Below are 72,089 nucleotides of genomic sequence, written 5' to 3'. Positions count from 1 at the left end.
TCACATAAAACATTACATTAAAAAAACATAAGAGGTTCCTATATACCCCACCTCTGCCCCGCTCCTCCCACATCAACATCCCCTTTCATTAGTAAAGCATATTCGCTGCATTTGGTGAATACACCCTGAAGCACTGCCACACAGCATGGACCATAGCTTACAATGTAGTTCACACTCTCCCCTAGGCCATCCAGTGGGTTATGGCAGGATATGCAATGTCTTGCATCTGTCCCTGCAATATCATTCAGGACAACTCCAAGTCCCCAAAATGGCCCATATCACACCTCTTCCTCTCTCTCCCTGCCCTCAGCAACCGTCTCCACATCAGAGATACAATTTCTTCCATTACTAGAGTCACAACAGTTCTATAGTAGAACATCAGCAAGTCCACTCCAATGCATATTATATTTCTCCATCCTATGGACCCTGGGATGGTGATGTCTGCTCCACCTCTAAATGGAGAGGGGACTTAGATCCCACATGGCTGATGGGATGTAATTCTCCTGCTTGCAGTTGTAGACACTCTTTGTTCCCTGGTGTGGTTGTTGACCATTCTCACCTCCCTGTCAGCTGACCTGGGTAAGTTCAATGAACGGGAGGGTAGGTGTTGCAACTCTGCTGAGGCTCAGGGCCCAGCTGGCACATGGACAGTCCAGAGATTCAAGTATCCTGAGCATACACAAACCCCAGTGTCAATCACAGGTTCAGTAAAAGTGACAGAAGAGGCTTGTGTAGAGAGGTCACTTCTGAGTCCAATCAGGAATAAATTTTAAGAACGTCTTTCTTTACTCATTCCGTGTTGTCTTTCATCCTCTCCTTTTGCTTCAATTGCATTCTTTTTTGTGGCTAATGTATGATCACTGACTTGCACAACACCCACCAATAGTTCCTTTAACATTTAGAATTAAAGTAAAAGTCTTACAGTTCTCAAATGATCTGGCTTTTAATTACTTCATCTCATCACTGCTAATCTCCCTTCCATATACTTCAGCCGACTTGGCCTCCTTGCTCTTCCTCAATCAGTCAAGTATGCATCTGCCTTATACTTGCTATTACCTCTGCCTGAAAGTCTTTTCCTGGTTACTATACTTTTCCATTGAATATTAGAATTCACCATTATTAAGTGACAGCCCTACCTTCTCCTAGTGATAGGGACGATTACCCTGCCATATTAGTGACCCCTGTCTTGTCTGTTGGTTTCTTGGCATTGAGAAGCCTAAAATGACTGGCTGGCAGCTATAGCCATGTCCTCTGGTGGAAGAATTCTTTTTCTGAGAACTGAGATCACTATACCTGCAAAGCATAAACTTGTGGAGATGGAAAGTATAAATTCCTCAAGCAGGTTACATGAAGTATTGATAAGTAAGACAATACCTATTTCTACCCTTATGGTTCCTGGACCCATGCATTTACCTAGTGGGGATATCATATAAATGTTATTGATCTGGAGTTTATTCACATCCCAGAAGTGTATACCACATCCTCAAATGTTATCATCTCTAATTTGGCACTTCAGCTGCATCTTTAAGAAGCAATTCCACTCTCTCTTAGCCAACATCTTCTAGATAACACTAGTATGTCCCAAAATCTTATGCCTTCTGTCTCTGCTAAAATTTGATCCTTTGGTCTGAAGTGATAAAATGGGGAGTCTTAAGTCAGTAGATCAAATACCCAGTAAACCCTCCACAAATGGTGTTGGACAAGATTTTGTAGTCATGAAAGGCAATCTTATCCCTGGAATGTGCCATTTTCAATCACAATGAATTGCTGCACCTTCCCAAGTAGAAAGAGCCCAATGTCAACTTGCCATTAAGTGGTTGGTTGGCTTTATTGGGAGAATAACACACCATATATAGGTCTTGATATTAATATCCATTGCTGACAAATTAGATAATTTACAGTGGAAGCAGCTAGGTCAGTTTCAGTTAGTGGAAGTTGAAAACTGGCTGGATCATTTTGTTTACTTAGTTGGGTAGTGCCTCTTCTATGGTGGATAATTTCTGGTAGGTAATACAGAGATTTTCACATATAGTACCACTCCCATACATATATCTACATTCCTCTTTGCCAGACTCCCTTGAACACAACTTTCAATTTCTCCTTTCAGGCTTACCAGTCAGCTAGGCCATTCACAACTGCTTATGAATCTGCATATGTATTCTTACCTCAAGTCACTTCTCCACAATGTGGATACACTATCCAACTTTTTGCCCATTGGAAAAATTTCCTCTCACTGCTGTCTTTCAGAGGCACTCCTGAATGGCGTTGAGTGCATTATCAGTTCATTGGTATATCAAGACTAGCCAATCATGAAGCATGCTCAGACATTTTTCCTTCACCATTAACTGGTTAGAGAACCATTGGAACATAAATATAGACTGAGAGAAGTTCTGTTGTAACACTGGAGAGTAGTACAAAAGTCATGGTGGCAAGTAGAACTTGCTCATGCAAAATACTTGTCCTGCTGACCATGCTTATGCCTGATCCTGGAGATACCATTTCTAGCTAACAATGCATTGCTGGTGACCTGGTCAGTGCAATAGAGCCCAGCTTACAGTGGGAAGCTCTGACAATATGGTCACTTGCGGTGCCATGAAAAAATTCCAGGAGTTCCTTTTCAAATAAGCCATAGTTCCCTGTTGCAGATGACATGACCCTATTCCAGACCCTAGGTGACTACAGCATGATTCTCATTTTGGGCTTGCCGTAAATCCCACATGATGGTTTTTCTTTTCTTTTTCACCTCCACAGTTACCTGAGGACCTTAGGGTCTTACAGCTTGTATGGTTTGAGTTGCAGAAGCACCTGCAGTGCATTCTGAACCTGCTACAGAAAACTTTTCTGCTCTCAGGCCCATCCAATACTGATAAACTTTTGTGTCACTCAACAAATTGGTTGGAGCAGTGTTACCAAGTGTGGAATTAGTTATTTCAAACCCAGAAAGGGCTTCAAAGTATTGAGCTACTTTTTTAATGGATGATGGAACAAAGTGCCATAATTTGCCCATTATTTTGAAGAGGATTTCTTGATATGCCTGAGGTCATTACATTAGTTCTCTCCAACTTCACCAACACTGCAGGACCTGAATCTTCGTGGGGAATTCTTCCATGCTTTTGAGGGCATTTTTCTTAATAAGATATCCAACATAGTGCCATTCCTTGCTCATCTAATTCAATTAATAGAATATCATCAATACTATGGAACAATATATGATTCTGTAGAATGTCCACATGGTTCAGAGGATAGAAGTATTAGAAGATCTCCAGGAAAAGACCATAAATTCATAGTTTGATCATCCCATGTGAATGCAAATAACTTTTGATCCTCCTTTAGATAAGGATGACAGAGAAAGCATTTGCCAAGTCATGGCTACATACCACATTCCAGAAACTGTTATTAGAGTACTCTGGCAAAACTCCCACACTGGGCTCAGCAGCAACCATTTGTGACTCCTACTTAATTAGGTTTTTAGTAGTCCAGTCACCTACCATGAGTCCAGTTTTAAGAAAATCTGAGAGCTCAAGATCCTCAACTGCATCTACACAGAATCCTACATTTAAAGCATCAGGTTCTTTTTCCATTTCTAATTGGGTCCTGTCTTTAACAAATAAGGTATGCTGGGGTTATAAATTCAACATTTTCTAAAGCTCCATTACTCTCATGATTATGTCCTGAGCCTAGGTCTTCATTCTGTTTTATATCCTAGCAAGGAACTTTTCTGGCTTGCTTAAATTGATGATTAACGAGCCCAAACCTGTCATTATCTCTTTCAGTGCTTTACAGCAGTCTCTTAATTCCACAGTCAAAATAATAGTTACCACTTCCTCATAACTCTTAAGCACCAGGGATATTGCACCAGTCACTGCATATCCTCCTCAGTATCCTATCTCAGTTCACCACCAGTGTTCTTGGAGTTCTTAATGCCAGCTAGTCAGTGAATAATCTATCTCAAGAATCCTAGTTTGTGTCTGCTTCTAAGACCACTACTGTTACTAAAAGTCCTCAACTGGGTTTCCAAAAGACAAATTCTGAGCTAGGGGATTGAATGTAGAAAGGATACACCTGGCACATATGTGAGGCAGGCAGAATTGAACAAAGAGGGAAGCTGACCCACACATGGTTACAAATGAGGTTTCAACCAGTCTTGCAACTCCTGGAACAACCTTCAGAGTTGTTCCAAAATTGAAGCAAGTGGTCCAGTTCTCTCTACCCACCTTAGTCTGGTGACTAGTCATAGAGTGTGCCCTAGGGGTGGAAGTGAGTCAATAACCTTAGGGAACATGGTACCCTGTAACCTAAGTAATCTATGTAACCAGCTCTCAGTAAGGGGAACAATTATGACTATCAATAGCAGATATTCCCAACAGCAGAGGGATGTGGACAGAACCCAGACACAGTATTCACTATAGCTGAGAACAAAGTAAGTGAACTTAAGAGAGCTAGAAATGCCTATACTTTGTATAAGAAAAGTTGAAAATGCAAGTAATTTAAAAATGGTGATGAAGTTTTTATTTAAATTACATTACTTGTTTATTGAACTGTAGAGTTAAAACATAAATCATATGCAATATTACAGCATAACTTCATATTGTATGAAAACCTTCCCACTAATGACCTTATAAAATGTTAACTGCTTTGAATAATTCAGTTTTGTAATGCTTTATAATATGCAGAAATCTATGAGAGATTGTTATATAAGGTTTTCAGATTTTTGGAGCTGTTTATGTGGGTTGTGAGTGCACTGATTATTTCCCATTTAAACAATGGCATGTAGATTCCTGCTCTCTGAACACATTTTCAGGAATGGTTTGAATTTGGAAAAAGAAGCTTGTCTGCATTCTCCAAAAAGTAATTCTATTAGTCATTAAAGCTTTAATAGCAATCAACAAAACTGAGAGCTTACCATCAATAAATGGGAGTTATATTAACTATAGTTCATAAGTTACATTAATTATATTTTTCCAGTATATCACTATATTCTTACCACTTTTTAATAGTGATGTACATTTGTTCTACTTCATAGAAGAACATTCTTGTATTTGTATTATTAACCACAATCCTCATCCACCTCCTGGTTCTAATTTCTTGTATCAATATCAAAGAAGGTACTATATCAATGCTAAGGTTCAATAATAGCGAGAATGGGATTTTTTTCTTTTGGGCTAATGTTCAAAGATTTGCTGGGGCTATATCTGTACAACTCTACAATGAAAGTGAGAACCACTGAGTCTACACTTTGGATAGAATGTACACGCTATAACACAGTGAACCATGTGGTGGAAGATGGACTGTGGTTAACAGTACAAATATGAGAATATTCTCTCATGAATCAATTCCCAATGGTACACATAGCATGATTATTGAGGAAACATTTTTAAGTCTATGACATATCACTTATGAAATCAATCTCTCACTACTATCTTTTAAATAGTAAAGTGTAATCTTAAGAGAAGATTTTATGATTGAAACCCATAGTTTACCTTATAAATATCTTAAAAACTGCCATATTGGCTTCACAACCAGTTGGCAGTATTTTGCAATGGTCAGTGTACTGGCAGACCCAGATCTTGGGCCATCCATCTGGCGTCTAGGGCTGCAGCCTTCACTCTATTAACTATTTACCAAAGTATTCTCTGGCTATGTAATATGACAAAAGGAAAAGATAAGTAGAATAAGCTCAACTAAAATGAATACTACTGCATGTTGACCAAGATCTTTCAAACATATATTGTTGGAGAAAGCGTTGTGGGAATTTCTCACTAAAAATATGTTTTTCTAGGCTCATTAAAGAATGATATTTATTACATACTTCAAAACTGAAAGTGTTTAATTTTACCAGGTAGAATGATTCGTATGCTGACCCCCCAAAATATGCTTAGACATATACATATATAAAATGTACAATACTAATACATAGCATTGACAATAGAGAGTGTATTGAAAAAATATACCACTATACCAATATACACTATGGACCATAGTTAGTGGTATTTGTCTGATGATGTTCTTTCATAATCTGTAACAAATGTTCTACAACAATGTATGGTGTGAGTGGAGGGGTGATGTATGGGAATTCTAAAAATTATGCATGATTGTTTTGTAAGCTCACAACTTCTCTAATAAAAATTGAAAAATAACAAATGGGCATTTTAAATATGGGACAAAGGGATAAGAAAAGAAAAGGTCATTTATGGAATGGAGCATTTCAAGGGAGAGTAATCTCAATTTATAATTAATTTTTGAAGCTTCATTGAGGGTCTACTGTGTTGACAGGCTTTGTGCTAGGTTCTGAGTATATGAGAATAAATAAAGGTATACACTTCATTCTTGAGGAGCTTTCTGTGTAGTAGGGGGTACATGTGAGGTAAACAAATAATTACAGTTTAATTTGTTAAATTAAATTGTAGAAAAACTGTGATGCAAATAAGAAACAGATTGGCTAAGTTCGATCATAGAGGCTGTAACCCCTTAATTGGATTTTAAAGGATGAATTGAATTTGCAATGTCTGTGTGCAGAGAGGTGAGGAGAAGGAAGGTGGGGGTGAGGGGAGGGAGGGGAGGAGAAGGATGGGGATAAGGAAAAGGGACTTCCAATAAAAGGGAGTCTTATTTAAAGGTATTAGATGAGAGAGGGCAAAAGGGGGAAATCTTGGGGAATAGTACAAGAAAAGATTGAATAGTTGGACAAGACCAGCATGTTGTGAATTCAGCCTTGTTAGAATATCCTACTCTGTACTATGATTTCATCTATTAAAGGAATTATTACATTGTATTGCAACTTTCTTCTATTATACTAAAGATTTTGAGGGTTTTGTGTTTTGGTCACACCTAAATCCCCAAGACCTAACAATGTGCTGGATACACAGTTGAGCGAATGCTTTGAATTTCACATAGGCAAAATACATGAATAAATAATAATATTAGTAACAATAATAGCAGTTAATGTTTATGAAGCTTCTAAGACAACGCAAAGGTATTCAATTATTTTATTTAATTCTCATTACTCTATGACTTATGGTACTATTATTATTCACATTTTACAGATGAAGAAACTGATACATAGTTATGGAATCATGTATACTGTGTCAAAGAGCTATTGAAGGTTGTTCCTATCATCCTAACCAGAAATTATCTTTGGCAGGAGAAAAGTTAGGAGAGAGGACAGAGAGTAGACAAAAGGGATTCAATAAAGTAGGGTATTTGAGGCTGAGGAGAAACTTTGTTTTGGCCTGGGTGGCTAGAACCATCCTGCTGCTTCCCCTCGTGCAGGTCGCCAGTCCTCTGGCTGAGATGCAAAGACCTGGTAGCTGGCTGTCAAGATCATCCCATCCTGATGTCTCCAGTAGCTTCCAATTAACTTATGCAAAGCTGCTGTTATTTTCCAGCCTATCTGCACTTTCTCCTACTAGAAAAGGGGAAAGGAAGGAAATAGAAAAAGGAGAGGAACAAAGAGAAGGAAGAGAAGAAGAAAGAAGCATCTGATACCAGACTGCTGCTGAAAGTACAAAACTTCTCTTTGGTCTTTATTTTGGTGACCCTACTCATGAGACTTTCTATATTAGATCTCTGTAAAATTCAAAGTGCTTTCTGGACATTTGTACTGAACTTCCGGATGGTTTCCTCATTTATTTTTTCTAGAAAACTGTATCTCTTTATGTTGACATGTAGTCCCACTTCCAAAGATTTTATTTATACCCAGAAAGCAGTCTTGTGAATGCATTACTGATCCTCAGTCATCCTCATTAGGTTCAAGGAAGTGGATATGCATGCCATTTTATGGTAAAGAATATTGTTTCAATTTCTCTTCTCTAAACATCCCACCCTAAGGAAGGGCAGTTTGTGGAGTGGGGTTGGGTTGCAGCAAAGTTGAAACGGTGATCTGTTTGATCATTACTCTCTACCTGATAAAAGCCAGAGTTTGAGAGGAAAGTATGTTTCATGTTAATAATGATTCCTTTAGTTCACCAGCTTCTTTCCTTCTTGACCTCCCCCTGGGGAACCTATATTGAGCCTACAAATCCTTCCTCCCTTGGTGTCAGCTCAATGTGAACAGGGATAAAGCAGCCTTTTTCTGGCAAGCAGAAAACTTCTCCCACATTTGCCTGGCATTAATCCAATGCATCTCTGAGCTGCAAAGTTGTCCAGACTACATTAAGTAGCCTTTGGGGAACTGCTTTGGAAGATTTGAGATATTATTTTGTTTTCCCTTTTGCGCTGCAGACCATAAGCCATAACACTTACTTCTTTTAAAGCAGAGAGCAGTCAGGTGGTATTGTCAGTAACCATTACTTAATGTCACAGAGTACTTGAAGAGAGAGGTGGAAGACCAGAGCACTAAGCAATAAAACTCAAGGTCGCCTCAGGCCTCATGCTTCAAGTCTCAACCCAAATGTCAGTTACTTAGGAAAACTTTTCCTGGCTATGAACACGCTCACAGTGCCCTGTACTTTTCCTCCATAGTCATTATTGTCATTGTAATTATTTCTACTGTTGTGTTAATGCTTTTCCCACTGATTCGTCAAGGCCTACGCTGGCCATCTTATTGAATACTGCAAACTTTACTGTCATGCCCGTATACGCAGTGCCCCTTATCCTGCTCCATTTTTCTTTTTCCTCTTAGCTCTTATCATCTCGTATCACATTGCATAATTTAACTACTAATTAATTACAGTTATACGTATTATCTGCCTAAATCCCCATTTAGAATGTCTGTTCTACAAAGTTAGTAACCTTTTCTATTTTGTTCACTAATACATCCTATGTTTCTTGAAGAATAGATAAAATGTGCTTGATAAATATTTATTGAGTGAATAAATGGGGAGGGGACTAAGATCTGCCTGACATACCTCTCATCCTCAATGCCTGGTTGATGGTTTGCCCAATGTTTCACACTCAATGCCTACTAATTTGAACATTAACAAGGACTTGAGATGAGAGTAAATGAATAAATATGAGATGAAAATTGCATAAAAATGTTAGTTTTACTAGCTATAACTAAATCTTTCAAGCCCATATCCTATAAGACAGATTGTTAATTTTACTGACTTTATTCCATAAGCTTACAATAACTCACTATACAACATCCAAAACATCATAGAGGCTGTATCTAAACCACATAATTCTCTTTCTGTTTTTGTGAATGTGTATGTATGTATATGCTTTTGTGTACTACAATGGTTATAAATGGTTGTATTTTTTCCTGTGCCACAGACAGTGTAGAGAACTAGAGAAAATAAAAACACAGATGAGTCGAAGTATAAGAGTAATTTTGCTTGGCTTAACTAAGTTCATTGCTTTTATTTCATCCATTCATTTGTATGATAGTTTCTTACAATATATGCCATATAAATAAGGACATCCCATAAAAGTTTATTTTAATTTTATATATGTATATGTCTAAGCATATTTTGGGGGGTCAGCATACGAATCATTCTACCTGGTAAAATTAAACACTTTCAGTTTTGAAGTATGTAATAAATATCATTCTTTAATGAGCCTAGAAAAACATATTTTTAGTGAGAAATTCCCACAACTCTTTCTCCAACAATATATGTTTGAAAGATCTTGGTCAACATGCAGTAGTATTCATTTTAGTTGAGCTTATTCTACTTATCTTTTCCTTTTGTCATATTACATAGCCAGAGAATACTTTGGTAAATAGTTAATAGAGTGAAGGCTGCAGCCCTAGACGCCAGATGGATGGCCCAAGATCTGGGTCTGCCAGTACACTGACCATTGCAAAATACTGCCAACTGGTTGTGAAGCCAATATGGCAGTTTTTAAGATATTTATAAGGTAAACTATGGGTTTCAATCATAAAATCTTCTCTTAAGATTACACTTTACTATTTAAAAGATAGTAGTGAGAGATTGATTTCATAAGTGATATGTCATAGACTTAAAAATGTTTCCTCAATAATCATGCTATGTGTACCATTGGGAATTGAATCATGCCCCCAACAAAAGGCATGCCAGATCCCAACCCCTGCCCCTGTGTGTGTGAACCATTTTTAAATCGGACCTTTGAAGATGTTCTTACTTAAGGTGTGCCCAAACTGAATGTAGGCAGGTTTTAATCCAACATGGCTGTAGTACTTAAAAGTAAAGGAAATCGTGCACCGAGGGAGAAGCCACAGGAAGCAAGAAGCTGGAAGTCAATGGAACCCAGAAAAAGAAAATAGAGAGCATCTCCATGTGACAGAAAAGCCAAGGAAACCAACAGATCACCGGCAGCTAGCTGCAGAATGCCACAGAAGTGGAGGACAAAGCATCGCCTTGCAGACACCTGATTTTGGACTTCTCCTAGCCTCCGACTTATCAGTCAATAAATCCCTGTTGTTGGAGCCAATCAGTGTACAGTATTTGTTTTAGCAGCTAGGACACTGATATATACACTAGGCATAAAAAATATTTGTGTTTCAAATATTCGTGTATTTATAATCTTACATGTTAAGATAGTTTAGATACATTTTAATGAACAATATCATATCTTTGAAAAGGATGAACAATCACTGAAGCATAAATGTTTAAGCCCCAGATTATTAGTACAGTTTTCAGTCATGTCATCACTGCAACCCTATCTTTAAATGTTTTTTATTTGGTCTGGTTAGAATAAGTTCAAGGAAAACACAGTCATTCCCTACAACTGAACGCTACTCATTTTCCTGACAAGATAAATACAATTGTCATACTTCTACAGACAATTCCAATTTTCCACCTGCCAGGTAAGTTTTTCCAAAACAAAATAAACATTTTAAAACTACAAGTCTGGTCATTCTCTATATATTAATAACAGAACACCACGCTATTTTTAAAGCCTCTCTTCCTTAAGAGATCAGACTTAATGTTCTCTTCATTACTACCCAATTTATTTAAAAATGGTTGCTTAAAAGTATTACTTTTCATTACCTTATTCAAGTGCAAGTTTTGGCTAGGTAGAGCTATAGGCGTTGCAGCTCCTTTATGCCTGGGAAGAATAATTTAGTACATTTTAGATGAATTCTTAGATCACTAGGAGATAAGCATATTCTTCCATGTTAAAATATAACCTTATTTTTTTAGGCTTTGCTGATTAAAATTTAAAAGGTTTTTTAAGAAAAAAAATTTAGATTATGAGTCTTGAGTCTCTCCTTTTTGAAAGGTTCATGGCCTCAGAAGTGTCCAATGAAAAGTACAGAATTCTCAAAATTATTTTCTCTAGTACTGATATATCATAAATAAACAGACAGGTAAAGAAATATAGGTTCACTCAAACTTCCTCTTCCTCTTTCTCTCTGTCAGTATGGTCTGTCTTTTCAAACATGGTTTACCTAGAGGAAGAAAATGTGACCAGAACTCCTCACTTCTCCTACAGTGATTAACTAGATCTTTATTTGGACTCTAGTTTCAAATGAGGTAATACTCCAATGGCTTCAATATGCATGGAGACAATTATAAGCATATATTAATATATATCATATATTTATAGGAATTAAATTTAGCATCTGACTATATATTTAAAATGAGGAATTCAATTAAATTCATTAAATCTTTCTTATAAATGACCAGTTTGGATAATTCAGGATAACAAGGAATAAAAATAAATATTTTTCTAAGTCACTGGATCTATGCTAGCAAAATACATAATACAAATAAATTAAGACAAAAAAAAAGAAGGATTCTTTTCAAAATGCTCTTTTGTTCTATTTAGATAGTCCCAGTAATAATATTTTAAGGTAGATGCAGCCATATAACTCTCTTCACACTGTTTATGATATGTAACCACAGACAAAGAAAATTCATCACTACAATAGAAGTGTAATAGCAGAAAATCAGAGGTTATTTATGCAAAATTCAGTCTAAATATACTTTGCACATATAAGAAAAAAATGATAAAATTGCTTTCTATTAAATGTATAAAACAATCTGATTCATTTGATTGTAAAAATATTCTTAAGTGGTATTTTTCAGACATTTGCCACATTTAGCCTTTTTGAGTTCTGTGACAAATAGCTTTCTGACCCATTGCTTCCTCTAGCCCTTTTTAAAAATGTTATGCCGTTACATCTAATTTGCACAATTTTTAAGATAATATTTTTCGTTCACAATGTCTACTCCTAAATGTCCAACTTATAAATATTTTATCTATGTTTGCTAACATTAAGAGAAGTAAATGTCACTTTCATTATCAATTGGAGCAATCTGTAGAGAATAAATAGAAAGAAAAACGTACTCTCTTCAAATCTGCATTGCTATCTACACTCCTACACACATGACTTTTAACTTGAAGTGTGGGTTGTCCTGGTTTCCCCAAGCAAGAGCGATCTGGGACAAGCATATTCTTAAGGCACTTACTTATGTATTTTTGCCTCCAGTTATTTTGTTTTGAATTAATTTAATGCAATACCATCACATAAGAGCCAAGATTTAAACCTGCCAAACAAGCTTAAGTTTTTATACTCATTGGAAATTAATTACTATACATAGAAATAAACTTAGTCACATCATCAGATTTGTCCAAAATAGGTCATTTTATAATATTGCTTTCTAGAGAGTTATTCTGATTAAAGATACCATTTAACCTGAAATTTCTGCCATCTGAAAACCTAAAGGCTACAGAATAAAACTAATTTCACTCTACTTTGGTCTACTAATATTATCTCTCAGGTTTGTACCATATTATTCTCACCCATAACCCAAGGAGGTCCTTCTATTTTCCTAGGTGTCTGTCACACCCCGCTGTCCATTTAATGAGGAATTACCGCCATCTTGTGGCTAACATAATTGAATGCAAATATACCTAATGCAATAGACAAGAGGAAAAAAAAGACTTTCCGGTGTTATTTACTCTATCTTTTCCCATTTTACTTGCAATTCACTCATTAAAGGGGCACTATAATAAACCGTGTTTTTCATTGAAAAGATATACCTTAGTTTTATGATGTTCAGGAAAATGATCTCTTTCTCACATTCCTTTGAAATCCAGCTGTAAATTTAAAGTGTTCTAAAGGATAAACTTGAGTCTACACAGGAGAGAAAATTATGTAGGCAACTAAACAGGGGCATTAATAATTTCTACTACCCAGTCCCCACTTCAGCAATTTATCTTCATTTTTTTAAATGTTAAGAATGTGTAGAAGGTAATAATTCAGTAGGTTCAAATATTTCTAACTTTGAGGTGACATGTTAGCCACACATCTCAATAGCCCATGTCAGCACCGGAAATTGGCCAAGACCTACTAATAACCAGAAACAGATTTGAAGCAAATGCTTCTCTCAGATCTGTATGGCATATGTTGTCTTCAATATTCTTTCCTTTGACATATGACAAATTTGCAAATTCTGCATTTCTAAGATGTGCATGGTACAGCGAATAAAACACTAGTAGTCAAATATAAATGAGTGCATCCAAGAGCACTCAACCGAGCTTCGCAGTTCTGAAACTGTAAAGCAAAAACAACCGTGCTTCCTTGTCAAAATGAGTGCAGTGCCTTTTAAAGCAAAAGTTAACTTTTTGAGCCAAGGTTATAAAGTACATTTACCGGCATGTATTTGATTGAAGGAAACACTTTAATAAAATCTTGTTATTCAAACAACTAGAGGTTCAAAAGGAATACAATTCGCCGTACTTCTCAAGTGTAAAATCTTTAATGTTAGGTTAAAAACACTCCACCTGGTGGTGGAAGGAATAGGGTAGCAGCTTTCTGCATAAGTCCGCAGAAAAAAAGATGGAATCAACAGAATACGCAAGTCTTGTTAGAAACCGTGTAAGATACTCCACTGCAGTTGGTGAACATCCTAAAAGCAAAATCCAGACAGAATCTGTCTCTCAATAAATCTTTTTCCCCCTTTCCATTCTAGTTAGGTATTGTTGGCTCTAAGCCATCTGATTTTACTGTGATTTATTAACTGCTATGCATTATATATGAGATTCAGGTTTGCTGAAGAGTTACCCTTCTGGTCATTGTTGCATACAAATCAGCTACTGTTAGAGAGGTCTATTGCATCATTTTATGTTGCTAGCACTTTTGTTAGGCAGTAGTACAATATGTAACTGGCAAAGAAAAACCCTGCTATTATATTTTCCCATATATGTTACTAGCACATGCAATGCATACCAACAACAAGAGTCCTTTGTTCTAGTCTGTTTGTAAAAAGAAGAAAAAGCATCCGGAAAAAAATGGATGACAAGAAATAAAAACCTGTTGTCTAAATCAAGGGATTGGTATTCTCCTAGTCATTGCTACAGCATTGAGCCATTTTTCCAGGTAAGACCAACTGAAACGTGAGAAAGAGCAATAATGTGAGCAAAACCAATTTACTCTTGGTAGGAAATTGGAAAAACGGTAGCAGAGATCTAAGCAGACCTGTCTCTGAAATATGCTACCACAAAGCAGTACTTCCCCACTCTTTATACATTGAGACATTTGATTAACTAAGTAATTCAACTCGAATTTCTAGGCCAGCTCTCAGCACAATGAAAGCTTGCCTTCAGCACCTTATTTTCAGGTTTGCTCCTTGGCAGCATAAACAATCAAGACAAAAGCAGCATATCACCTAATTGGCTTTGGTTTACCTACAATAAAAGAGAATGGAGGTTGTATTACATACCTAAAACAGAAAGGGAAAAATAGTGACTAGAAATAATCTTTGAAAGGTGGGGAGGGGGAATGCCTTCCTTCCTCTCTGATGCCTTCCTTTCCATCTGAAATGTTGCCATGCTACTCTAACCGCAAGCACTGCAGTTGACTTCAGTGTGGCATATGTTATGAAGTGTTTCTAAAGAAAGGAGTTTTTGTTAGGTAACAACATTTTGTCCAAGAAGAATGAGTTAAATATTCTGGACTCCTAGCTTTGGTAGGACTGCTCCAGGTGTACTAGAATCACATCTACTGAGACGTGTGACACCATTTTAAAACCTCTAGAATGTGGATGTAAATAAGTCTGTGTGTCTCTCTTTTTCAAACATTTTTAATCCATCTATGAGTGCATTTCCTAATTTTTAAATGGCTTGATTTGCTCTTATTAATTGAGTAACAGTAATAAGAAGATTGGTTGAAGCAGGGTCATGTTCAAGAGAATCAGGGTGAAAGAAGTTCTCAACTTAGTTTGATTTAAAAAGCATTTATCGGATGCCTGCTATATGCCTACCGATAATTTTGTACAGTTTTAAGCATAACAGAGAGGTGTGGCCTGTTACCTGAGACTAGAGATTCTTAATATTTTCAAGGGCCTTATTTTTTAAGATATTTTCAGTGTATAATGAGTTTTACCTCACAAAAACTGCCAGAGAGGAGATGTGTAGAAAGAAGATGTGGCCTTAAGGAGGGCAGGCAAAATGGTCCAGAGAACAAACTGCTCTAATGCCTGGGTTACTTTGAAAAGTATCAATTATAGGTTGTACTACCAAGACAAACCCACATTCTGCCACATCATCATTAAGACCTTGAAACTCTCAAGACTTTTCTAGTTTCCAGGACCAATGGTTTGAGAAATGCCCTAAAAACAAGACCACATTTTTGCGTCATACATCCTTCCCCCATTTTCCTTTATGGTCACATACTATTTTCTTCCCCAAAAGATAGATGTTTCAGAAATATGGAAACCTCATTTCATGAGAGAAACTATTAAATGGTATTATTAAACTAGAGAAACTAGTTTAATATTAATTATTAAACTAAAATAGAGACAGTATTAAATGTTCTGCTTTTCTTTGGGGAAAAAAACTAAACTAAAAGCACAAGAATCCCAGTTTTTAAAAGACCTTCAAAATGAGTAATTGAAAAATCGCATAAGCTCATTCCAAACTACTGCCCCATGTAGTTTGTACCTGTAGTATTTTTTTTAAATCGGTGTCTATGATTTCTATTTTTGGGTGGCTAACATAAGTTTAAATGAACTGCACAATCAGATACTGAACAGAGCAAGTACACAATATTTATTCCTGTGTCTATTTCTTCCAATGTCACTGTTTAAATTGATAAACATCATTTGGCTTTGGTAAGGTAGACCCTCAGATCTGGGGAAAATCCCTAATTAGGCTAAGTGGTACCTCTTCCAAGGACACCTGCTACCAAAAGTGTCAAATGTCCATAACAAAGCATGATTTTTCAGCTTTCAGAAACATTTTAATTATTATAGAAGTTTTTTTCCAAAAGGATAGAGTTACAAATTGAGATACTGCTTCCAACATTTTAGAACTGCAAAATCACTAACCTTACTCCACCTCTGTCTTTTCTTTTTATCTCTTCAATTATTTAGCACTCTATTATTTGAGAGGTTTAATGATTAAAACAAATGTAAACAATTGAGCAGCAAAGCATTATAATGCAGTAGAGACTGAAGGAAATTCTAAGATTTTCTCTTTGATGAGGAAGTGGCTTAGTTAATGTCCTCCACCTCAGTCGACCTTTGTAATATTTCCTTTAAAGATGGCGTCTCTACAGGATAAAGGGAAATGGATATTTCTCCAGCCGTGGACAACCATGACTGCTTATTGCAGACCACAGAGTCTGTAAGTGAAAACACGGGAGCTAGAGTGCAAGAGCTTAGCAGGAGCCTCTTTCTATCATTTGAATAAGGAATTTACCCTTTCTAATTCTTAATATGCTCATCTGTAAAACTGGCATAAAGATACCATCTTGCCTTTCACGGAGATTTGTGCTTTAATCAGATAATGCTTATATATATGTCTTAATATGAATGAAGTGGTCTAAAATGACAATACACTGCCAATTTTACTATATCAGTCTTCATTATAAATTATTTTTGCATATGTAGCACAGAACTTGGGATTGCATCATGACTAATTAATTAATGTAAACATTTTTAGATGTTTACAGACACACAAAAAAGTTTGTTTTGGTTTGCTTTATTCTATTTTATGGTACTGAGGAAACACACATAAATGGTTATTTAGCTTAATTCTATTAAATAAATCAGATTCAAAGATCCACATTTTCTAATAATCAAAGATAGGAAAAGAAACTTTTGTAAATGCGGATATAAGTAGCAATACATTTTTTGTGATGTTAAAGTTAACGGGCCACCTCTTTCAGCAACACTGAATTCGTGAAATAGGTGGATATTTATTGGCTCAGTCAACATCCAGTTGTGATTTTTAGGCAGGACTTAGATGTATAGAGGAGAGTAAGTATTCCAAATCTGTGGGGAAGAGGGGAAGGGGACTCTAAGAGTCTTAGAAACCTTACAACAGAATTTGACCCTCTTGTATCGTGAAAATGATTGGCTTTAAGTTACACAAATCTGCCTTATCATGCCTTGTGCCACTAGCAGGAATATAGAGCTGAATCCCACACGCTATATAGCATAATTCAATTTAATGCATTTCATATGTGCTATGCTACATTATAATGTGGTTTGCACACATTTAAAACAATTGTTACACATACCCTTTAGTATACATCTTTTGTTACGTTGTACGTTATTTACAGTCACTCGTAAATACACACGCAGAGAAATCAAACCAGGAGGCAGAAGTTGTTTTAATGTGATTATATTGGCACCTGATATGATGGTGCTTTGGACCATATTGACATGAGTGAGGATTCTATGTAGCAACTGTTCAATACCATCCGTTGGACTTCTCTGATAGACCACTTAACTATCTCAGCTTTTCCAGTGATCATCTCATTTATCTAGGATTATTGCACTGAATTTACTGTTTGGTTTTCTTCCAGAACTGAAATGTCAAGTCCAGTGTCATGTATGCAGTAGCTTTGTGCTGTGAGAGCTTCACAGATCCCCCAAAAGCTGCTAGCAGTTGATCTTTGGATAGAGCTAGAAATAAATAAATCCTCTTTAGCAGATCAATATTCATCCCATTTAATGCTTGATGTGAAACTTGTGGATTTGTGGTGGTAATTCTGATGTACAGCTAATCGTTGAAAATGGGCATTAGGGCTTTTATAGCATGGCAACATATTGTCAGGCAGGAAGGGAAAGAAGTGGTGAGTACAGCCCAGAAAAAAAAAAATGTAAATTTGTGTAAATTTGCTGCACATTTGGAATCCACTTGGGGTGCTTTATTATGCAATACCAGAAATTAATAATGCAGACACCAAATGTATCTGTACTGTCGAAGAAATTCCTACAATCTTCCTTGATTGGCCATTCTTCATGGTATTATGTATAAAAATGAAGTATCTAACCCATTTACTCTGGTGCTAAATAAATTGATATTGAATATTTTTCCATTACTTTTGTAATTACCAGTAATCACAGCACAGAAAACAGTTCAGCATAATAGCCAGAAATTTTCAGGAACAATGAGACTTTTGCACCAGAAGTGTGTACTGAGAGTGGAAGTACTCAATGAAAGGCGGGTAAAACAGCGTCCTGAACAATTAACTCAAACTTCACAAGAAAGACATCCTGCTAGTGATCAACATGAGTAATGTCAGTACTGATGCTTTCTTTTCTAGTCAGTGGTATGAAAGTTACATGTTAGACTTCCTTAGACTGCAAGGGTTAAATTTCTTCCTTTTTGATTTAACAGTTCTATTTTTTTTTTTTTTTTTTGCTCTAAATATATGATAATTCATACTGTCGTGGTGTTGGGAAAAGCAAGTCGATGCTGGACATTCTTTGCATGCAATAGCTTTCAGCCCAACCGCATAAGCTGCAATACAGTAATTTGTGGTTGCCAATGGTATACACATTTTCAACCATATTTCTCGATTATTAATTTAATATAATGCAAGCAAAATGTGCACATGAGCTCTGTGTGAAAACCTTGACTTCTGAACATTCTTACAGAATCAGGCTGCCTCAGCTGAATTTTACTGAGCATCTTATTTGTATAAAGGGATGCCTTTCTGAATAAAGCATGAGAAATATGCACTTACTGTAAGTATTGAAACTAGAGAACTGGTATTGATTTGTTTTCCCTGGAGAAATGATATTCTTTCTCAAATAGTAGGTTTTCATTTAAGTTTACTGAGATATGAAACATTATAATCTTTACATGGTGTGAGAGTTCATCAAGCTTAAAGCAAGCAGAGTAACATCTGCAGGCTCCAGATACTCAGTGGGCTGCCCAGGAGTGTCAGCTTCCCTTGTGCACGTCCTAAACTTTAGCACTGATAACTGATATTTTCCCAGATAGGGATCTCGGCTATCACAGTTCCCTTGGTTGGCAAAGGCGGAGAGGATAAGAAGGGTAAGCTATACTCACAAGATTTATCTGGTAAAGAGTAAATTAGTGAACAGGGTAGGAAAGGTATGTTTGTGCTTGAGGCCCTGAAAGTTGGGAAACAGTAAGGTGCAAGGCCCAAGATGACAACCGGGAACGTGTTTGGGTGTGTCTGTGATATGTACATCTGTGAGTTCAGGCCCACACATGTGGAAATGTGTTCATTTAGCCTAGATATGCAAAGAGGCATAGTAATATACGACTATGCAATCACTCACAGACACACTCTAGCTTTACTATGATATGTGTGTGTTTGTGCATGAGCACAAATACACAAATAGAAACATCTTGATTGCTTTCTAGGACTTGGAAAGGCTAATATATTTGAAAATATCTTCCCTGAAAATGAAAATTTCAGAAGTTTTTATGAATTCATGGACAGTGGAAGAACCAGAGGCTAGTCAGGAAAACTAAGCTGTCTTTTTACCTATTAAAATTTTGAGAAGATAAACAGGTCTTTGTGCTACACAGCAAATCTTTCAACTGAAGAATCTTGGGCCATTGCCTTTGCCATGAAAATTTTTATATTGATCTAAAATTACATATAAGTCAGGGATTTTGCATTTCTCTTTTCTATCCAGGAAATAAATATTTTCCAGGTTCTAAATGTTTAATTTTAAGAGATTATTATTAAGGACTTCTCAGCTTGCACATTATTTGACAAACTTGGTCACCAGAAAACTGGTAAGAAATAATATTATTTTATTTCCCATGATGGTTATTTTCTCTCATTTAAATTCTAGTAGGTTCTACCCATGCAGCGTCTTAGGTCTAAAGACAAACTATGCCCATGCAAAAGGTGGAACAAGTTGCTATATATTCTCCCCATAGTTATTATGTTGCTCATCTAGAGAGGAAAAACTTTGAAAAAAAATCTAATTTTACTAAGTTTACCATTTGTGTATTTGTTAGCTACTCTGAAACCAAAAGACAAACTACGTACTTTTGCCAGTTAATCTTTCCTTACATTTACAATTTTCCTACCCATTTATTGCTTTGACAAACAATAAACTACAATTATTTACAATTTATTCATTATAATCTATTATAATTAATTAAATTGCCATTAAATAATTTAATTAATTAAAATTTAACAATAAATAAACAACAGAGCTATGCTAATTTCCATAGATCAGAGTCTACCAGTTGAGCCACAGATTAGTGAGAATTTACTAAGCACTGACTACATAGTCACTGGGTGTGGAAGGAATAAAAATAATATACCTGGTCTCTGCCCATAAGAAAATTACATTCATTTATGTGAAACAAAACTACCCACTCTGAACACTCCACAGAAAGATTTAAGAATTCCTGCACAACCTATTCAGCTCCCTAAATTTCCACAAGTTTCTACTAGAAATTAGTTGATTGGGTAGCACCTAAATGTATAAGGAGGAGAAACTTCAAGGGAAAACTCAACAACTCAGAAACTCTCCTTAGTTGCATTAGTAGAGGAGTCACCTTAGGGGGAGAAAATGTGCCTGGGATAAATTCCTTTTGAGCAAATATAGTATTTATTATTGAACTGAAAATCATGTTACAGTAATGGGGTAAAGCCTACCTTTCATCTTTTTAAAATAATAGGCTTCATAGATAACATATACCTCCAATATCTTCTTGGTATAGTAGCATAAAAATTAAACATTTTTAATCTAACCTTCTAAAAATTCTCATCGTATCTGTAGTGAAATCATGATGGTCTGGGTAAAAACCAGGAATATTAACAGTTAGACCAAATAGATCCATTCTCTCTTGGAAGCTTTCCTATTGTGAAATGTCTTTCATGGTCTACACAACTTGTGAGTCACTGGTAAACTAACATTCTATCAGTGCAACCACTCTGTGTAAATATAGTCTGTGATATTTTAACTAAAATTTGCCAGGAAAACTATTTAAATATGGAAGCTTTATTACTTTGCCTCACTTCCACTAATCCCTGTTAAAATATTATAAATAACACAGAGCTTAGAGTTACAAAACAGAGACCTAACAAGACTTAACCTAAAATATCTTTGTAAAAGATTCAAATAAAACCTTACAACAGATAAATAAATCAGTCTGCTTTGATCCATACGGATTACCTATAGTCCTTATTCCCCTTATCTTTAAAAAAAAAAAAAGAGAGAAGAAAAAAATCTTCACATTTTAAGTGAATCATTTTATAGGCTTTGCTTTCAGAGGAAGGGAAGGGAACAGAAGGAGAAGGAGGGGAGGGAAGTAGAGGGAAGGGAAGGCCCTGGGTTTTCATGATGTTTTTGTAGGTAACTCTTCTTCCAAGAAGAAAGAGTTTGATTTGCTCTAATGTGCTCTAATTTCACAAACCTGCAATGGCTTCTCATTGCTGGAATATGCGAGTGTTACTTGAAAAGCTGAGGGAAAAGACCTATGCCCTCTTTTTATGAAGACAATGAATGAATAGGATTTTACACCCAATGATAGAGAAACAGGGAGACACTTTGAAGTTCCAATCACTCAACAACAAGTTTTGGCATTCTTAGAAAATAATGAAAAGGATCTTTGCCGAAATATTATTTTGTTTTTGTTCTGCCTTCATTTCACATAGGCGGGTTCAGGCAGGAAGTACAGCCTGAACGGCTCAGCCAAATCTAGAGGGATTAGTTACAGCAAGAAGGCTGCTGTGTGAATCTGAGTCACTTTTTTTTTTTGTAAAATTCTAAAGAAAAAAAAACCACACACCCACTAATGTGACAAAATAGACATTTATGGTAAAATAACTGGTTAAAAGTTTTTATATAAAATCACTTAAAATCATTTGCAAATAATTATCTTTTTATGATAATGTTTTATTGGACTACATATAAAGACATAAGATTTCTTATTCATGAAGAAAATGTGATTTTAGTGATAACATTCAATTTTAAAACAATTTGGCATGGACTTTGTGCTTTCTTAACAATGGCATCACCAATTACTTTTAGAAATAAGTAATTGAGAACTGCAGGAGATCTGAACTAAGTAAACAAGGTGAGAGGGTTATCCCATCTCATTTAAGGATAACTAGGTGTTTATGATATAAATTTTCCATGGTAATTTGTGACTGAACCATGTATGGAATAAGAAAAATTAATTTTTAATAATATAAGTTTCTGGCTAAAATTACTCAAGTTGGAGGCCTAAAATAATCCATGTTTTCAAATATACCCAAAGCAAAGATTAATTCTAAAATATCAGTGAGAATTTTTTTTTGCTAAGCCTAAAATTCATCAGTCATTAAAATTTACCATTTTATCTTCTGGAGTCCAACCAACCTCCAAAATCTAGAAGCAAATTGACCAATTTAATTATAAAGTTAACTTCCCAAATTTTACCTCTGTTTCCTCTTACATTGTGTTCTCATTGTGTTTATACAGAAATGTTCTCCGACAATGGGGTAATACATTTATATGATTATAAGAAAGAAACCAAAACATTTTAATGGTAAGGAGGTCACAAAATTGTTTTGTAATTTTTCCCAAATTTTGGACCCAGAACCACTACACAAACCGATCAGTGCCAATAGTTCAAGAAAACACCTACAATCTGGATTGTATTGTAATGTTACAAACTTTTGTATTCTAATGTTACAAAAAGTATTTAAAGCATTTAGCTTCCCTGAAAAAACTCATGGATAGTAACAGGGTAACTCAACAGATCTGCTAACACATCTGTTTCTTATCCTGCATAGGAGTATTTCTCTTTTCTGCCTTATCATCACTTATCCACTTAACTAATAGATCATTGCTAATGATGATTTAATACAAAAAATTAGCAAACTCACTTGCCCAATTAATAAACAACTCTATTTTGTAGTTTTTATATATATTCGTTATTAAAAGGAGCTGATTGATTTTAACATTGCAAGAATTTCCATGATTTTGGTTGAAATTTTGTCTTGTGTTTGACTTAAGATATAAAAGCCCAACACAGTTTCATTTATTAATATATGAGATTAAGGAAAATACAGGCAGGAAAATAAAGAGTTAAACTATTTATTTGAAATTAAAATTAGTATGAATTCATTATTTTGCTATGTGCTTTACTTTAGAAATTGGACAATGCCATGCATATAGCAAGAAACAGAGCAAGTCAAGGAAGACTTTTTTTCCCTTTCCAATTACCCTGTTATTCAGTATGAAAGTGATTTTAGAAAAAAAAATAATTATCAAGATACATGTCTTAGTATGGATTCCCTTTGCATATGCAGAGACACAGAACCTCATCTATTTTCATTCTGTTAGATGAGTGGGCAAATTGTCTTGCCAAAATTGATTCAGTGGTTTCATTTAAAATTAAAAAACAAATTTTTAAAAATTACAGTGAAAAAAATAACTTAGATCAATAGCAGTTGCAGAGGTAAGCAGGTAGTGACATGCCCTTTTCACCCACTAAACATGTACCTATACACACACTTATGCACACGTTATGCATGAGACATTTACCCAGATATTTTGATGCTTTAGTTAATCAGAATTATTTAAAGTTTCGCTGTCCATGTGTCATCTCCTCTTATTGTATAACATGCAGTTACCATTTGATTTATTTTTAATTTTCCCATCTAGTTTTAGAGAAAAAACATTTGTCAGCATTTATTTACAGTAATAATTAGTTAATCCACATTCAACTTGTTTGCTGTCCATTTTGTAATCCTACATGTACTGAAGTTAAACAGATCTGGAGGCACAATATTAAGCACTAATCTTTATAATATAATTGAACAAAAATTGTGAGGTTTGGGGTCAATACATTGACATCCTTCTATTCTCTCAACTAAAAGGACAGCAGAGGGAGCCCCTGCATGACTTAAGAAAAATCAAAGGCAGGCAGGAGAAGATAGACTTTCAAGGGTGTGAAAGTAAGTGTGGTGCCCTCTGCTGGAGTCACTGGTATAAAGTTTAGATTTTAAGAAGAAATTTATAAACACTAAATTCCAAACTTACTCTTAGCATGCTTTATTAATCAGTCATCACAAAGATATAGTAGTATCTTCAAAGTAAAATTAAAAATTTTAATTAGTTTCATATATGTATACATATATATATATATACATACGCACACACCTTTTTTTTTTTTTTACATGATGTTTGGGGCTGATAAATCCAATAAGTTTCTGTGGAAAATCCCAACCTTTCAAATTTTTATCATCACTAAGATATCACATTAGTTTCTCAATAACTCCATAACTCCTACAAACTACGGAAACCTAATGAGCAATGCATTAACTATGGTATTCATATGACAACGATGCAAGAATGCATGTGAAGATAAAAAAAGATTTAGTGTGTGTGAAAGTTTCCACTTTAAAGGGCTTGGGACCAGGGTTTGTTTTGACTGCATGGCATAGTAAATAAATAAATATAAACCAAGTGACTTCTATGAGTTCTGCTAGGTACAAGGTCCTGGGGATACTGCAGTGAATTACCCTCAGTAAACCTGCATTTTAGTTTCATGAATAGATATCATCATTATGCCAATTATCAGATTCTTTCTTTAATGCTAATGGAACACACAAATACATATAAAGCTAAAACACTGTTAATCTGCCTGAGGCAGAACAAGATTTTATAGAAAATGCTGAAATTGTGTTTGTATGTGTGTATATATGTGAGTGATTCACTTTAACAGATAGTTCATAAAGGATTTGTAATCTTTTTCCTTTTTCTTATTTTCAAAGTTTTCCAAGCTTTCTCTCTTCCTTCTTTGAGGCTTCTCAGTTTGGGATTGTTGTATTCGTCATATCATCAAATAAATAAAATTTTTTATCTTCTTTAAGGTAGGGTGTTATAGGACTTACTAGTGAAAAAACCTAAAGGGACCAAGTTTATAACATAAGTATAACTATGGAAGGAACATGGTGTACTCTACAGAGTTCAAACTTAATATGAAGTCATTCGACTATCTTGTTCTCTCAAGCTCTTGCTTTCTCTATCGCTGATTATCTCTCGCTCTCCTAAAATGCTGTGTGGCAAGAATACCACACCTCTCCTCACTGAATTAACCCAAAGATTTCAGGCTCATCCATCCCCATTTACAAACTTATTAACCCATACTCTTCAATGTGCCCTCTCTGTGGGGAAACCTGATCTTTTCCCGTATGCCACTGATTCTTAGCTTTGTTCCTCTCTGAGTTGTGTAAATTGTTCCTTCTACCTGAAATTATCTTTCCCATTTTTGAAACTTCAAGGACTAATTAAAATACCACTTCTTCTTTGAAGTAGCCCTCATAACCAGTTTCCTTCACAACCAGAAGCCTTCACTGAACTCTCATAGTGCTTTATTTGAATCTCTTTCAGGACTTAACGTGTTTATCATATTTCTTTGTCATCTTTATTTGGTACAAGCCTAATGTGGCCTACTAGTAAGTTCTTTGAGGATTGGTGCATCTCTGGGAGTACGGAAAGTACTGAACAAGATGGAGTGTTTTGTAAATAAACTTTTAAAATTTTACACAAATAATCCCTTTTTCCAAGATCCTGTTCGGTAAAAATAAATATGTCTATCTGTGGGCCACTTTTTTTTCCACGAAAAGAAGCTATACTTTGGGAATTACATGAGGGAAATGCATGCTGTTAAAAGTTACATTACATTTATTAGAAAAGTGTTATTGGGAAAACTGAGAAGATTAAAATCTTAGTGCCTGGAATTAATATCTTAGTGCCTGAGCAATAACAGTATGGAAATAGCTCACTAATCTTTCATTTTAATATCTTGTAGCAACTTAGAGTTCACAAACAAAATTTACATGTGTTTTCTCATTTTATTATCAAAAGAAGATTTCAAGGTAGAAACTCTGGTTCAGCCCCACCTTTGCCATAAGAAAACTAAAACTGAAACTTGAATCTATGTAGTCAACAAGCAGCAGATTAGGGGCAAGAAATAATCTAAGCAACTCAACAATTTCTGAGTATTCAATGCCAGAAACTATCTTAGCACCTCATAACACTATCCTGAAGTTGAAAAGAAGAATAAGAGCTGGTTCTGTCTGGGCCACTGCCCCAAGATATTTCCATCTCTTCCTTGTTTGAGCTGAGCAAGATAAAGCACACTGTATCTCAGAGTGGGATTGGTTTGGCATTTTAAGGTATTTTGACTGCTCAGCAACTTTGGGAGACTCCTACAACCAAAACCCTGCAGCATTTCTCAGCACCCTTTTCCTCTTTTGCCCCAACATACCCAGCCTCCCCCAAAAGTGAGCACTATCCCTTCCATCTCCCAATCACCAGCTTCCCTCCGGAAGCTCAAGCTGTATCTTACGTCCTTGGAGAGCACTGAAACCAAAAAGCCGTTCCTGTGCCTGAGGTGCTCGCCTGAAATGCTGCCCTCCTCCAGTTGTTCTACCTTGTCTGAACTGAAAGACCATCAGGGAAATTGGGCATTACGCTGCCTGTACGTGGTCCAAGGTCTCTGATTTGTTTTAAGTGCCTTATAGAACAATGCCTGAGACCAGCCTGGTCCTACTGAATGAACCACACATTACACAGAATATTCCTTTTATGTTTTATTCACTAAGATTATTTAAGAAACACAGATTCAAATCATTATAATATTGATGAATATTTTAGCTTAATAAATAAGATGCTAACATGTTCAGCGCTTTAAAATACAATGCCTCGTTAGCCCTCACAACAAGTCAGTGAGAGGAAAACTACCAGTATTCCTATCTTAATTAAGAGAAAATTTAGACTTAGAGAGGTTAAAAAAACAAACAAACAAAAGCAACCGGTCAAAGTCCCAAAGTAGTCAGTAACAAGGCTGCCACTGGAATACTTTTCTTTCTGATTCCACAGTCTTTGCCCTTAAGTAGTCTTGGCTTTGTTATATTATCTCCTCTATGAAACAATAATATTACATCAAAAAAGGTCATTGTTTGAATTTGGGGGAAAAATGAACAGAAGGCTCTAAAAGAGTTCCTTTTGCTTAACATAATCTTTGCACTCTGCACCAGCCATCTGTCTGCATGACTTCCTTGAGAACAAATCATATAATCTCATATTTGTAGACCATGCTAACTGGTATTACTGTAAATTCATTCAATGTGATGGAAACTGTTTATATTTTTCTTCTTCAGGGAGACCACTGCTGGTCTGCACACATGTGCCTCTGTGCTTTTTGAAACATATACGAAAAAAACTATATATTTATATTTTACAATAATTTTCAACTTCAGAGTTCTTCCTATATTAAAAATTGTAGAGCAGAAATTTAGTCTTACTACTGCACTTTTCTTATTACCCTCAGGCTTTCTAATTACCAATAGATTAAGGATTAATACAAAAATACATAAAGTTATATAATTTATTATTATTATCAGAATTAACTTTAATTGAGGGCTTATATTTAATATATCTAAAAGGTAGATCCTTTATTATGGACAGGGAAGTAAGATTTGTGATCGTGTTTAAATAATTTGCCCAAAGACACAAAACAGAATGAGTCAGTAAGAATAAAACTCAGGCATTCGGATACTGAAGTTTACCTTCCCAAATTCAAATACTACTATTGAAAGGAAGGGAAAAGAGGATATTTCTTTTATAGATACATCCATTACAGTTAACATTGTTAGAAAATAACTTGGTTGTGAATACAGTATTTGTAGAAAAACTTCTGCATCTGAAACTAATATTGCTTTATGCAAGAAAAGTAACCCTCTAGTGAATAAATCTGTTAGTAAGCATAAAGAAGTAGCAAAGAGACACAATTTGTAAGTACATATAACAGAAATTAGACAAGTTAATAGGCCATACCTAAACAAAATTTCCATAAGTTAAGAAAAAAAAGCCAAAGTATTTCTCTTTATCCAACCTAATGTTACCCAAAAGAAACTGAAGTGGTTCACAAACAAACAAAAAATCCCCAAGTACAACTGAAACAAGAATTCAAGTCCAACTAGTCTGACTCCAGAACTCATGCTCTTATCATTATGGTTTTTGCCATCTTTATCATTAAACAGAATTTATTATCATAACAGTTTTCAATTAAAAGTTCAAAGTTCTGCTAAATTTTAAAAGCATGGTAATAGATTTAAAAACCTAAATTATGCTATAGCATGCCATATATATTATGTCTCAGGAAAGCATCTATACTGAGTCTACTGAGGCTGTAAGTCAAATGACTTTCTATCTGACAACATCATAAACTCCGTCTGGATTCCGAAAATAAAGCGTGTTTTTTTTTTTTTCTTTCGCATCATTTGTCATGTAGATTTTTTTGGTTGGAAGTTGGCTGCAGTACAGGATAGAAAACACCACAGTCTACTTGAGAGAGACGTTCCTTTAGGGGAAAGACTTGGATAACCATACTCATATTAACTCTTTCCAAAGCTATTTTTCCTTTTGGGTAAAATTTCTGCCTTATAATTTTGCCTCCAGCCTAGTGCAAAATGTAGGGGCCACTAATAATTATGGAAATGACTCCCCATGTTCAAGTTCCTTTTTTATTCTCCCACTAACTAGATGGGAGCATAAGTAAAATGTAATTTATCTCAACAGATTTATCATCTATAAATAAAGATAGAACAGTACCGATGTGATAGGGGTGTTGTAAGGGTCAAGAGAGATAATGCATGTAAGATGCTTCAGTTTCCAGTATTTAATAGTATTTAAATAAGCATTAAATATGTTTGCAAATTGGAAGAATCAAGATTGCAATAAGCCATTGTAGATAAACACTGAACTTTTCAAAGCACTTTCTCAGATTCTTATGATATATTTTTATTCCATACCAGTGAAGAAACAAGGTTCAGTGCAGTTAATTGACAGGACATAGTAGTTTAGGCACTATAAGAATAGAATCCCATAAACTACCAAGAACTGATACAAACCAATTGTAGGTTGTTTTTAAGAAATAATATATATATTTTATTCCTTTGAAGAGACATAAAAATATTATATATCAAGTTGCCCATATTTTGAAGACAATTTCATATTTCTCCTCATTTAGATAATATTACCTTGTATAGAGACAGCTTCCACTCATTCATGGGAAGGAAGTAGATTTGGACCTGTTAATATAGGTCATAACATCATCAGTGCCATTTCTCTGTAAAAGAGATTAATTATAGATGTTTGGGCCTGAATATTTGACATCCTGAGAGAGATATCACTCCTAGCTGTAGTTAGAAAACAGCTTCATACAGCATCTGAATTTGGATGACTGAAAAGCTTAATCTTCTCAAATCCTTCAATGTAACTTACATTATAGGCTCAAATCACCTGATGGCAACGGAGATCTTAATCTGAGGGATGCAGTTATGAAGCCACCCAGGTAGAAGTTCCAATCTTGAACCCACCACGTGCTCTTGGGCAAGGATGTATGGCTCTTTGGGCAAATTATTTAACTTCTTTGAGCTGCAATTTATTTGTCAACAATTCATACGTCATAGGAAGATTCAAGGTAAGTATGATTCTAAAGCACTTGTTACAGAACCTGGCAATGGTAGCTATAGGAATTTTAGTTGATTTAAGCATTAACTAGCATGTTGAAGTAGGGGCCTTTAAACATCCCAAAGATGAGATTCTTTAAGTCTATGAATCTTGGAAACCTGACATAGGGCTTTCTCTCTGAACACAAAATATATGCCTACCTTGTGTAACTCAAAATCCCCACACTCTATATGATAAATAGATTCGTCCAGCTGTGGTCAGTAAATTTTGAAAAATCACTTAGTACTTTCTGCTGAGAGAGGTAAAGAGGCTATCCTGGATACCACATTTGCCAAATATTAGGTTCATTGCCTTATTAGATCTATCCCCGCTATAAATTCATGCAAGTGAAACACCCGAACCTGTTTCATCACTGACTAAAGTGCAAATTAGCAGGCACATAAATAACAACAAAACAATTCCCTCTGTGAATTTACCTTTCCTGACTTTATTGAGTTAATTCAAAGTCTTTTGAATATCATTGGAAAATGTACGTGCATAGGTTTATACAGCCCCACAGATTAATGAAATTAATGGGCCAGAGAGAGCAGGAAAAGATAGTATGTCAAGGTGAGGAAATGTTCCCTGGGACTCTTCCCAAAACTTTTTTTCACTTGAATATATTTTTATTTAGATTTCAGCCTTAACTCATGATGATAAATAGTTACAAATTTGTATCAAGGAGCACAAACTTCCAAATGTGTTATTTTTCACAATTTAAAACACAGCATTATTATTATTTGGTACTAGAGTCAAAGATGACATTTAGATTCTTCTCTATAGGGCATTTAGTAGCATTAAAATGACTCTCTAGTCAGGCAGAGAGAGCTAAGAATTCAAAAGACTTTTCCTTTGCTTCAGCCAGTTCCTTTGCAGTAAGATCCATCTTCTCACTTGAGAAATCATTCATTAAACAGGGAGACTCTCAACAAACTTGCAGGTCTTATTCTTGATTACGACAGGGAATGGACAGAGCAGATCATCAGGAATGCCATTGGAGTTGCCATCAGAGATAATACCCATGGACACAAACTCTGCCACTCTGGTTCTAAACCAGGTATCTCCACCATGGTCACATCCAGATAGCACTGGGTCATTCCTAAGCTTGATGATGGCAGTGCCACACTGCTCACAGTGCAGATGAAGACTTCCTTACGCCAGCTGTCATCTTTCCAAGCTTCATAAACACCAACTTCATTTCCTTACAATTTCACCTTGGCATGATTGCCATCTTAACACTGAGATGACGAATGGTTTCCCCAGATGATGACATTCTTTATGTGATCAGTAGTCATACCAAATTTAAGAGCAATTTGAGATTTAGCTCAGTTTTGATCCAAACAAGTCAAACAACTAAAGTTCTCCTTGGGGAGGCCAACTTTGAGGCAGTCGGTATTGACGAGGTTTCCCACAACAACAACCTTAACTGACCTCTAGGCATATTTTCCCAAGGCTGCCCCTTGGAGTTTAAAGATTCCTACATTTGCTTCTTTTTTTTTTTTTTTTTTTAAAGGTACCAGGGCCAGGGATTGAACCCTGGACCTCATATGTGGGAAGCTGGCATTCAACCACTGAGCCATTTTGGCTCCCGCTTACATTTGCTTTTAGTAAATCTTTCCTTTCCATGCCATCGCTTCTTGACATGGAACCCACGAGAATGGCCACATCCAAGTCTTTGAAGGCAGTCTTTTTCGTATGTGTTATGATAACATGCTTCAGGAGAAGAAATGCACAGTCTTGCATCTAGGACCCCCATCACTGGGGTGATATCCAACAGCCCAAGGACTGGAGGCTGGTCTTTACAAAGGCAGAGTTATTTCCAATACTGTGCAGCAGTGAATATGCAATTTGACCATCTGCTCCAGGCGCAAGGACTTTGATGGGTACAGACGTGGTTGGGAAGTGTGTGGGCAATGTCTCTTCCCATAACTGTTTACAGACTTCATAGCCAGTGGGGTGGCAGCCTTGATTCCAAGCCTTTAATGAAGTGTCATTAGACCTACACACCACCGAGCATTCTTCAGTCAACCAGAAAAAAGTGTAGAGATTTTCTACCTGTCTTGTTCACTTGGAAACTTGAAAAATCCTTCATTTTAGCCCCAGAGGGCAGAACAGGAAGATAGGATTTGCTAACCAGGAAAATTATTAGGCTCTAGGCAATCTCTTCTGATAATAGTTAATGTTTAATGGACCTCTTGCTGACATTGCGGAATGTTACATAAGAGAGGGGAAAAAATTTACTGATCCCCTTGTTGGCAAATTTAGCATTAAATTAATTAGCAATCTGATATTCCATGTTTTAGCTTTAAAATATTGTTAATTCTCAATGGACAGCAATTTCAAACTTTCAGTCTTGACCAATTTATCAGAATTAAAAATCATAAACATGAAAAAGAATGAAGGAAAGAGAGAAAAGGATGGAAAGGAAAGTAAGAGAGAAAGGAAAGAGAAAGAAAGAAATGGATATATGTCTGAATAAAACATCTCTTTTGAGAGTACTACTGAACAGTATTTCATTATGAACTCCTTTATGTTATGGTATTGTTTCTTATCTTAAAATATTTCTTTTGAGGCAAGTGGTTGTGGCTCAGCCCATTAGTTCCCTGCCTACAACATGGGAGGTCCCAGGTTTGGGTCCTGGTGCCTCCAAAGAAGATGAGCAAATGCCACAACAACCTAGATGCCGGCACCTGCCACAACATACTAAACACCGCACCCTGCCACAATGAGGAGACACCTAAATGAGTAGATGCCACAAGCTAACAGATTCTACAGCTCACAGGGAGCTGATGTGACTCAGGCAGTTGGGCTCTTGCCTCCCGTATGGGAGGTCCTGAGTTCGATACCTGGTGCCTCCTGGAGAAGGCGAGCAGATAGATGTGAGAACTATGTGTGTGTGGGGGGGGGGGGATGCATAAATAATAAAATAAATAAATAAATAAATAAATAAATAACTCTTAAAAATATTTCTTTTGAGTCATTATCAAGACAGCTACATTTTAATTTTTAAGAGTCATTTTATTCACCGTAAGTTTAAGATATAAGGACATTTTGTCCTTCTTCCTTTCACTCCTTTCTTCTATTATTCCTTCCTTATTCTTCACATTATTGCCTATTGGGCTTGTCTTAAAAGTGATTAGATATAAATGCAAGAAACTAATCTTCAGATCATGGATTCTGGTTGTGATTTTCTCATGGCCCTCTGTGTGAATAGAGGTGATCAAGTAACTCTCCTAAGCAGCAGTTTTCTTTCTTCATAAATAATGGTTGACAGAATTAATAATGCCATGACCACAAGGAAAGATGTTTGTAGGATCATTGGTTTAAATTCCTTTTAAAAATATATAGCACTTTATAAATGAAAGGAACAATTTTGAGAAAATAGCCACCACTCCAATAACGATGCACCAGTGAAATAATTAAAGTCCTTGATTTTCTAGATTTTCACTTAAATTCCAAATATTTGAGCCCAGTGAGGCTATGTTCAAAGCCCTACTCTTCTGGAAAATGTCAGAAGATTTTAAAAACATGGCTACAGAGAGCAAAAGAAGATTTGGATCTCAGGAGGAAAGATCTATATATTGGATGCTGCATAAAAATCAATGTAATCACTTTACAAAAATGGAAGGTTGCAGAGGACCTGATACATAATAAAAGTTACCTTTTTGGGGGGGGGGCCTCAATGGACTGTCCTATTGGGCTTACCAGTTGGAAAAGCTTCTGTAATCTCAAAGAAAACCCTAAATGTTGTCAAAGAAAAAAGTCTACATACATTAAAAACCCCTGCTGTTTTTATTATTCTTTTATTCTTAGTAAAAACATCTCTCCCTACCTCCTTACTTGAGAAATATCCATACAAGATTAGGATGTCTTTCATTTATGATATTAAGTTTTAACTAGTTTAAGGTCTTACAGTTTTGTTTCAGAAAATCTCTCCATTGAGCAGGGTTGATTAAAACACTAGGCAACTATTTGGCCATGAGATCGTGAAATGGAAATAAATCATAGACTTAAATTGAAAAGAGAATGACATGGCAATCATGAGGAAAAAACACAAAAGAAGAGTGAAGAAAAGTGGTCAGAGAAACAGAGAAATGGTGAAGTAGTTAGGAAGGACCAGAGGAAGGAAAGAAGGCAGAGACTGGAAAGAAGGACAGATTGGGAGTGATTTATCTCAGTCCATAGGTGTCTGTCATCATAGGAATTAAACTCAACCACATTGAGCAATTTTGACCTTCCCTATACATTCCTAAACACTCTCCATACTCCTTACTGTAGCTTACTGCTCCTGAAAAGAAGAAGGAATCAAGAATTATCTGAGAGTCCACATACATTTTTGCAGTTTCAAGGTTGGCATCTGTGAATGGGTGGCAGGACGTTGCCAGTTCAATAGATATTGAGCTAGGGTGTTGCAGTGTATTCATTTCCTAGGGATGACTGAAACAAATTACCCCAAATGACTGCCTAAAACAATAGAAACCTTTTCTCTCACAGTTCTGGAGAGAAAAAATCAAAATCAAAGTCTCAACAGGTTTGGTTCCTTCTGGGCTCTGGAGGAGAATCACTGCATGCCTCTCCCTAGCCACTAGCGGCTGCCAGCAACTCTTGGTGTTCCTTGGCTTGGGGCTTCCTAACTCCAATCTCTGCCTCCATTTTCACATAGTCTTCTTCTTTCTGTGTCTTCCTGTGTATCAAATTCCCCTCTCCTTTCTCTTATAAGAACACCTCTAAACCCAAAGTGATCACATCTTGGGATCCTTCACTTAATTCCATCTGCAAAGACCCTGTTTTCCAAATAAGGTCACAGTCACAGGTACTGGGGATTAGGATGTGTTTGTATCTTTTGGGGGGACACAATTCTACCAGGTACAGACAGTATATTGATAGAAAGTTATTGACATACAAAAAACAGTAGTGTAGATAGGAATATTGACCCTATCAAAAGTTAGCAGTGGTCAAATTCTGCTACTTTTTCAGAACCTGACAAAAAATAAAGTATTTATTTACCCTATGGCTTGAGAGGCTTGTCAATAGCTTACTGGGCAAGGACCATGTACATATAGGTACTATGGAAGATACATATTGCATGAATATTTATAGTGGCAATGTTTTATTAATATTCATAATTATAATCAGAACCAGCATAACTCTTGTCAGTCAGTAGGATGGAAATGATGGGATGAGATAGGAGGGGAGGGAAGCATTGGGGAGACTGTAAACTGATTCTCTCTAAACTGTATTTTGTGGAACACAAATCTACACAGATTCTCTCCTTACAACAATTTCTTTGATCATAGAAGTTTACAAAACATATATTAATAAAACTTCCTTGCAAATTAGCAATACCTACTAGCATAGTTTAGGCCCTGAAAACTCCTCTAAAGCACAGCATTTCTCAAACATTTCTTTACACTGACTTCATTGACATATTTGGAAACATAGCTATTAAAGAATGTAGTTTGATTTGTAGGAGCCATATGACTTCATGTAAACAAAAGCAAAATGGGGCACACAGGTCAAAAATCACCTTCATTAATAGAGGAGTACTCTCCACATATTTCAGCCCTAACCTTGGAAATGTAAATACCTCAACATTTCTGCATACTAAGGCCCTTTCCATTGCCTTTATTGAGTGTTTCCTTCACTAGTGGTCCTCACTCCTGCACATTAGAATCACCTGGGGATTTTTTAACCCTGGGGATGGATGCCTTGGTCCCACTCACAGAGGTTCCAATTGAACTGATTTGGGCTGGAACTTGAGCATCAGCATTTATGAAAGGTTCTCATGTGACTTTAGTGCTGTGAGGTTCAGAACTATATGCATAAGAATTTTGTGGGACTCCATTTTGAGACCAATGAAAATATTTAGCTTATAACTAGAGGCTTTTGATGAGCTCAGTACCCGGTGGTATAGCCATTTTATAAAAGGTATTTGCAATTGACCGCTGGGCTTAGAAATCCTTTCATTGAATGCTAGCTCACAATCAGCCCTGTTCCCTACATTTCCATTCTACTTTGTTCTGCTTTAATACATTAGCCTTCATATTATGCTCTCTTTAAGGTTCCATCCCCTACCACCTACAAATCTCCTGCCTTATAGAAAGCAGTAGTTGTGTTGCCTCCCTCTCCTTGCTGTGAGGGATCACTTAGAGATGAAAACAGCTTGGTGGTCATGCAGCTGAGGGCAATTGGATTTTGTACCACCAAGCATCTGAAATGCATGCAGGCCAATATAAACTGCTTCCTTCTTAGGAGCTATGGTCACCTTAGAAAATCCATGCTGTTGCACACCTAGCAGGTAGCCCTGTGCACTCACAACACCTGTTTGCTTTGCTACTAATTAGACATACAGAAGATACACAATAACCTTGCCTTCTATGTTGATGCACATAGGTCATTTACATATATATATATATATACACACACACACATATAAAGTTTTCAATGGCATATAAGTTTCTTTAGATTATTGTTGATATAGGATATCTTACTTTTTTCCTCCATGTCAAAACTTTTTTTTTTTAAAAAGCATGAATTTGAGTGTCAACTCCCAAAACAAGAGAAAATATGGGATGGTTATTTTATTCTTCATTTTTTTATGGAGGGCAGGAGTGGAAGAGTGTGCACTTCTGGTGTAGGAGGGAATCTTTAGAGAATAGTTTTTTCACTTTTCCCAGATGGTTCTGCAAACATGGAACACTGAAAATTTTTAAAAAAGAAAGAAAAGAACTAATATCTATTGAATGAGTGTGTGAGGAGGAACTGAAGGGAATCAAGGAAGGGAGCAGAAAAAGGTGATTAACTCTGAAAGAAGGAAAGGGCAAGCAGGGAACTTAGAACATGAATGATAAAATGCAGAGAGCTTAGTTGCCTTTTCCTAAAATTCTGATAGTAAATAATTTCACATGTACTTTTTTAAAATCTTGAAGCCTAGAGATAGACTATTTTGTTCTATATCTCAGTAAAGTGATTCATTTTAAAGTGTTTCACTCCAGAATATCTATGAAATGAAGTCAAATGGTCTCTTCTCCACTTCCACCATCAATTTTTGCTATCCATACCAGTGAGTGAGTGATATTTATGCTTCTTCCCCTGTCTCCACCATGTAAAAAGGTAATGTGTTTTTATCAAACTTATTGACTTTTTGAAAATATCATAGCATAAAACATCAAAATATTTAAACTGAGATACCTTCTTAAATTAAGAGAAATCATCTCTATTTAAGAAAATTCCAATTTGAGGAGTTGCAAGTATATCATCATCCATTCTCACTTCTTACAAAGACTAACTGGGCTACCTGACATATGTAAGAACAGGTGAGATATAATAAGGTAATGTAAGGGAATAACTATAATGTTGTTTGGAGCAGATGTGACCTTTTAAAGAATACACAAGAGACCATGTTCAAGTGGTGAGCTAGCTTTGATTTTCATTCTCATTATGTCTTTATTCAGAACTCATCGGTTTGTCAACCAGACAGACAATTTTCCTATGCTTTCTCAAAAGAAATAATAAACATATTATATCCTCCCTTTATTTTCTCTATTCCTTCTCACTGATCTTCACCAGGCTATAGATAATTCAGTAACTCAGTAGCCCCTCATCTAACACATTTGCCAAATTAGAGGAACATAGCTAAGAGAAGAAAGGAATAAACCACACCCATTAATTTCCTCATTTTTCATTGCTCAGAACCTGTAATAGAAAAATCAAATGACACTCCTCCAGATGCAATCCACAACAGTTGTTATCCAGGTATTGCCATATCAGCCCCTTAGCAGACCTTTTCTTGTTGACAGTTCATGTGCCATTATCAGAGATGATAATGGACTTACTGGCAATAGAGTGTCCCAGATATGTGGAGCCTGAAGTTATGCCCAATGTAAGGTGAAGCTATGGAGCCATGAAAACAGAAAGGGGCATATAAACACCATAAAGGCTTTTTGACAGCTGTGGTAGGTTGAAGTATGTGATCCAGAACAAACAAACAAACATATTTTAATTCCTTTCCTGTGGGTGTGAATTCATTGTATATAGGACCTCTTGAAGATGCTTCTAGCTAAGGTGTAGCCAACTGAATCAGGATAGGTATTAACTCTATTACCGGAGTCTTTATAAAAGAGAAAGCCATAGGGAGGAGCCAGAGACTGGAAGTCAACACATCCTGGAAGAGAAAGGAGAGGAATTGTCTTTTAACAGAAAAGCCAAGGGACCCAAGGAGTGCTGGCCAGCCAGTATGCTCCCGACACCAAAGGAGCCAAGCCTTCTAGCCTCTGAACTCATGAGCCCAAAAATTCCATAGTGTGGTATTTGTCGTAGCATCCAGGAAACTAATAAGAGTAGGGAAGAAACAAGGTGAAACTTGATTGTGAGGGTATAACCTAGGAGTTGTACCTTAACTTATGACAAAATAAAAAGAGACTGATCTAAGAGACAGGAACTATGGGATATTTAGTATTGCAGGAATAAAGAAGACTCTGGAAGGAAGAAAAGAGGAAAGCTGGCAAATTAGGGTGATATTTAAGAGAAAAAAATTTAAGAAATTAGGACCTGACTAGATCTAAGTAATAAAGGAGATACTTGATTCAAAATTGACTTCAAGAAAGATCTTCAAGATTGGGAGAATTTTATTGTCAATTGGAGAATGAGAGATGTTTGAAAGGACAGAAAGTTTGCTAAGAAGATAAGTTTGGTTCTATATAAGCTAAGTTAAAAGTATATTATAGATACAAATAAATGAATCCAACAGGTGTCTGTTGATTCTGCAGTACACTCTGGTGAGATGTCAGAGCTAGAGTTAGATATGGAGGAGGCTTCACTATAAATGTGACATACGAAGCTTTCAGAGGGAATGAGACGTCTCAAGAATAAGTGTAGAGGAATACTCAAAAGGTCAGTGAAGGAGGAAAAAGGGAATTGGGGTGCAAGGGCCATGAGAGTCAAGAATGAGGCAAAGTCAGAAGAAGAGAGGTTCTCAGACAGAGGCACTGTGATGCCTAGGAAGAACACTGGCATGGTAGATAGAAAGTCTAAATTTTGGTTCTGGGTTTACTGTTACTAACTTTTACAAACCTTATGCTTAGGCTTATGCTTAGGCATAATTCTTTGTACATAAAGTCAGGGTTTAGGATGAGATCAGCATTTCTCACAAGTTGTTCCAAGTAAGTTTTAAAATTCTACACAAAGCAAACAAGTGTCCTGTGTTCAAATACACTTGGTAAATTCTTGTTTAAACTCTGTTAAACAAATTTCATTTATTGCAGGACTTATCATAATTTGTACCATGCCAATGTGCATCATGAATCTCCAAGAAAGGAGATACAGTGTTACTTAAGTTATTTGACAAAGGAACATAGAGTATGTGTGTGTGTTTGGAGAGTGGAGGAGTATCTCAAAAAAATGGTGTCACAAGGAATTATGGAAAATACTAGACTGGAAGATTTCTAATGTTTTCCAAATTTCAAAATGTTATGAATCTATCAGATTTAATTGCATCATCTAATTCTGGAATATTTATTTTTTCTAAAAATAATAAAGACGTAAAAATGCCAATGCCATCTTAAATGTTGTCTTTGAGTTCAGAAATGTACATTCATTATTCCAAGCTGTTTCCAATCCATATTCATCAGTGGCATTATACAGTCAAAATGATGCATTATTGTAGTTATCCAAATGAATTATGTTCTTACAAATTTCAAGTCAATTTCTGTTAAAAATAAATTAGTGTGCCTTTGCACACTCAGGATAGAGAATATACTTTTTTTCTCAAAACCAGAGATTCTAAGAACTATGGGCTATATAGTATTTAAAATTAAGAAAATAAAGCACTTTATGCAGAATTTTTCTGTTTATTTTTGACTCTATATTTAAAGAAACAAGCCAACTAGCCACTCTTGGCCAGAGTACCACATTTAGCTCTAGTTCTTTCATTCTGCCTGCTCCTGTTGATTCCTGAATGTTCCTTGTTCTCAAAGATGCTCTCATTCATGGAAGGAACTTAAGGTTTTCTTGGACCAGCCCTGCCCACTCTGAAGACCAACACTAACTCCCTGGCAACTTGACCCAAGTCTAAGTTATGGTCTTATTGAACTGTGCTCTTCCAACTTTCACACAGAGATCTACTAACCTGGCCATTTGTATACAAATTGAATGTGCATAGAATATTAGATCAAATGTTAACAATAAAACTATTGGTATTTCCTATTTCCATTTTTATTGATATTATGTTTTATTTCTATTAAGAAAATATATCTATTTTATAATTAGGAAAAAAACTTTTTTGAGGTCCTGGGGACCTCAGACAGAACCTGAGACATCATAAGTGAGAAGCTGGCACTCAATCACTGAGCCATATTGGCCCTCCTGATTTGGCTTTTTTTCAATTGTTTGCTTGTTGTTTGTCTTTTTTTTTTGGAGGCACTGGGAACTGAACATGGGACCTCCGTATGAGAAGAAGGTGCTCAACCATTTAAGTCACATCCACTCCCTCAACTGAAAAAAATTTAAAGCTTTGTTACATGGTTTCCCAGCACATAAAAGATTGTAATGAACATGATGATAGTTTGGGAGGTGGGAATAGAAATTTAGAGGCAGTTTTTCTGACAAAATTAAATAACTGATAGGCCAACATCAAGAGAGGTGACAGGAAAAGGCACATATTGAAATTTATTACCATATAGGACAGTTACTCATTCAAAATGATGAACATGAGCAAGCAAAGAATGGTTAAATATATTACTATGTTCTGTGTGTTAGAAACCATGGAAATACAGATTATATTTTATAAAAACTTAATCCAGAATAATAATAAATAAATAAATAAAACGGTTTGGCACCCAAAGGAGTAAGACTGTGTTGTTTGGAAAATGTTAGTCAATGAAATGCCTCATTGCTGCTGGGTAAATGAGACATAAATGCAGTTTCAGGGAAACGGACTTGGCCCAGTGGTTAGGACATCCGTCTACCACATGGGAGGTCCGCGGTTCAAACCCCGGGCCTCCTTGACCCGTGTGGAGCTTGCCCATGTGCAGTGCTGATGTGCACAAGGAGTACCCTGCCACACAGGGGTGTGCCCCGCTTAGGGGAGCCCCACGCGCAAGGAGTGTGCCCCATAAGGAGAGCCGCCCAGCACGAAAGAAAGTACAGCCTGCCCAGGAATGGCGCCACCCACACGGAGAGCTGACACAACATAATGACGAAACAAAAAGAGACACAGATTCCCATGCCACTGACAACAACAGAAGCGGACAAAGAAACAAGACGCAGCAAATAGACACAGAGAACAGACAACGGGGTGGGGGGGAGGAAGGGAGAGAAAGAAATAAATCTTAAAAAAAAAAATGCAGTTTCATGTGAAAATCAGCAAAAAGTCATTTTTAGTTATTTGACTCTACAAATTCTAAACAGGGAAAATGGTGCCCTTGGCCATCATGGTACAGAAATGTATGATATCATCTGTCTGTCTCCTGGGATTTCAATGTTAGTAGTATTCTTAGGACAATATTTCTCAAACTTCTCTAACAAAAATGCAGAAGATAGTTGACATTTTCATTAGGAAATAGAAGAAGTTTTATTTGCCTTAATTCCAAACTTATAACAGTTCATCATTTTGAACTGCAAATGAGATTTTTACTTTTCAATAGATTATATGGATTATACAGCTTTCCTCATTCAGATTAGAAATATGAACAGTTTAAAATCTGAACAGTTCTATAAATTTTATTTTGACAAAGTAAAATATACCAGTTTTTTCCTGCCTGACACATGTATTTGCATCTCCTACAACATAAGCTCAATAGAAAACTTTGCTAATTTCTGAGTTCCCTCTTTTAAAGTATTGCTTGTTCAAGAGTAGTGTATGTTTGAATTTAAATAGAATAATACCATCATATATAAGTGTCTCTATACTCAGTTATTCCATCTTCTTGGAAATATATATCAGAAACATTAAGTCCCATGGACATTCATTTTCCTTGTGAGCATCTGTGGGGATCTTTTGATCTCAACATATTTGCTGCAGCACCCAATGCAAATATGGGCATAGAAATACCTTCACTTTATACATATCATCTAAAGCAAAGGTGGTCACCAGCCAAATTATAACACTAAAGGAGCTCAAGGAAAGAAAGAGCTCGTGTCAGTCATCTCCAAATAAGAAAAGATTGTAATAGAGAAAGTGACAAGCAACAATTATCACCTGTTGATTTCATGGTAGATGACCATGCCTCTCCCAAATTTTTTGTTTGTTTGTTTGTTTGAGGTAGCAGGGGCTGGGGATTGAACCTGGGACCTCCCATGTGGGAGGTGGGCTCTCAACTGCTTGAGCCACATCCTCTCACTCTAATTTTTTTTTCTTAATTTATTGAAGCATATCACTCATACATAAACATACATAAAACAATAATGTATAATAAGAGCTGTGAACTTACAAAACAAATCTATATAACATCATACAGGACTCTCATAACTCACCCTACCACCAATAACTTGCATTGTTGTTAAACCTTTTTAAGCAATGATTAAAGAGCACTGCCAAAATATTATTAATAACCAAAGTATTTTTCCCCCAGCCAACCCTATTATTATCTTTTTATCATTTATATATGAACATACATAAAAAATTAAGTACATAGTAAAAGTTGTGAACTTACAAAGCAAACATGCATAACATCATACAGGGGTCCCATACATCAACCCTCCACCAACACCTTGCTTTGTACTGAGACGTTTGTTACAAATTATGAAAGAATATTGTCAAAATCCTACTACTTAATCATACTTAATCATAGTCCTTATCTTACATTTGGTGTATTTTTCCCCCAACCCACCCTATTATTATTTTTTAAATATATTTTTTATGACAGAAGTTGTAAACTTACAAACAATCATGCACATGTGCAGAATTCCCAAACATCCCTCCATCAACACACCACAATGTGGTGGATCATTTGCTGCAGATAAGATAATATCATCTGATTGTTACCATGTCCATAGTGTACATTTGGCTCACATTTTTCATACTGCCTCATTATCAACACAGTACAACTTTCACATAGATGCAGGAATATTATCCTATTACTACTAACCACAGTCCATAGATCACTCCAGCTGTATTTTTCCCATTCTTCTCCACATTCCCAACACCCTGCACTAGTAATGTACATTTGCTCTAGCTCACAAAGGACACTCTTGCATCTGTACCATTGACCACAATTCTCATCCACTGTTTACTGTGCTATTCAGTTCTTAGATTATTCTCTAGAATTCTGTCAATTGGCATTTACATCCCTAGACTACCCTTTTCAGTCACAACCTCATCTATAAAACTAGCTGTTACTATGTGTTACCATCCACTCTATATATTTCCACACTTTTACAGTAAAGCTAATTAAAACTATTACATACATTAAACATCAGTAGTCCATCTCAGTCCTCCTCTTATCTCCTTTAAGAATCCACCACCTACCAACAGGTCTTGAAGATATTTTCCCACAATTTCTGGCTTCCTAGAGTATTTATTCTGGGTGCAGTTTTTCTCTTTAGTTTAGGGTTTCCTGCCCTTTCTCCCTTGCTGGTTGTGTAGTAGGAGCCAAGCATTTAGTTGGTGCTGTAAGCAGTGGAGGCTCAAGCTGCTCTCATGCGCCAGGGACTGATGAAGCTTCTCCCAACTTTCTTCTTTGCCAGGGGTAGGGACAGAGTCACAGTGTGGAATAATCCAAGTGCAGGCCTAGACTGTAGTTGCCCAGAGAGACTAATGAAACTTCATGCCCCTTTCTCCCCTGACTGGGACAGGGATGGAGCTGCAGTTGTGGGCAGCAATCTATGCAATGCAGGTCCAAGATGACTGCAGTTGCCCCAGTAGACTTCCAATTTTCAGTCTGTGCTAGCCAAAATTACCTGCAGTTACCTGGATAGACTGGTGCAGGGCCTGCCAGGCTCCATGCCAGAGGCAGGGCAGAAGGCTAGGCTAGGGCTGCAAGCTGTTCTGGGTGAAAGAAATCAGTTCCTATCATCACTGTGATTTTCAATCAGCCTGGCTTCCCCTCACACTGGGGGCAGAGTCAAAATGGCGGCCACTGGCCTCTTTCTGACTTGGACTGATTCATACCCCAGCTGTTCTCAGGGTTATATCTTAGCCAGCCAAGTCTACCAATCAGTAGCCAAAATGGCCAACCATCTCCTCCTTCCATTTTTGGTAAATGGATCTTCCAATTTCAGCCACAGAATAGGTCCTGGAGAGGCTCATACCATGAGAGTAGGATAATCACCCACCTCCACGCTTGGCCTGTAATTTCCTGGAGAGGCTGGTGCAGGTCCCTGCAGCTCCCTCCCTGCTGGAGGAGGCACTGGGGCCTAGGCAAGAGCTAATCCTTGTGGAAAGAAGCCAGTCCCCACAAGCACTGTGATTCTCAGTCCGCCCTGCTTCCCCTTGTGCCAGATGATGGCTCCCAGCCTCTTTCTGATTTGGACAGGCTTAAACTTTAGCTGTTCTCAGGATTATACTGTGGCCCGCTGAATTTACTCATAAGTAGCTGAAACTGGTGCCCAACCGTCTCTTCCTCCCCCATTTTTGGGAAGTGGAGCTTTCAGTTCCAGCCACGAAACAGCTCCCGAGGTGGCTTGTGCCTCCAGTGGAGAATGGCCACCGGCCTCCGTGGTGTGGAGCACTCTACTTACGAGTTGTCTCTTCCATTCCTTCAGGGATGTGGCAGGATGCTCCTCTGGCCTCCTGGAGCCCCCAAAAAGGTGCTTGAGCTAGTGTTTACTAACTGCTCTGTAGCAGGAGCTTACTCAATGAACTCCTTACTCTGCCGCCATCTTGCTGGTTCTCCCACTCTCCCTAATTTTTAATGTAAATTGATTGTCATCCTAAGTCTGTTTTCTTATGGAAAAATATCTGCTCATGCCACATTCATCTATTTCAGATAGGAATTGTATATTAGGCAATGATAATTTTCACATGTAAATTAGTTTACTTCTGAAGGAAGGTCAAGTTGGTACACTGTACAATAAAAACACAAAATTATTGGCATTAGCATTGCTAAAAGAGAAAAAATCCTTGAGAAACAGAGTAAAGTATGCTTACAATTTGAAGTTATACCTGACTCCAAAGACCAGAAAATAATACAACTGGAGTAATCTATGGACTGTGGTTACCAATAATAATGTAATGTTTGCATCTATGCCAAAGATGTACCGTGTTGATAATGGGGCAGTATGGAGAATGTGTGCCAAATGTACACTACCAACATGGTTAACAATCAGATGATATTATTTTATCTGTAACAAATGTTTCACCACAGTGTGGTGTGTTGATAGATGGCTGTTTGGGAATTCTGCACATGTGCATGATTGTTTTATAAGTTAACAACTTCTGTCATAAAAAAATATACTTAAAAAATAATAATAGGGTGGGTTGGGGGAAAAATACACCAAATGTAAAATAAAAATTATAATTAGCAGTAAGATTTTGACAATATTCTTTCATAATCTCTAACAAATGTCTCACAACAATGCAAGGTATTAGTGGAGGGCTGATGTATTGTACCCCTGTATAATGTTATGCATGTTTGCTTTGTAAGTCCACAACTTTTACTATACACTTATTGTTTAAGTATGTTTATATATAAATGATATAAAGATAATAATAATATAATAGGGTGGGTTGGGGGAAAATACTTTGGTTAGTAGTAATATTTTGACAATGCCCAATAATCATTTGTTTAAAATATTCAACAACAATGCAAGCTATCGGTGGTAGGGTGAGTTATGAGAGTCCTGTATGATGCTATGTGTATTTGTTTTGTAAGTTCACAACTGTTACTATACTCTCATTGTTTATGTATATTTATGTGTGAGTGATATACTTCAATAAATTTTTTAATGAAAAAAATATTTATTTTAAGAAAAATACACTAAAAAGATCCTAAGGCCATATTAATGCTTAAAATCCCAAAATAATTATCTCATATCTAATCCAAGAAACAAAAACTTTGTGTAGAAAATTTTAATGTAGCAGCATCTTCCTATTTGTTTGTTTTTTGAAATTTTGAAATTAGCTTTGTCTTGTATTTTTTTGCTACAAACATATTAAAGCCTTCACAATCTTTTCTTCACCCTGTCATCTTCCATGAGTTGTACTTTTTTGTTTAAATAAAATTTCCCCTTTGCCATCTAGAGAGGAGTTTCTTTGCTAGCTAGAGTTGATTGTTTCTGAATATGCAATGACAAAAACAAAGTTTGCTACAACTTACAAATGTGTGTCTTTAGTTCCAGAGAGAGAACAGAGCCAGAAACAATGATAGATTATGCAGGGGTACAGATCAGTGATAGATTAAAGGATAGAGTTCATAATGCTTCCACCATATATTTATAAGTCAGTTCTATATACGTCAGTATAATATAATATATGTAAGTAGCATGGAAGGACTATATATTTCTCCTATAGCAAAATGTGTGGAAGTTCAAGCCACAGGAGTATAAGGAAGAAAAGAGATCCCTCACAGGGAGACAATATGAAGTAACAAGAGAAAGGCAAAGACAGACCTCTGGGAAATCTTGTCCACACAAGGAATAGACATAAGGAGAGGAAGTACTAAAGAAGATAAGGATATTAAAAAAGAGATGTCAAGGAAAGGGGAAGAGACACAGTAAGAAAGAGTGCCATGGTATCCAGAGGAGAGGGACTTTAAGAAACAGCCATCAATGCCAAACACTGGAGAGAGATGATGACTGAAAAGAAGAGGCCATTGATCAGAAGATTAGAAGATCTTGACTGCGTTATGAGACTGTTGAAGTCAGTGAGGGAGGTTCGAGGGTAGGAGTACTATAAGCAAGAAATTCAAACTTCCATGGAAAAGATAGCAGTGAAGAAGAATACTGGATTAGCTTGAGATAAAAAGATATTTAATTAATAATTTTAATGTGAAAGCAGACAATTTTATTTAATGTATAAGACGAAGGAATCAAAGGGAAGAGAGATATATTAAAAAATATCCTAGACAAGGAATGACAGAGTAAGATTTAAGGGAAAATGAAATAGGCTTGATCAAGAACATAGCAGGAAGGGAAAGCCCAGAAAAGAATATGAGACTGCATCTTTATCTGAGATAGAGGTTATTTCTGAATCCTAGATGAGGGAAGTTGAGAACTTTTTACAATATCCATGTATGTTTGGTGTGTGAGTTTAATCAAGTTGCTTCTTTAAAAGTTAAAACTCAGATGAGGTCATTTACTAAAAGGCAGAGGAGCTCTCTTCAACAAACGCTGTTGGAAAATCTGTGTATCCACATGCAAACAAATAAATTTTGGACCCTACCTCACACCATATATAAAAGTTAACTCTAATTGGATCAAAGGCTTAAATATAGTAGCTAAAACTATAAAATTCTTAGACTAAACATAAAATTCTTAGACTAAAATCTTCAGAACCTTGTATTTGACAATGAATTCTTAGATATGACACCAAAATCCTGAGCAATGAAAGAAAAAATAGATAAACTGGACTTCATCAAAATGTAAGGATTTTGTGCATCAAAGGACATTATCAAGAAAGTGAAAAGACAACCTACTGAATGGGAGAAAATAGTTCTAAATCATATATCTGATAAGGACTTAATTATCAAAATATACAAAGAACTACACCTCAACAACCCAACTTGAAAATGGGCAAAGGACGTGCCCATCTTCCAAAGAAGATGTACAAGTTGTCAATAAGTACATGAAAAAATGTTCAACATCTTCAGTCATTAGGGAAATGCAAATCAAAACCACAATGAGGTATCATTTCACATCCAGCAGAATGGCTACTATTAAATACACACACACACACACTCAGAAAATTACAAAGTATGGGAGAGGATGTGGAGAAATAGGAAAACTCATTCTTTGCTAGTGGCAATGTAAAACAGTTTAACTGCTGTGAAAGGTATTTTGGTGGTTCCTCAGAAAGTTAAGAACAGGGTTATCATACAACCTGGCAGCCCCACTACTAGGTATATATCCAAAAGAGTTGAAAGCAGAGACTAGAATAGAAACTTGCACACTGATGTTCATAGTGGCATTATTCACCTTTGCCAAAGATGGAAATAACCCAAGTGTCCATCATCCAATAAATGGATAAACAAAATGCAGTATAGATGCATATGCAATGGAATATTATTCAGCTGTAAAAAGAAATGAAGTTCTAATACGTGCCATTACAAGGATGATCCTTGAAGACATTATGTGAAATAAACCAGACACAAAAGGACAAATATTTTATGATTTCACTGATATGAAATAATTAGAATAAGCAAACTTATAGAATCGGACTTTATTATATAACTTATTAGGGGGTGGGGTAAAGATAGGATGGGGATAGAGAATAGGGAGTTAAGACTTAAAATGTACAGAGTTCCTATTTGGAACTATGAAAATGTTTTGGTGATGATGGTGACAAAACATGCTACAACACTGATGAAATGTGAAGACATAATGATGAAATAAGCCAAACACAAAAGTACAAATATTGTATGATCCTTCCTATATGAAATGTATAGAATAAGAAAATTAATACAGAAATTAGAGTTTACCAAGAACTTAGGGGAGGAGGGAATGAGAAATTATTGCTTCATGAAAACAGAGTTTCTGTTAGGAGTGATGAAAAAGTTTTGGTAATGGATGGTGTTGATGGTAGTACAACATTGTGAATTAATTAATGTCACCTAATTGTACACTTGAAATGATTAAAGTGGTAAATTTAATGTTATTATGACACAACTTTTTATATTACCACAAGAAAAATAAATACATTTCTTATAAGCGAGACAGAAAGAGAAAATCAAGTTGGGGTGGAGTTTTGACTGAGGATATATAGGTTTGCATTAGTTGACTAGAGATAAGTTGACTAGAGATAAGTAAGAGCACTGCTATACAAAACTAAGGCTCAATTTCAAATGGTAGCATTCCAAATTGCAAAACCGAATTTTTTTTCTTTATCAACACCTTTAATTCTGAAGGAAGAGAAGGTTCAAATTGTCTCAGGGATGGGTATTTTCTCCTTCCTGGGGAGGAATAGCTAAAGGATATGGGATGTGAAAATGCTTAGATAGTTCTTAAAATAGATCCTGGAATCTAAGTTTAGAATACAGGTCAAAGAAGCCAGAAAAAGGGAGCATGAACAATGATGACAATTGGTGATGAAGATAAGGATGATTAGATGATGATAACAAATGGCAATAATTGTGTAGCTTTTTTGTATGGATTTTACATATATTAACTTTTTATCCATGTAACGTTATGCCACGCATGTGAAAAATCTGCTTGTTTCCTAATTATACACTGCACATCCCACTCTCCCACTTTTACTGCGCTTTATTGGTAAATGTGTTTACATTTGCAACATGGTTTCAATGTGCTTTATTTGTAAATGTACTGGTCTATAACAGCATTTTCAGTACACGTGGGCAATTTGTTTCCACTTTTCTAATTCACATTCTAGATGGCTCTGGTTCAGCACTGGAACATTTAGCTCATTTTCCAAACATCACATTAATGTATGATTTAGGAAGTAAACAAGAGTTGAAAATAAAATCGTCTTGGATATTCTGTTGTTTTAAAATCTGAAGTGTTCGGTAATCCTTTAAATCTGTAATCACTAAAAAGACAGCCATTGTCACTAAATCACATGTAGCTCTATAGAAACCACATAATGCAAACTTCTCCAAAGAATAATTATCATTAAATGTGACTATGAAACAATAATAGTACATTACAAGGGCACTTACACACACATCCTAGTTTATTTGACATCACTGAAGTCTTTATTCTCTTGCTTAGAGTTGATGTTATAGCAAACCCAATCATGGTAATAAAATTGCCAGAGGTGAAAAAGCAATTCTCTAGTGTTTGATAAACTATGAATATTCAGCACATGCATTAACAGGGAAATATATTTGAAATAAAGCTGACCTACTAGGTCACATCTATCATGTAAGTTTTTAAAAATATGAAATAACTTATGAGTAGATCCATTTTAACATGATTTATTGCAACCACAAAGCCACATATCTGTCTCTATATGTTTGACCATGTTACTGATATTTGTAAATATGGTGCCTTTATTTTAAAACATTTACATCTCATTGTAATCATCACAGCGAAATTTTACTTAGAAAATTATATTGAAGATAATTTTGTACAATTCTTTTTTAACATCTTTCTTGTTTAATTATAGAAAATATGCCTGCTTTTATTATTTTAGCCTTATTTTCCATTTATAGTTTTTCCTATTCCATTTCTCCTTTGTGAGACTTTTTTAAAAACCTTGATTCTATCTCTAGAGTCTTTGAGTCCTTCTATTTTTGTATTATGAAAATATGTAGAAGCCTCACCTTATAATTTTCAACAAGTAAGTTCTTGGATGAGATTAAATTCAGGCTTCTCCCTCTAACAAACTCTGGTCTTTAATGAATAATGTTACAAAAGTCCAATGTAATATGTTACAGAACTATTAATAACAATTTGATTTCCATGAAAGTGCTTCTCTTTAAGAACTGAGGAACTAGAATGGACCCAGGAAGGCTAAACAACTTGCTCAGAGTCACAGAGCAAGTAGAAGAGTGTGGATTGGAACCAAGACCTCCTGCCACTCAAAATTTTATCCCCACACTTCCCATGAATCAAACACGCAGAGAGGGCTGTTCCCACAACATGTCACTCCCATCCCCCATTCCCTCAGATCCTCAGGGTTAATTTTTTAATCTATCCAGGGAGACATTTGTAAGTTGTCATGAGCTTGAATAGTCGCTGTTCAAAAAGGCTTCATGTGTAAACATTTCCTAAGCACACAATGGACATTTTTCATCTCCCAAGCTTCAGCCGTTTTGTGAGCTTATAAATTTGTGGAGATGAGCTATAATGCTATTGAACTGATGACAGCAACAGACAAGAATTTAGAGACAGCAAGATTCCTTCAGTCAGACGTACCCCAGACTAACTGATAGCACTTAAGAGTTTAAGTGACACCTCTTCTCTAAAATCCCTAGAACAAAAACCAAAAAAAGCCATCGGATTTCATGGCATCAGGTGTGAATTGAAACACAATTCATCCCTTGGATTATATCATATCGCCCGATAAGCCTCTTTGTTAACAAATCATATAGAATATAGTTCCACTTCTTTTCCTCTGGAAAGTGATTAGACAAAGATCTTTTATCATCTTTTCATTTACCTTTGAACAAAAAACAGCTAGCTGCTAAGAGGAATTTCCTCTCAAACGTTCAGCATACGAAGTTTCTCTATTTTTTTATGCCAATAAAAATATAAACTTTTTGTCAACTCACTTTAGCATATATATGTATATTAAATGAATCTTAATAAATCATTTACTATTAGATGAAAACTTATCTAAAATTAAATGTGTCCTTGTACATTCTTAATAAGACCAAAATATTTTTCTGATTTATCACTACATTAACTTTAAAAGAATGAAGATGAGACTATGTGCTATGTTGAACCAAGTGACTTAAGACAGAATTCACAAAACTGTCCTACGCCACGACAGAGACCTTACATATGGTGGTTTTGCTGTGAGCCATAGTTTCCTCATTTTTAATTGACAGGAAAGAGCTTCTTAAATTTTGGATGCTTTTGAGTCCTACATTGTATGTACAGAGATAACATATTCTTAAGTACTAATATATAGCCAACTATGGAAGGGGGAATTGCTTCAGCACTCAGCCAACTTGGTAGATGGCCGGACTTTATGCTAAATCACCTCTGGCCAGATGGGAGTTTCATGCAAAACTGATGTAGTCTTTCTCCTTATTCAAAAGACCCACAGGATTTCTGGAACCTTTTCAAAACAAATCTTACAAAACACATTTCAATGACTTATGTCGACGCTGATCAGAAACATATGGCTTAAATTTGCCTACAGTTTAAAAATTAAATGCAAAGAGCATAACAAAATGAATTTTGAATTTTGTCAAAACTGAAAAATCAAATCACATAAGACTGTGAATTCAAGAAGCCACTGAGCTCTTTCCAATGCTAATGCTGGGTTCCTAATTAGTTAGAAGGGCTCCTTTCTATTCATTATATTTGATTTCTTCTGATTAGGGATTTGAACATACATATGTGTGTGTGTGTGTGTGTGTGTGTGTGTGTGTTTGAAGAACACCAGACTCAAAACTGTGAGCTCCACATACCTAGAGGGCAGTTGCCAGCAGGCTTCAGCCAGATGGCCAGCCTCCCTAACATTTGACAGTCACCAGGAAATTGTATGCCCTTAACTAAAGAAAGGCAAGGTTAAAGAGTATGGATGAACAAGATCTATGGCCATCAAAAGATGAATGACTCCGAGTGCACCTGTTCCTGAAAGAAAAATCAGTATTTGAAGGGTGGTAGGACATGATGATATGGCATATAACACTGTACCATCCAATACCATTACTGCCAGCCACATGTGATTACTTATATTTATTTAAATGAAGTAAATTCAAATAAAATTTAAAATTCAGGTTATCCATTTTACCAGTCACATTTCAGGTGCTCAATAGCCAAAAGTGACAGGTGGCTATTGTACTGGATGGTACAGATATAAAACATTTCCATCATCACAGAAAGCTCTATTGGACAGTGTGGGCATAGTGTAATGTAATGGGTATCCACTGAAAGTTAAAGAAAAGAATGATGAATAAATTAATTAAGACAGCTTGAGCAGCTAGAGAAGAATTGTTTTCAAAGAAAATAAATCTGCTTTTTACATATTCACAAGGATTTTTTTTCCTCAATCAACTTCAACTTTTGATGGTATCTTAACATACTTTTAATGCCAGAAGGATCATTAGGCTATTCAACTGATATTACTGAAGTGGTTTCTAATAATTTCTAACAAGTTCTAAAACATGAATTAACCTATATTTTTTCTCAACTGTCATTCATACTACCATTTATTAGTACAAATTTAATTACATGGAACTATTCATTATAGCTTCAGTGAGCTCTGAGAACTAAGGATTATCAGGGCTATTTTATAGACAGAGAAACATGTTGGTGTCACCAAATGATTTGTTGAGGTCATAGATCTGTATTCAAATTTATAGGAATTTGGTGACTGTTCACAGTAACACAACTAATATTAATATTAAGAAGGTATCCAAGGCTTAAGCCCCATTCTTCTGGCTTAAAGTCCAGGACTTTTATACCAAATGATTTAATTCTTTAGGAGATCAATCACAGTATACTATATATACTTAGACAAAGAAATATTTTTATAGTTCCTATATCATATGCATGTGTAAACAAAAACTACATAGCAAAATAACTAGAAAAAAGATGGATGCCAAGAGAGTTTGGAAAGTTTAAGTGAAAATAGTAAATCAGAAGTAATGGAGTATAAATTTGACACTACCCATCTGCCACGTTGCACAGCGCCAGGAAGCTGGGTGATGTGGATGGCACCACTTACATGCTCCAGCGGATTCCACTCACATTAACTACAGTGCACATCAGCTCCTGAGGCTGGACAACATCACAGCTCCTCAGCTCAAAGCTCAACTTTGAAATTTGGTATCAAATCCTTTGTGAAATGGAGCTGAACCTGTAGGGCTATGTTGAGGCTTTTCTGATATTTTGCTATTTATCACAAATTCAGGGGTACCATAGATTGATGATGAGAGATAGATGAAATCTTACATTATACATGAGAAACAATGTGTATTATACTCACTAGAACAGGGCTAAAATTCCAACTTGGATACTCACAAATTGTGCAATTTTGAGCAAGGTACTTAATCTCTTCAGGCCTCAGTTTTCTTATACGCATAATTGGGATAATGAAATGTTTTCCTCTGGATTAAAGTACTAAGAATAGTGCCTTGGGACGAGGCAGGGCATATGGGAGTCCCCTCTATTTTGTATGTAACATTTATGTAATATAAAGCTTCTTTAAAAATAGAAATTTAAAATTAAAAATAAAAGAATAATGCTTAGCACATAGTAAGAGTGCAATAAATATTAGTTGTTTTATTGTTGCTGCTCTTGAGATGATGTTTGAGAAGAATAATGTATTGTAATTACCTACTGTGATACTTTTCACAGATATCCTCCAATGAACAATGAGCCTCCCAGTATTCATGCTTTTGTGTAATCCATATCCACAATGGAAGCTGGGCTGACTTCGTGACTGGCTTCTAACAACAGAATGTGGTAGGATTGCCACCATTACAGTTTTGAGCCTAAGCCTTAAGAAGTCCTGACAGCTTTTCCTCGTGTGCTTTCGAGAGCCCTTGAGCCGCTATGTAAAAAACCAGCTAATCATATGAAGAGAGACCATGAAGGAAGAACATGTTGAAAGACCACGAAAAAAAGATAAGGATGTGGAAACTGTAAGAGATAGTGAGGCCAACCCCTTGCATCATCCCAGTTGACCCCAACCTTCCAGCCATCACTATCAAGGCTCTGAAACCATTAGTGAAGCCATCTTGGATGTTCTAGTCTTGGCCACCCTTTGACCACAGTTGCTTGAGTGACCCCAAGTTAAACCAGCAGAAGAACCACCTAGCATAACTCCAGTAAATCAAGACAAACATAAGAAACAATTAAATGCTGTTATTTTAAACCACTTAGTTTTGAGGTGGTTTGTTATGCAACACAGATAACTCCTAGTATTAGTTGCAAAATTATATGTATTAATTATATATAGTAATGTTCAAAACTTATTGTAGCCATAGATGCAATTTAAGCCCCTCTACCTTTTGCCTTTCATTTTTAAAAACAAATTTTTGTTTATACTTTGCCTATCACATCAATCTCATGCGTCACTTTTCCCAACACAGACTCTGGCTATGTGTAGGCCAACCCTCATATAACCTCTTCCTTCATTGTCCATCTTTTATCCATAACATTTTCATTAACTGTAACTCTTCTTTCTTCTAGGCAAATCTATTTTTATTTTCTTCTTCAAGGAAACCTCCATTAAGTTTACTTCTATGCTTTCTTGGCTCACATGTGTATATTTTGAACAACATATATGCACTGATAATATTTGGTTTATTTAGGTTCAAATCTCACGTGTGCCTCAATCCAATTTTCTCTTTGAAGATCAGATGTGTATTTGTCTTCTATCCTCATCCAGTGTGTAGTATATTGCACTGATCTATATATATACTGTCTGCCAGGGACAGCCTAATATTACCAAGCTCTAGAAATAGCTAATCAGTTCATTCATTTATAAAGAGAATTGGCAAGGTCACTGAACACTAGACAACAATTTTCTTACACTATGGCATTTTTAATGTTTAGGCAAGCTAAATGAGAAGTCAAATTATAAACAAATTTTGCTTGATGAATATGGAAACATAACAAATGGAGTTATTTATTTGATTTAAACATATAATGGTATCTGTTCAAGAGAGTCTCATGGACCCACATGTAAAATAGAGTTATACCCATTGCCTAAATGAGCAAGTCCTCAAACCAGACAAACTCTCCCAGATTGTGTTGAATAAATACCCATCAACAGATATTTCATTTATTCAAGAATATTTACTAACCATCTACTGTGTGTCAAGCATTAAGGATAAAGCAATGACCTAAAGAGACAAAATACCTCAGCCTAATTGAGGTTATATTCTAGAAAAAGTTTCTGGCTTACTGCTATGCTCCTTAAAATGAATTCTGAAAAACAAACATGTGTTCATATGAATATAACTAGTGTTTTTGTATCTTAGCAAACTTATATTTTACCCAGAATTTTAAACCTGTAATACCATCAAAGGAAGCAAAGAACTCACTGAGGCTTAGATTAAGAACTGTATTTTGCCAGACTTGTAAAAGGTTAAATCATACTCCCTAGGACATGATGTGTAAAGCAGTAAGAATAATTATAGCCCTTTCTTTCAAAAATGATTTAGAATTTTTAAACAAATCGGAAGCAAGTGATAAGTGCAGTCTGTGTTCTCTGACACATGTTTAAAACTAATGCTTTCTTTCAATTGCCCAAGTATCTAGAAGGCAAAATGAGGATTTTATTTGACACAATCAAAGTTATCCCACCTCCATCAGATGAGTGTCATCACAGTTTAACAGAAAACAAATATGCTTTGCATTTTACTTACCTCAAAAGGTATCTGAGGGATCATTTATATGTAAGGATTTAAAAGTTTGGTAGGAGTGTCTCCCTTCCCACCCCTCCCCTCAAAAAGTACAAGCATTTAGCTCTCAGTAACACAGCTTGAATGACCTGAAAATGTCTCTAAACACATTTTCTCTGCTTATCTAGGGTTCCCCTCCGTTCATTGGGATCAATGTTTAGATTATTTCCAGAGAGGGGACAGCACCTCGTCAATGTCTGTAAAATGTCAAGAGGTCATCTGAGCATGAATCCAACATTGGAGCCTGCAAGGAATGCATGTACTTTTAACAGGCTGTAGTTTTAGTCTGTGAAAAATTAGTGTGTCAAGGGATAGCCATTTAAAGAGGGTTAGCGTAAATTTACTCCACCATTAAGCCTATTGACCCATACTTCAAGGAATCCACAGAGCACAGATATAAAAGGGAAATAATAGCAACAAGGCAAATCGCAAAAATACAATCTATGTTTGCAGCAATTATAATAATAAAAATAGAGCTTAGGAAATTCAAAAGTTTACAAATTTTAATTATTATATGTGATTCCTAAAATGACTCCCTATTAAAACTTTGTACTGCTTTTCCCTAGTAAGTACCTCTACGATGCCGGTACTTTATAATTCAGGGCAAATTTTTATTAGCATCTAGAGTTTTCTATCTCATTGAAGTAGAAGACACATTGTAACTGTTTTGATTTTTGACCCATTTGGATTCTTTCCACTTTTTGATTCAAGCATATGTCATGAATTTCTTTGCTGAAGTTTTTTATTGTAAATGTTAACTTGGGAGAAAAATTAGAGCATTTGTGATCAAAGTCACTGACCTAGTGAAGGAGAAGGGTAACATGTAGCTCAGTAATATAGTAGAAAGAGCATAAAGTCAGGCATTTATTAACTTTTTATTATTAGAAAGATAGTTAACTTTTGTTTCCTTATTTAGTATAAAATTAACAACTTCAAATAGTTGTTATCAGATTGAGTTAAAAATATTAACAGTGTCTCAATCTATAAAGGTCAGCTATTTGTTCATTATAAACTATATGAAAGAACAGTTCATCCTACAAAAAGTGAAATTGAAGAAATTCTTAAGCATTCAAAATATTTATTAATCATCTTCATGTAGCCCAGTCATCTGTCGCAAAATCTAGGCCCCTGTGGACTAAAAGTGTCACCATTTCCACAGTACATCTTTTGCAGTAAGCCCATTGATGGAGCTTCAGAGTTAGAATGAAGCAAGAGTGTTACAAGAGTGTTAGTACTTAGATCACAGCAGTACAGTTTGCGATTCAGTCTTGTAGGGAAGTTCCTTATCATCAGTTTTGTGCAGCCAAAATTGTTGGTAAAGGGCTCGGGGTATAGAAGGAAACTGTAGAACAGGCTAACACCTGTTCTGGTTTGGTTTGACAGAATTTCTTCACAAAATCATGGCCATGGGCACATGATTTTCAAAGGGAAAAGAGCTAAAATACTTTTATACTCCTTTTCTAACACCTTGCTAACATTTCATCTAAACTCTTCCTGCTATATTCTCTTCCTCATCACTTCTATGGGAAAAGAACCATTTGGAATCAAATGAATTATTCCTAAGAAAGGCTGACCTATGCAAAATCTAGTAAAAGGATTAGCACACACTTCTTGTGAGCAGTGCTTTTAGTTATGCACGGTTCATGAAGGCGCACTTCTGATTCCCATTTAGTTTGTTATCCATTCTAATCTCATTATTTTTCTGCTACTATTTCTTTACTCTGAAATGTTCACTCTTGTGTTCACAGCTGAATTGTGCTTTATTGTCTCTATCAGATGTTATTCAATTTGTTAAAGGCATTTTGAAATGCAATGCTCTTCAGAATCTCATTTTCTAGGTACAGTCAAAATCCTTGAAATGATTGCATAATTAGCAAATAAAATTGTCATTGACATATACTTTTGGAATATTCAAAATAGTTATGGTACGGAACTAATTATGGTGGATAATATAAAGATGCATACTGTATTGTTCCCATCAAAGAGAGTGAAACTGGCTGGGATAGCCTGTCCTAAAGAAAAGACAACCAGAAATACAAAGCAGTGTATCAAGTTCAGGAGAAAAGAAAAAGGAGAGAGGGAGATGGTTGAAGGAAGTCAGGGTGGTGATGTAAGTAAAGAAGGGCAGTTCCAATGAAAAGAAAACAGTTTTAACAAAGACATAGAGGATATGTGAAGTTCATTAAGACCACAACAAGAGGACCCAGATACCTGAAATAAAGACTTTGCCTAGAGGTGTACTGAGAAAAACTGTAAGTCAGGCTGTCTAAAATAGTCAACAAGGTAGTACGGTGTGGTGCTTAAAGTCCAATCTGAAAACCCAGATCAAATTCAAGTATTGCTACCAAATAGTTTGAAGTCCCCAGGGAAGACACCTGCTTTTATTTCTTCAGGTATAAGGCAGTGATCTCCACACTGCATTGTGTGGGCACATAAGGCAGTATGTGTAAAGTAATTACTGATACGGGCCAAGCACTTTGTTTGGCACTACGGAGATGGGTGAGCAACACACGTCTGATCCCTGTTATCAGGCATTCAGGTTAAGGAGTTTGGATTTATTGGGTTGGATGAAAAGGTAGCCACTAATTTTTTCTTCATTAGTTTTAAACAGAAAAATGTCCTGATGAAAATTGGCTTAGAGGTAAATAAATAAAAAATCTTGTAGTGAAAGCTTTATGCTGGGTAGAAGCTGAATGTAGATACCATCCAGTAACTTTATAACAGAAAGATTAGAATGACTGTAGTTTAAAGTTATAAAAGATTAAAACTGGTACTTAAAAGGTACTCTCTTCATTTGCATCTTTGTTATCTGAGGTCATCAAATGGAGGTGAACATTATAGTTGTAAGGGCACAGGGCATCTATAAAATCTATATTCACTAAAGAAATGAAAAACCATTGACTAACTCATGAGATTTGGCAATTGATTAAAACAACTGAAGAGCGAACTACCTCTGTCAAGACCAAGGAAACATGAGGCAATTTAAAATGTATGAGCCACTAAGAAACAAGGATAAAAGAATGGGAAGAGCATTACTCTGAGATCCAGTAGATCAGATTTGAGTCCTATCGCTGCCATCATGACCTAGAAATACTCATTCCATCTTTTCTAGGTCCCAGTTTCAAAACAAGAAAATGTAGAACAAGAGGTCTTAAAAATCCTCCCTGCCCCAATTTCAGGATTCTATGATATAACTCGGAGTTGGTTGTTCCATGCAATAGGCTCTTGTAAAAAGCATCATTATGTTCTCTTGAAGGTGTGCATTGTTTTTAGTCCTTTAGTTAGGGAAGGATTGCATTTTGTAACATGGAAAGCATGTATGTAATACAAAGAGTAATTTTTCCACTGATGAGAGGGAAGCAGTTATAGCTAAAGCCTAATGTTAAATTTTCAAGAATTTTGAAAGCCAGGGGACATTAGGCTGGTAGCTGGGAATTGATCATGGTGGGAATATCAGTGTTCTCAAAATTCACAAATGCTACAAATCCATCCTGAATTTTTTTTTGACTGGATAGCCAATTGTTAAATATTTACTAGCATATCACTAGTTTGCTCTCAGATAGGTAAACAAAACAATGTTGTAAAATAACAAAGGTCTTCTGTTATACCAATTTTTGAGTTGTGATTGACTCCATTCTAAAAATATTAGGAAATGTTTCAAAGAGTAGCGCAATTTAAATTAAGCACATTAAAATCAATGTGCAGTGACATATTATAATAAGAGAAAACTTCTTTTCTTACATTTCATCTCTTTCTTATTGACTCAAAATAATTTTGATTTGCACAGATTTAAGCTACCCAGAAGCTAGGAACCCGAATTCCAAACCTAACTGGAAATCATATTCAAGATTGCTAGCTATTAATAGTACCACTGAGGTATTAATAGGCTATTAATAGTACCTCAATGGCATGTCCCAGGAGGTGAATTAGCTTTGCATTGAACATCATCAGGGAGAAACAAGAAAAACTCTCCCTAGAAGCATTGCCAGTGGCTTAGCGAAACCCTAAGAAAGAGCTCAAGGCAAGCATTATTCCTAATAAATATCCTGACACAGAATCAAAGGGACTCTAAATTTGGTTTGCAAGGTTGCCAACACATGTTACAATGCTTCCTGGGGTCCAGCACCACCACAGAATCATGGGAAGGAGAGCCAACAGTAGTGGGTGAGAGAAGAGCTTTAAATCTGGGTTTAATTTCACATAAGTGAAATAAACATGTCTCTTTAAGGCTTGCCATGTGACCTACCGACCAAAAAAAAAAGAACACAGTTTCAAGAGTCTTTGTTTGAGAACAGTGAAATATTAGAAGCTAATCATTACAAACCCCCATCAGAACAGTCTAAAAGATAATTAGAATTTTCATATAACAGGGTAACCAAGTACAATAATCCCAAAAAGTTTTGGTCTCCAGATTCTTTGATTTTCCTCACTGCTCTTATTAATTCATATTACTACTTTTTGGCAGATCAGCTGATATTAAGCTGTGCAAGCAGTTGTTTACCCAGATGTAAGTGTAATTTTTTAAGTAAAATGACTTAATTATGTAGTAGAGAAATCAAAGCAAATGTCCTAAACCTTTATTTGGCACAAGAATCTAAACTTATATTCTCAAATTGTGTCCAACATAAGAACTAGAGTTCATTTCCATTTTTAAGAAAAAGGCCCATAAAATGAGCTCAAGTTTTCTTTATGTACCTATCAAGCTAACAACAATTAAAACTGTTAATTTCAGCAACATTTTAAAGTTTAGACCATTTAGAAATCATCAACTCTTGCGAACCAGTCCTGTAAACATTCTTAGGAAACGGAAGGATAAAAACTATATATTTTTTTGCCAATGGAAAGAATAAAAAAGAATTAGTGAAATTATTACCTCAAAAATTAATGTCAATGTCACATACCTTAGTTGTAAATGTTTTTTTCTTTCAATAACTATGTGTGTTCAATTGTAAAAAAAAAAAAATCATGAGATAAGATGGAGAAAAGGAAAGAAGTCAGTTTTTTAAAAATGAGTAAGTCATCAAATTACAATTTCCAAGGGTAACCTTTTTCTGGTGTGGATGTTGGTTTTATTATTATTATTATTTTGTTATTAAAATGAATCTGTGATACTTCTAAGAGAAAAATGAACAAGGTTTCTCTCATGCTAATGTAAAATCACTGTGAAACATGAAGTCTCTATAAGAGAATTTTTGGTTGTGTGCAGCGATTTTCATTTCTTTTGAAGTAGTTGTATCTTCCATTTGGGTTAAGAAAAAACATATCGCAAAGTAAAAATGTTCGCTTTGAAATTTCCATGCAAATTTGGTAACAACAAGAAAAAAAAACCTGTAAACAATTTATGCCTAATGTAGAGGATTCCTGCTGCAGCTACAAAACAAAAGTAACCACACCAAATACTTTATAGACATCATACTAACCAAACCTGACAGTGCTAGGATCGGGAATCAGACATAATCTTATTATTTGGCTATAGTTTGGACAGCTTCTAGGCATGACTTTAAAAACAGAATTTAAAAGATTACTTTCTAAAATGGCATTTTCCCATTCAAGCTTCTGTTTCCAATTTGTATTCTCTCTCACACTCCATTCTTCTCTTTGCTCCCCTTCTTTACTCATCCTGTTTTTCCTCCTTTAGTCACCTCCTCAAATCCCTCCTGACTTCTTGACCAGTTATTTGTGAACACATCTGTAATATTTGCTGCTTACTTATAATGAACGAAATGCAAACTGTCTTAACATGATGCTATGAAAGGCTGAGCTAGAGAAAAACTCGCTCCCATGTAAAGCCATTGTTGTGTAGGGAAATGTTGGTACCAGGCCAAATTTTTCTTAAACGACTTTACCAAAGGCTATTATCAAGGAATTAGATCTTTGGAAACATTTATACAAAACATGGTGATAGTGGGAACCAGATGCTTTAGTTTCTATTACAACACTTGGGGGAGGTGGGTCTTTTATTTTCTGGTACAAAGAGCAAGTTTCCACACTTTATCATTGACATGTTGCAGTAAACTGTATCAAAGTGTGCCTCCACTAATCTATGGCTGTTATTAATACCAATGGAGAAGAGCTATAAATTCCACCCTGACACAGTTTCAGTGGTGTGAGCCTCCAGATCTTCTCTAATCCCAAGATTAGATACTGAAGTGCCGCTTCAATTGTACAATATTATCACATCCTATCACTTGGACCTGTTTCAAACTGGAGCATTTATTGACAATACTTTCCAAGCTGTTGCTAAGTTGTGAGCACTCCACCTTATCTGTTGCTCCTTTTACAGCCTTAACTAGCAAGGCTTTGTCAGAGGAAGTGTCTTGCTAATAATATCACCAGAACCAACCTGTTTGATTTGATCCCCTTTAATACAAAAGATTGTTGATAGCCATAAACATTTATTTACCCTGAATTGCTTTCTAAATTTTTTTCTTTATTAGAGAAGTTGTGGGTTTACAGAACAATCATGCATAAAATACAGGATACCAATTACCACCCCACCACTAAACCTGGCATTGGTGTGGAACATTTGTTACAACTGATGATAGCACATTTTGACAATTGTTCTGTTAACCATATAGTATGGTTTACCATAGGGGTCTCTGTTTGTGTAGTGTAGTTTCAAAGACTTTAAAAATATTTTTTTTACTCTGTTACACACACAGTTTAATCTTTCTTCTTTAATCACATGTGTATTTTAGCTACCTTCACCACCATCCATGACCAAAGCATTTCCATCATTCCAAATAGGAACCCTGAATGTTTTAAGCCTTAACTTCCCATTTCCTATCCCCATCACACTCCCTGGTAATGTGTATTCTGGATTCTGACTCTATGGGTTTGCTTATTCTAACTGTATCAAATTAGTGAACTCGTGTAATATTTGTCTTTTTGTGCCTGGCTTATTTCACTCAAACTGTCTTCAAGGTTCATCCATGTTGTTACATGTATCAGGACTTTATTCTTTTTTATGGCTGAGCAATAGTACATTGTATGTATATAGCACAAGATTTTCAAAGTGAAGGGAACAGGCTCCTTTGATTTTTTTCTTTTTTTGACCTATGCCAATTTCAAATTCCTCTCATGCTCTCTTCACATTCCTTATAGACATCCTGAAAACCATATGAGGATATGAGGAACTATTTGTTGTTCACGACCTTTATTTACCCCTGGAAGGTTATTTATATGCATCTTGACTATGAATGGCAAATTAAGCACTTTATCGGATCAAGTAGAAGCAAGAATCTCTAATATACTAGACACTGAAGGTAGCAGAAATACCTAGTGCTAACATGAAAAACATGTCTAGTCACCTGGAAACAGGGCTTCCAAGCTTTAAATATATACAACCACATGTACACAAAACACTGGGGGGAAGCAGTTGTGACTCAAGCAATTGGGCTCCTGTCTGCCATATGGGAGGTCCTGGGTTTGGTTCTCAGGGCCTCCTGGTGAGAGTTAGCTGGCCCACATGGCAAGCTAACATAACAAGATGATGCAACAAAAAAGAGACACAGGAAAAGACAATGAGAGACACAACAAACCAGGGAGCTGAGGTGGCTCAAGCGACTGAGTGCCTCTCTCACATGTCGGAAGGTTCCAAGATTGGTTCCTGGTGCCTCCTAAAGAGTAGAAGAGAAGGCAAAGCAGACACAGAAGAACACGCAGCAAATGGACACAGAGAGCAGAAAGCAACCTCAAGGGGCAGCGGAGTGGGGGGGAAGGATGGGAAGAGGATAAAAAAAAATTAATCTTTAAAAACAAAAACAAAACACTGGGTAATGTTGAATCTGCTTGACATCTCCACTTGGATATCTAACAGATATCTCAAGTTTAAAACCTCCAAAACTGCACTGCAGATCATCCTGGCAAATTTACTCTTTGACAGCATTCCCCACTCTAGTTTCTAGGAACTCCACCCTCCAGTTGTTGAGGGCACAATCACAGAGTCTTTACTGATCCTTTTTCACCCTGTATTGAATCATTCAATGAATCCGGTGGGCTTAACACTCAAATCCAACCACTGTTCACCATGACTTCTCTTCTGGTCTAACCACTATACTTTTTAACCAGGATTTTTGGATTAACATCTTACCTAATCTTTAGGCTTTCACCTGTGCTGTCCTTAAGTGTTTTCTTAGCAGCCAGAGTGATTTTTTCTAAAGCATTTCTGACTGTGGCACTCTTCTACTCAAAACTTTCCAAAGTTTGCTTATTCCTGTATCCATTGCACATCATTGAATTTATCATCTGAGTTTGGTTTATGGGCAAAGTATCTTTTTGGGGGGAAGGTGGTAACTTGATTACGATTATTGATATTAGAATAAAATAATAAAGAGTGAAATCTGGTTCCATTCATTTATTTAATCTCTATTAAATTCATTATCACCTTTTGCTGTTGTTAAAGGAAAAGTATCTACATTTTTGTAAGCATACTATTAATTTCCTTAATGACTATTAGATAAAATATCCACAAGAGTCACCATATTCCCAGATGTTAAGATCTCTAGCTATATATACTTCATGTGTCCAATGAAATGTTGTAAAATATGAGGAGGACTAAAACAAATAAAATTTTTTAAATGTAACATACATAATAAATAAACTGGAGCTAGGGAATACTAAAAATGTAAAATGTATTACTTGATCTACCCACAGTATAATTTGATCCCAGTAAGATATGTGTACAGCAAACTTCAACAATATATGCCTTTAATTATTTAATATGCAAGCACAGTCGAGCTATAAGCTGGGATCCTACTCTAGCACCTTGACTGTTTTTCTCAACCTATGGATTTCAGCTAATTGTTTTTGTCTTCAGCATGATCTGCTTCTAGGCTTGCCCATTTCCACCCAATTTTTCCAGTCAGCATCACATGGACCATGGCATAAAAGTCAGCCCCTTTCAGTGTGCACAAGAGAACACTCACTTTGGGTCTTCCTGAAGATTCTAGAGGGGCATATGGTAAGGTTCCATCATGTGGCAAACAACTTTCCACCGAATTTGTGTTTCTTATCCTATCTTTCCTCTTCTACTCCCTCCTTGTTCTCTCATCTCTTAGAAGCAAGCAACTCATGTTTAACTGTCGTCTCTCCTTGATTCTGATATTTTGCTCTATGCAAAATTCTTGTCCTTTGGACTGTTACCTACTCATGTAGACTAATGAATACCTCTCCCTTTATAGAATCATTTTGCTCTACCAGAACAAATGCTAGTTAGAGTTGCTAATATAATAAGTTTAAAATTAATTCCCAACTAGTTCATCTTTACAAAGATAGCAGAAACTATTACAATAGTAGTCTGCAATAAAAATGTCATCATCTAGTCCCAAATTTGCCCAGAAAATATTTTACATAGCTTGCAAAAACTAAAACCTATCTGAATACTATACTACCAATAAAAGGACATGAGAAAATGTGTACAAAGTGAAAATACAGTAAGGATAACTAAGAGGAAGCCAGGATTAGTATATTAAATGCCTAATGAGAGATGAGCCATGAACTTAGCTCTGCAGTTTTCAATATCCATTTCAAAAGTGAGAATTTAATGAATGTTATGATTCTGTTACCATAAGATGTTTTTAAAAATTTCTCAGAAACCCAGCTATCCCTAGTACAAAAACCAAAATATTTCTCCTAATTCTTCATAAAAAAGACACTGTGTAATGAAGTAAGTAAAGCATTATCCTTAGCATAAATAAAACTATGAGTTTACAATAGTAGGCCAAAGGCACAACACTTAGGAGCCTTGTCTTGATTTGCGAGAGCTGCTGTAATGGTACCACAAACAGGAATTACTGCCTCACAGTTCTGAAGTCTAGTTGTCCAAAATCAAGACATCAGTAAGCTATGCCTTCTCTGAAGCAAGTAGCATTCTGATGGTGGCTACTTGGCAACCACTCTCTGCCTCTGTTACATACTGATCTGCCTCTTTCTGGCCCCTCCTGTGGCTTCTAGTTCTGTATTCAAATTTCCTCTGCTTATAAGGGCTCCAGTCATATTGAATTAAGGTCCACCCGAAATCAATTTAGCCTCATCTTAAGAGGATCTTCAAAGATCCTATTCACAAATGGGTTCACACCCTCAAGAACAGGGGTTAGAGCTTGAATAGGTCTTGTTGGAAACATGAGTCAATCCCAAAGAGGCAGCTTAATAAAATCAGTTCTTGAGGGAAATGGTTAACGCACTGACTTCTGTGCCACATCAGTAGCATGTGGAGTAGCAAGAAATGTTCAATAATAATTGAAGACAGTTTTCAGAAGAAATGAATTACTACCTTTCTTTTAGTTCTGTGGTTAGTATAATCATTGCATGGTCTTTTATGAGCAAGCCAACACAGAACCGATTATGTGTACCAATTTATTCTTTAAAAAAAGAATTTATTAAAGCTAAATTCTTTTTTTAAAAAAAGATTTATTTATTTATTTAATTCCCCCCCTCCCCCGGTTGTCTGTTCTCTGTGTCTATTTGCTACGTCTTGTTTCTTTGTCCGCTTCTGTTGTCTTCAGTGGCACGGGAAGTGTGGGCGGCACCATTCCTGGGCAGGCTGCACTTTCCTTCGTGCTGGGCGGCTCTCCTTTCGGGTGCACTCCTTGCATGTGGGGCTCCCCTACGTGGGGGACACCCCTGTGTAGCAGGGCACTCCTTGCGCGCATCAGCACTGCGCATGGGCCAGCTCCACACGGATCAAGGAGGCCCGGGGTTTGAACCGCGGACCTCCCATGTGGTAGACGGATGCCCTAACCACTGGGCCAAGTTCGTTTCCCAAGCTAAATTCTTTAATTAATTGCATAATTTGAATTTTCTGGTATTGTAAATATAAACTTATAGTTAATAAGAATATAAATTGAAGAAATAGAAGTCATTATGTCATAAAGGAAAAACTCATTTTCTTTTGACAAACTACAAAATAGTGATGAAAAGAAGTTAATTCTTTTGGTTTATTTCTTAACTCAAATGTGTATGTTTGGACTTTCTCCCTAGGTGTGATACTTTTGTGTGAAGACATTTACCAACTCTCATGGTGGACAGTGTAGAAGAAGGAAAATAAGTCATTGTGTGCAGAATCTAAGAGCTTTGGAATGAGACTAATTTAATTATTTAAATACAAATAAATCTGAAGCCTATGTACTTATTTACACTTACATTTGTATTTATGATAAAGCAATGAGCTTCACAATTTCTAGTTTATGGTTTATGACCTCCTTCCATTTTAGCTATGTCTAAATTGTAATTTCATTAAAGCCACTGTAGTCAAATAGTATATTTTCTCATCAGATACATGGGATTAGAAAGTTTAGAAAGGACTAATGTAAAAATAAGATCAAAGATAAAAGCTCAGTTTTATAATCCTGTCCCTAACTTAAATTGTATTGCTATTTTTTGTTCACAAATGCAAATATAAAACAGGTGACTGAGAAAAATTTATAAATAATTCCAAACCTAAATTAGCATGCTTTACCACACTTTTCTCCCAAGACTCCTATTCAGTAGTAATAACATTGAAAAACTAAAAGAAATAACCCAACAAAGTTATTTAGTCAGTTGTTACAGATTCTTAATACTAGAATCAATCATTTGGCTTATTTTCCCTATGTCATGCAGTTTAAAATAATTTGAATATCAACCCTAGGTCAAACTCATGGTCATAAGAGCAGATACTAACCTGTATATAGAAAATGGACAGTAAATGGAAGTGTGTTGAAGGACTAAAGTGACTAGAGGAAACTTCAACCCAGAGCAATTGAATAAGGGACTTGTTGTGGATAAGAAAGTTATTCTTTCTTGGATAAAAGGCAGGACAGAAGGAAGGAATATAGGGTTTAAGTTCTACTTATGATAAAGTTGTACCAATTGCCTCTTTGTACCCTGTCCTCATACAGCTTTTATTGATATACAAAACCTTGAGGTATTCTCAATAACACCATATTTACCTTGTCAATAAATGAAAGGTTTGCTGGAAAACCAGGATACAAGAGAAGACCATCACACAAGTATTTCATCAGCCCCGGGCTTAACATTGGGAAAGAAGGCACAGAAAGTACTTCCTTGGGCTAAATCACACTGCAACACATCAGAAAGCAAGCTTTCTTTTTTTCTTCCATATGCATTTGCATGATTTCTTGGGATTGTTCCATTAACTAGGCAAAAAGATAAAGTAAAATCTAGGAGAAGAAATAGAATAAGCAAAATCTCATAAGAAAAAAATAACAAAGTACAATGAAATAACATGACAGTTTTGATAACAAAACCATGTGTGATATAGAGAACTATATTGGGCAATCGTGATAATTCTTATTCCCGTGAGATAGAGAACTATATTGGGCAATTGTGATAATTCTTATTCCCATGGTAGATTTATTGTATTTCCATGAAGGGTAGCCTTGGACTTCATAGTATTTCTTTAATTAAGTATGTAGCCTTGAATGATTAATTTCAATCTCAGAGAGTCAGCCCTATTGTTTGTTCTCCAGTCTCTCTCCAGCAACTTTTTCCATTGCCTATCAGTGCAATGAGAAAAGTAAATGATTCAAATACAAAGAACCCAATCTAAATGAAAATATAAATCAGTGAACAGAAGATATTCTTTATAACTTCTTTAGAATATAAAATGTACAATAAGAATATGAACTTAATGAAATAGGAGCTCAGAGTTAAGATGGTAAAACCCCAGAATAAGATGAAAAAACATATTTTAGTATTGAGGGAGCAAATTGAAGACAAAACTTTATTTCAGAATAAATAATAAATTAGAAACAGAGCGATCAAAATTAGATCTGGCATTAAAGTTAATTGGCATAGATAAAAGACTTAAGATTATTAAAATAAATGCAGATGGGCAACATCAAGATCTTAAAGATACTAAAAAGAAGACAATATACAAGAAAGATAAATCAAGATGATGATAAAGACATGGTGTTCCTGAAATAGAAAACCCAAGAAAACAGACGGGAAAATATTTGATATCATTTACCTGAAATAAAGAAAAAACTGAATCTGCAGATGAATAGCACTAAAATTTGAGACAGCGTTCAGTTCTATTAATATTTTAATCATAAAATATCAAGAATAAAGAAAGAATTCTTCAAGTTCCAGATAGAGAAAACAATTCACGTACATGGATGGAAAAATCAAACGGACTTCATGTTTCTCCATAGTAATTTCACTGCCAGAAAACAATTGCACAATGTTGACAGATGTAATGCAAGAATATAATATGGAGCCAAGATGTTTTTCATGTAAAAAGGCAACAGACAGATATTTTTAACCATGAAAGACCTCAGGAAATGCAGCCATAAGTCTTTTTTTGATTAAAGCCCTCAGTGACAAAACTCAGTCATTCAACAGCTGAAGCTCAAGAGCAATCATACCTGAACTTATCTACTGAAATTTAAAATTACTCATTTTAATTTCAGAAGATCTTCTTTATGTTGTATTTAAATCTCCTTAATTCTCTCATTAGTTTTCTATTGTTAAAACTGTCACTTATGTCCATACGGTTTCTGGCATTGAATGTTACTATAGAATATTGGGGCCTTTCCTGATTTTCTTCTAGAGATTTTGCTATTCTTTCTCTCTCTGGATGCTGATTACTCTTAAAGGCACTTCTAAGTGAATTGTCTTTTCTGCTTGCAAGGTCACAGCTAAGCTAAAATGGCTGCCCTCTATGGTTACAAAAAGAATAGCCTTGAATTACCCTAAAATAGTTTTTCTAGTTCATGTATCACATGGTTCTATGTCTTGACAGACAGGGTCTTTTAAGCATCTTGAACATTATGTAGCTACATAATTCCATGGATGTAAATGTGTCCTTGTTGCCATAAGTATGTTTTCTGGATAGATAGAGGCCCTCACAGTAGCTAACAAAATAGTAAACTTTCCCCCTGGGGAAGTCCTGCTAATTTCTCAGATAAATGGCTAAAAGCTCTGGAATATTTAAGCCTTGCCTAATAAAAGAAAACAGGTCAATAAACCAAGCCCTTGATCTTAATGCTTGTACTTACAAACTTTATTTCTGTAATAATGCAACCAATCCTAATTGTAATTAAGGCCTAAAAGTTACCTTCCAAAAACCTCCTAGTTACTAAAATGTGGCCTCTCTCTAAACAAAACTCTGCAAATAAACTCACCACCTTCCCCCTGAAATGGGACATGACTCCCAGGCATTAGCTTCCCTGGCACCAAGGGATTATTACCAAGCATTAATCAGTGATGAATATGGAGACAAACATTGATCAAAAGAGGGAAATATTAAATAAAACAGTGGTTTTATGGCTAAGAGATTTCAAAGTGAACTGGGAGGTCATTCCAGAAGTTTCAGTTATACAGATGTCTGTCAGACTTCATAAACTACCACAGTAAACAAATTCTCAAACAAAAGTGCTCCTGAGGACCCTAGGGACATCTGGACACCATAGGTAAGCCACACGGCCTCATGAAATCAATACCGCCTTGGCAGGCCCTCCTGGGAATATACGAAAAGCCATTTCCCTGATATAACATAGTTTTACTTATTTATAAATCCCCTAATCATGATTCTTCTACTGCTTTTATTTGAACTTATAATTTTCAGTTTGCCTGTTAAGTATATTTCTCAGAGTTATAAAAACCTCCAGATTGTTTCTGTGCTGGTTGAGCCCTTAAAATCCAGCAGATATGTGGCCAACTCCTATGTTTCAGTTCTTTGTGCTTGCCTGCCCTGGACAGCTAACAAAACCATGATGATGGACCAGCCCCATCGCAAAACAAGGAGAATCTTCAACTGCAAGCAAAAAAAATCCCATTCTTCTGCTCCATAATATCTACATCCCTTCTCAGCCTGAAGCAGAGTAGACATTGTTCCAAATTTCTCAAGATTGAGGAATGTACAAAAATAAGGGGGAAGTGTAACCACCTGCTAAAGTAGATGTATTATTATTATAGTTATTATCTTGTGTTAACTGAGTAACTTGTAACATTGATACAAAAAATAAATTTTTAAATTAAAAAAAAAAGTTTTTAAAAAAAGTTTTCCTTGGGTCCTATATTGTACAGAAGGGATCCAGAAGTTCTCACATTTCCCTTGCTGCAAGATTAATCTACACAGCCTCCTCTAAAAGTTGTCCACCAAGGAAGCTAAAAAAAGCTTACAGTACTTTTAGATACAGCAAACCTATTATTATTGGGGAATGTTCCTGTCTTTGCTCCTATCACGTAGCAATTTGACTGTGGCATACCATCACTTATGCTAAAACACCAAGAAGCCTCTGTTTTCCATGAACTCTAATTAGTGTTCTCCTGGTTCCTGAATAGTGGAAACCTAGGTCAATTTTTGCAGTCTTCCTGCTCTTTCTTCATAGGCATTAAGATCCCATAGGTCCCACTAGGACCATGCATAAGTACATGGACCACTCTTCCATCTGCAGTTCACAGATCTCATGAGCCAAGCTATATCCAAAAGCATCAGGGATCTGGTCTTCTCCCAAGCTTTTACACAACGTCATATCTACAAAATTTGGTGTAGCTTAGAAAGAAACAATGCCCTGTATATACTTTCACCTCCTAGATCCTGGCATAGCACAAAGCTTTGCACTCAATCTCAAGTCTTACCTGAAGTAATTAGATGCTGTGCAGAGGGGAGGAGGTCAGAGATATATATTTAGCATGTGTGGCAGTCATGAAAGTTCATTGCTCAGATCCCTTGCTGCATGACACACAATTGAGAGCCAGCCCCATCTGTGATTTGGATCAATCACAATTTTTGTATGGGGGCCATGCTTCTCACAGGCTACTTCCAACCAATGTCAGCGGATGGTGAGGGTACCAAAGCAGATCAATTACTATGAAATGCAAGATTCTTCCAAAAGTATAACTTTGACTCCAGAACTCCTCATTGGACTGTTTGAACCTTTCTTGGAATTGCATAACAATACCAGACACTTTCTGTCCAATCATTCTACCTTCGCTCTGTACCATGTGTATCAAACCTACATCTCTCCCTTGAGCAGAAGGGGGGCAGGAAGGATGACAGTGAAACTTTGAAAAACTGATTACTTATTCAAAAAAATAATGAATTTACCCAAAAGACTCTTTTAATCTAGCAGTCTTAAGACTAGAAGATGCAATACCTGGCAAGGCTAAACTTTTTCCCCTACTACCCCACACTATAAGTTTGGATGTTTTGTGAGAGTATAGGCAAAATGTTAAATATAAAATAGCAAGAATACTGAAACTACCTTGACTTTTTCCTATGGCTAAGTATAAAATAAGAATAGCTAATATTTAATATAGTTGAGGTACAGTTAGAAGCATTCTGTCCATATCGATCTAACTCTCATAATAAGTTTAGGAGTTAATTAAAATTATC

At 35.9% G+C, this 72,089-nt stretch overlaps 1 pseudogene; it reads right to left on the bottom strand.

Moving 5' to 3' along the window:
• Nucleotides 1-30,361: 30,361 nt before the first annotated feature.
• Nucleotides 30,362-71,226, bottom strand: LOC101443990 (malate dehydrogenase, cytoplasmic pseudogene; annotated as a pseudogene).
• Between the last annotated feature and the right edge of the window lie 863 nt (nt 71,227-72,089).

This window comes from Dasypus novemcinctus, chromosome 1 (genome assembly GCF_030445035.2).
Source record: "Dasypus novemcinctus isolate mDasNov1 chromosome 1, mDasNov1.1.hap2, whole genome shotgun sequence".
In the NCBI taxonomy this organism is placed as follows: Eukaryota; Metazoa; Chordata; class Mammalia; order Cingulata; family Dasypodidae; genus Dasypus; species Dasypus novemcinctus.
Note: the sequence above shows the minus strand (reverse complement) of the source record. Positions and strands in the feature narration are given on the sequence as shown.